The sequence below is a fragment of the Aythya marila genome, assembly GCF_965140915.1.
Source record: "Aythya marila genome assembly, chromosome: Z".
NCBI classification, from domain to species: domain Eukaryota; kingdom Metazoa; phylum Chordata; class Aves; order Anseriformes; family Anatidae; genus Aythya; species Aythya marila.
Genome location: NC_139080.1, coordinates 55,803,887 through 55,864,466, shown reverse-complemented (window position 1 = coordinate 55,864,466; position 60,580 = coordinate 55,803,887). Strand labels below are relative to the sequence as shown.

The window sequence follows — 60,580 nt, the reverse complement described above, 5'->3', positions numbered from 1 at the left end:
CAGATGTTTGCTAGAGGAAAGCAAGCACTGCTCAGAGGAGCACTGCAGAAGAGTTACCCATGTATGCAGAAGCTCTTGGGACATAAAGTACCAGCTTGCCATGCAACTGCAGTGACCTTAGTTCCTATGTTTGGTGAGAGACTTCTATGCTATCTTTGTGTTCCTGATAACAACACCCTGCTGCAGAATGGGGTAAAAACAGTGGTCTACTTGTGTGGGTGGATCATGTCCTCACCAGTGTTGGCAAATGTCAGAGAAACATGCATCTGTTATGGTTCTAGTCATGGAGCGTTTGCGTTTGGTCTTCTCATATGCAGCTCTAGTCCTCCTTCTGTGCCCAGTCAGGAAACAAAGTCACACCTTGGAAAGTCCTGGTAACACAAAAGGATATACTTGTCTTTGATGGAAATGTCTGCAGTGCGTGTAACAACTCTGGGAATTTGGCAAAGAAAAATCGTCATTCAAGTCTGGATGAGTGACAAGGTCAGTCTTACAGTACAATTACCACTGCTACAAACGATCTCTGTTATCTCTGTACATGAATCCAGTCAATCTTTTCTCTGAAAAGAAAGAGTGGTTTGTCCTCAGGGCCCCTCTTCTTTCCAAAGTTAAAAAATCTTGATGCTGCTGTCAAAAAGAACCTTTACTTGTTATCCTTTATTATTCTTTAAGTGAGCTATGCATTAAAGTTTTACGTCATGACCAAAGAATATTAGAGATATCTGAAGTCTTTCCATGGGGTTACCTTCATGAAAGCTTACAGGCTCAGAAACCTGAGATCTGTTGCCGGGAATATAAAGAGGAGATTTGCTTCTTTACAAATAAGGGATTCAAGTATATTCAGGCTATTTTTTAAGCTGCCATGGTAAATCAGAAAAGACAATCTGAAAAAAAAATGAATTTATATAACACAGGGAAAAAGTGCCTTTTAAAAATACCTCCCTCTGAAGAAGCATCTTGCATTTCAACTTCTGAATCATTATTCTCAAGTATCTGCAAGTGCCCAGTGTGATGGAAATTCACCATGACAACCATCACACCTTATTGTATTTTTATATCCAGGGCATTAAAATCCTGCTATGGTTGTGATTTCTGATACTTTGGTTGATATGTGAAATTCCTGTGGATCCAAACCACCTCATTCATGGACTGCATCAAGCTGCCCGTGCAACACTTAAAAGTTGCCTTTCTCACACTACACTGTTTCTTGCCGCAGAACAAAGATGCAAAATACAAGACAACTAAGGCCATTTGGAGTTTTAGTCACAGGAGGAGACTTCTTCTGGAAGTGGATTTTGAAACACTGAGTTTCTTACTTCTTACAGTTATGTTCTTTGTCTAAAACAATACAAAACAGGAGATTATCACCTCAGCTTCCTGGGACCTGCACATCCTATGCTCTTGCTATATATCTCAGTAGGGAAATCAAAATAGGGATTGGTGGCGAGGGCACAGTTTAAAGAAGCAAATCAGTATCTTGATAATTTCAGTATCCTTCCTGCAAACATCTGCGCATGGGCAGCAAAATAAACACCCTGGATATTTCTGCCTGTCTCCTCTGCTGGGCTGTTTCTCCCTTTTGGGAGTACTCAGTCCTCAAAGGACACATGGATTAAATTCAGCCAAAACTCTGTGTGCAGTTCCTGGCATTGCCTAAGTGTAAAAACGTCAGTCAATGAACTTCCAGAGACCTCCCCTTTGGATGACCTCCCTGACATGGATGGCAACTGCCTCACAGTTCCACTTATTCTCCCCTAGAAAGGATACGATAATCAAATTTAGGATTGATCCTTATCTTTCTTCTTCCTTCCGCAGAGTCTGGAAGCTCAGCGTCCATGCCACTATCTGCAGAATGTGTAGATTTTATTCAGCTTTGCTGGAAGCCCTGAGGTACAGACCTTTGGAGGCTGGAATAATATCCTGAGGAAGGATTGCTCTGGGCTTCCCGTGTTCTACAGATATCCACATATCTGCAGAATGAGACCCTGGGCCAGATGACCTTTGGATCAAGAGCTGTACCGACTGGTGTTAAGTGGCAATATTTTACTATAAAGCCTTATAATTCAGCACTGCCTTTACTAAGTTTGTAAAGGCAATAGACTGAGACCTACCAGGAGTGCTTTGCCTGGAATTATCTTGATATGCCTGCAACTTGTTTCACTTGATTCATCAGTAGCAGCATTTTTTCTAATTGAGCGATTGTCTATGGCTAATTTGTTTTACTTTTGTTTACATTTATATGATTTTATCACTTTGACATACTGATGTAGCATAGAGTAAAACAGGTTTACTATGACAAAAAAGGTCTTGAGAAATGGGCACAGAGGCTGTTGTGTAGAGGACCACAGGCATGCAATGATAAGAGATGTACAGGGCTGACAACAGACAGCAGTTGAAATGAAGACCTGGACATGGACAGAACTGGTTGTTTCAAGAGTAATTAAAAGAGCAAAGATTACTGTATGTAAAAGGCACCATTTATAGTAAATTAAGTAGTAATCTAGAGCTGCAGACCAATAAAGAAAAAGCAGGGTGTAAAAGCATATAAGAAACATACAAAAAGAACCCTGAGTGGATCCTAGCCTGAGGAATAAGAAATAAATCATCAAGATCATATTCCTTCCAGTAAATGATTCCCCCCCTTGCTGATAACTTATACTAACGCTCCCACCACTGCTTTAATTAATAGATTAATTAAAATTAATCTATTTTAAATAGTAGGACCCAAGGAGCCATGCAAGAGTGAGCATAACAGCAAGAAAAAGAGTACAAATTAAAAAAACAAACAACCAAACAACCAAACACACCACTGTGTGTATAACTATTTTAACTGTACTATAATTCTTATAATTCTAGCATCATCCACAGAGTGCAATGCTCTGTGACCTCATGCTCAGAGCCTAGGCTCTGACCAGCTGCTCTGAGCACTGAGGATATGAGGGCTAGCTCTGCTCTGGGGCAGCAGGGAGAAGGAATCGGGGCACCACGGAGGCAAAGCCTCGGGTCTGTCATGCCTGAGCCCAGACACAGCTCAGTGATGAAAGAAGGCCCAATACGGTGTAGAAAGTCTATTTTTTGTTGTCAATGTATAATAGAGAGGGACTTGATAAGGTAATTCAGAAAGCACATCAGATGCCTCAGGCTCTTCTAAACCACTCGCCCTGCATAAAAATACAAGAACAGTATGCAGTGGCTATACTGAGCCTGACTCTATCAAGCAGTGGGTGGTTTACATACAAAAATCTGTGGGGGCAAGCAAGTGCTCCTCTTCACAATGTGGCCCTGATACTGACAGCTGATACGGCAGAGGTGTGAGTGTAACAGGAGCAGACAGAGTGCCCAAAACTGTAGGTGTTGAGTGGGTGCTTGCTCAAAGGCTGGCAATGCCACAACAAATGCAACAGTGATTAAATTGGCTAGAGAACGACCACCAGCCAGATCGAACAGTAACCAAAGGGGTATCAAGATGTTTTTTTAACAGAGGAAGATTCAGCTAGAGAAGTAGAAAATGTGCATGAAAATGTGTTGGTGGGGTTGGCCCTCACAGGGGATCAGTAAGGCCAGGTTTGGTGGTGCAAGATATGGTCCTGTTGGTCTCACACCCTCCTGGAAGAGCAGCCAGGTGTGCTGCACTGCAGCTCGTGGGGTGCACAATGAGGTGCAACACATGAGGACCAGCCCTGAGGGTGCAGAGGGACCTCACAGCAGCTGTCACACGGGTGTGAGGATGCTTGGACTGTGTGGAGCAGCCTGGGCACAGCTAAAGTTCAAGCACCCTTGTTTCTCTGCCTTGCAGTAGTGTGTGTGTGTAGTAGAGAAACCACATGGCCAGGAGAGGGGATTGCATGTAACCCTCACGCCCTGTGACTGGGGGAGTTGCACACAGCCATGTGATGATTGTGTGTGTGGGTGTGAGGTGTCGGGATGAGGTGTTTGAAGTGTGTTTGCAAACTGGTGGGTGTTCACCAGCATTTAGTAAGGGTCCTGTACTCTTTTTTACCTGTTGCTGACATGGTTTGTGAATGTATGATTCTGTGATTGCTAACTAATTATTTGTTGTTGATAAATCAGTAAAACACTAACTTTCCTTGGATTGAAACCAAACGAGTTGAGCAAATCTTCCAGGTTGCTTAAGTCCATTCCTTGCCTCTGCTAAAACTGCTCCCTGCCCTGGCACCCTGTCAGTAGGGGTCCTGCCCTCTTGTTCTCTGTCTCTTTGGTCTGTCCAGCTGTGGAAGGGAGGACCTGGTATTGCTGAGTGAAAAGATTAGGGTCTTGCAAAGTTTTTCTGCTATATCTTCCTGCAGAGATTTTAATTTAATTGTCCATTGAAATCCCAGTTACAGAGTTTTTCCATACTCTGACATCTGACTTTGCAGCCTAGGATTTTTATTTATTTATTTTTTTCATCACTGAGAACTTCTTTTCATTTTGCCTTTTTGGGGAAAGGTTGGAGATATGACATACGTACTGCTTTGTCTGGTGTTATAGCTGGAAAATACAGGTCATACTGGGGAAGTAGAAATAACTTTATTAATACTGAACTTTTGGAGAGCAAAGATGTACAGAGCAGGAAACAAGATCCTAATGAAGTGGGACAGTGAAATGGCAGGAATGTATCGTTAGATTTCCGCTGTCTGAGAAACCGTTTGTTCGCCTTGCTGGTCCAAACATTTATCAACATCTACTTTGCAGTGCAGCATCACAAACCACCAGCCTGCTTCAGACAAAAAAAAAAAAAATCAAGTTATCTGCCTGACAGCAGTGGTGCTGGAAAGAGAAGAGGAGAAGTGGTGTGAAGAGAACTGGGGAGGAGTACCCCAAGGGCTTGCTGCGCTGGGCAGTGCGTGGCTGTACACCAGTGTAACAGCACCAGCACGCTGGTCACAGGAACAGAGTCTGCATGTGTATAAGTGTGGGGACCACAGGCCTGCAATCCTGTTTCTTCCTGTAGGAGATAACATAAGAGAGAGCAAGTGCATTTTTCAAATTGAGAGCAAGATCTTCTTAGTTATATAGGTGCTTAGCTCCTCTGGGAAGTGGTTTCTGCCAGGCTTATTGCAACCACTGTGCCTCAATTCTGGTGGGGAGTGGCCAGGGTACTCAGAGTACCTCAGTTTCTTTCTCTAAAAATCTGTCATCTCATCCAGGTTGCCTAGCACTTCAGAAGACCAGGCCCCACCCCTTGAAAGCAGCTCAGTCCAGGCACCTTAGGCCTTTGAGATGGGTTGAAATGCTCTCTTGTCATTTCTCTTCATTTGTCTTGGAGACCACTAAGAGAAGGGAGTTAAGTTTCAGCCTAAGGGACAAGACATAAAATGTCCACCATACAGCTAAATAAAAACATCATAAGATGGGTGAGCAATTGGCTAACGGGCAGGGCCCAAAGGGTTATGGTAAATGGGGCTGCATCAGGCTGGCGGGCGGTCACCAGTGGGGTCCCTCAAAGCTCCATTTTAGGGCCGGTACTTTTCAATATTTTTATAAACGATCTGGATGTAGGAATAGAAGGTATTTTGAGCAAGTTTGCTGATGACACCAAACTTGGAGGAGTTGTGGACTCGAATGAGGGTGGAAAGGCCTTGCAGAGGGATCTGGATAGGTTGGAGAGCTGGGCGATCACCAACCGCATGAAGTTCAATAAGAGCAAGTGCCGGGTCCTGCACCTGGGATGGGGAAACCCTGGCTGCATGTACAGACTGGGCGATGAGATGCTGGAGAGCAGCCTAGAAGAGAGGGATCTGGGGGTCGTGGTAGACAGCAAGTTGAATATGAGCCAGCAGTGTGCCCTGGCAGCCAGGAGGGCCAACCGTGTCCTGGGGTGCATCAAGCACGGCATCGCTAGTAGGTCAAGGGAGGTGATTGTCCCGCTCTACTCTGCGCTGGTGCGGCCTCACCTCGAGTACTGTGTGCAGTTCTGGGCACCACAGTATAAAAAGGACATGAAACTGTTGGAAAGTGTCCAGAGGAGGGCTACGAAGATGGTGAAAGGCCTGGTGGGGAAGACGTACGAAGAACGGCTGAGGTCACTGGGCCTGTTCAGCCTGGAGAAGAGGAGGCTGAGGGGAGACTTCATCACAGTCTACAACTTCCTCGTAAGGGGGTGTCGAGAGGCAGGAGACCTTTTCTCCATTAACACTAGTGACAGGACCCGCGGGAACGGGGTTAAGCTGAGGCAGGGGAAATTTAGGCTTGACATCAGGAGGGGGTTCTTCACAGAGAGGGTGGTTGCACACTGGACCAGGCTCCCCAGGGAAGTGGTCACTGCACCGAGCCTGTCTGAATTTAAGAAGAGATTGGACTGTGCACTTAGTCACATGGTCTGAACTTTTGGGTAGACCTGTGCGGTGTCAAGAGTTGGACTTGATGATCCTTAAGGGTCCCTTCCAACTCAGGATATTCTATGATTCTATGATTCTATACATTAATGGTTTCCAGATCTCTGATCTAATGTTCAGGAAAAACATGCGCTCTTTTGTTGCTGTGGGTCTCAAAACCACCTGCCAGGTAAAGAAACCAGCCTTTCTCTCTTCCTTCTTTCCCCAGGGTGCTATGATGAGAAGAGTAATAAAAACAATGTGCTCTCAACTACTGTGGTGGTACAGGCCACATAAATGTCAAGAATAAATTGTAATAATACTAACAATAGAAAATTACTCTGTTACCAAGGTTTCCATGTTCCATCACATAAATATGGCACAAGCGAGTTGACGTTGAGATCTTCTTTGTGCAAACAGTATATTATTTCCAAATGCTTCAAAAGCATGATCCAGTCCTGCCAAATATTGAACAAATTTCTAAGGGGAATGCTCATGGTCTCCTGCTCGTGACACTAGCTGATATTGAGCCTTTTTGGAGCAAGTCTTCAAATGTTTGTCTCCTAACCACATAGACTAGAAATATGGACTAGAAACGTGGACTTAAACAGATCATCCTTTTTTATTTATTTTTTATTTTTTATTTTTTTTATTTTTTATTTTTTATTATTTTTTTTAAATAATAGCTAGATCAAATGTTGTGAGCTTTTCACCAGGTGTAAGACATGAACTGCTCTTAGCAAGATAATCTCTGAGGTAATGCATTGAGAGGAGCTTGTTGCCTCAGTGTGTAGGTACATTATGAAAATTGTTGTTACAGAGAAGCAGGAGTTCTCTGCCAAAAGTGGTTAAGAAAATAAGCCTCAGAAACAGCAAGGGTCCTCAAAGGCATCTTTTTATCCCACTGTTTTGCCTTGACTACCACAGAGGAATAAAGAGATGATTATTTACATCCTGCCATGGTCCTGGGGATTGGGTATCTGTGTCATTGGCCTGGTGGTTTTTGCCTGCTGCCTCTGTCAGGCACACTTGCAGCTAAGAGTCTCTGCTGGACAGGAGGCACCCCAGGTGCCCAGATCTCAGTTCTTGATGTGACTCCCAGAAAATGTGCTTATTGCCTCATTAGTGTCTCTACTTCATCTATGCTGAATATGTTCCAGAAATCACCACAAACCTCTCCTCTGCTTTTCAGATGGGCATGTTTCAGGGAGAAGCAGATTCCTGTAGCTTCTTTGTGTGTTACTAATGGAGGGTGAAACCTCTCGTAGAATAGGCCTAATGCTAAGATGTGCTCTCATGTCCTGTTAAAACCCTAAGGCAGCCTTCCATCAGATGACCTGTCTTCCAAATGTCATGCATCTGCTCTTCTGGATTTATGGCTAGGTTTTGTTTTATGAGGGTAATGATGCAAACACTCAAGAAACAAAATCTGAGTTCAGGGTTAGATTAGGGTGGAAGTTGATGGGGAAGGTGGTGAGCCTGGAGTGAAGGCTGCGCTAGTTGAAGTGGATGGGGACATCAGCACAGAGAACTAAGAAACCAAGAGTGTGGTGTGATCCTGTTCTACAGATCCATGAATCCACCTGCATGGTGTCATGGACAGGAATCCCAGTTGTCACCAAGGACATGACTGTACAGGATTTTGCCTAAGAATGAGTTAAAATCCCTGCCTTGATTTGTTTGCCATGGGTCTTTGGTGAGTTGTTTGGTGGACAAGAGAGGAAAAGGCATTTTGTTTTGAGTCCTATCTTCCTAAGGGGAGGGTCTACGTGAAGAAGACAGGTTTCTAAGAGCTCAACCTATACGAAGTTCTGGTAGAAAGGTCTCACTGAAGGAATTAGCATAGTAGAAACCCATCAACAGCAGTGGTGGCCCATTGTGGACCTGACCAGAAGACAAACTTTCTGTTTCATCAGAAAACAAAGAGTTCTGAGATCTGTTTTGGCGAGTCTGCTGAGGAATTTCCAGGTCTTATATGGTGACACTAAACCTTCAGGTACTCCCTATAGTATGATCCCAAAGCCTTTTGAGACGCCTGCATTTATGTCTCTGTTCTGTGTTTCACTGTTGACCACACTTGTCTGAAGTGGATATAAAATACTAATTCACTGACAGTATGCAATGTGGAAGCTTTTCTCTCATCTGGAAAGACTCAGAAGGCTCCTTACTGTGTGGAATATGGCTGTCTTAAGCAATGAGAAGATTAGATGTCTGACCTGCACCCATCATTAAGGGCCTTCCAAAATGCTGAGGATTAGATAGATAGATGGATAGATAGATGGATGGATGAATGGATAGATAGACAAATCACAAAGAGTATCTTGGATTCTAATATCCTATCTAGAGAAAAGAGACTTGGAAAATGGTCTTGCCTTCACCTGAGATTAGAAATCAAGATTCTTTTAGGAGTTTTGAAGCAGAACAATGGAGTGAGCTTTCTGTTTCTGTGGAAAGCAATAATGAGGATATCCCTAATAAAAAAGAGACACAGCAATTTAATTCTTTAATAGAAAATATGAGCACTGAGTGTATTTGATATTGAGCAGGTAGGCTTGAATAGAAAAAGGAATGTGAATGTAATGTAATTTGATTGTGGCAACATCAGTTGTGTTTCGGGAGTCAAAAGACAGCCAGGTGAACCTGTGGAGTTGGTCTCAAGGGTTAATGGTGTATTAAGAGCCTTGCAGAAGACATCTTATCTGAGGAATTAGTGATCTTGAATAGGCCATGCATACTGGGCTTTGCAGTTAGGGTCTGAACAGCCCATATGCTAGCATGAGCGTGCCAGGCTGTGTTTGCAACCTGTCAGGAAACTTTCTATTAGCTGAACAGCTTGCTAATATAATCTGTAATTTATAATACCTTTGAGAAATGTAAACACTATGTGGATCAAGGGGTGAGATGTATTGATCCTGATTGGAAGACTGTTGTACATCTTGGAGCTAGTGATCCATACAAATAAACTCAGCCAGCTCCTTGTGACAGAGGAGCCTGCAGGTAGCTCCTACTTGGTACCAGCAATTAGGACACCCACATGTCCTTGCCTTTACCTACAAGAGCAACAAGAAGCTGTCATGTAAAAATTCTTTATAAATAGAGATGTTTTCTCTAAAAAAAAAAAAAAAAATCTAAAGAAAATAATATATCTCAAATGATCAGAAGGAAAAAATATTCTCCCCACAGATGGGATCTTCACAGTTTGCTGTGTGAAAACCCATCAGGGTCTGCCCAATGCTGCATGAATGCGGGGTTCTCAACATCTGAAAGGACATAAGGTTTGCTTGCTATTTCTATTCCTGTTTTCATTCTGTCTTATTAAAACAGCTGTTTTGTAAGTCATTTGCTGTCAGGCCTTGCTGAGCTGCAGAAAGAGCCCTGCCTGGTCTCAACTGCTCTCACCCCTGCCCCAGCTGATGCAGAACAAGCAGCACTGCGTTGACATCTGTGAACTGTGTACAAGTGAGCAGTGAGCAACACACAGGGAAAAAAAACAGGGGAGTGTAGGAAGCAAGGGTCATGATGCACTCAACTCACCCCTTCTTGACTGTGCAAGGATTGCACAAGGTGGGGGCACCAACTGACATCTCTTCAGTGCATAAGCGGTAATTGTGCTTCACGGGGCAGCAGACTGCTTTGCAGGAGAGTTTTGGGGTACACTGAGGGAAGGCAGTGAAAAAAGATACTCAAGCAGGGACAATGCTGTGGAAGGGGTAGTTTCAAGCTGAACAGTTCTGAGTGAGCCGTTCTTGTCTGCTTTTTCCATAAGCAGTTTGGGATTGGGAGGAGGCAAGAAAACATCTTTCCTTTGAAAATTTACCTCAAGGGTATGTGCTGGTAAGTCAGCTGAGCATCTGTCCAGCTACCTACCATATTTGTAGCTGCCAAAGCTTTTCAGTTGAGTGTGCCTTTGTGAATGTATAGCCACATGCATGCACAAACACACACACACATGCTGCTTTCTGGAAAGATATATTTGGGAAGTGAATTTGTTCAGCTATCCGAGTTTCAGTGCTACTGTTTTCTGTATGGAAATTGCTTCTCTGCACCTCTGTGTGCAAATACATCTGCACAGTAACTAAACAAGAGCCACCCATCAGAGAGCCATTCCCCGTGACGCAGTGGGAGCACCTGAGTCTGCAGCAGAGAGGACCTCTATACAGCCTTATGCAACATGCAGCAAGAGTTATTTATTAGTCCTGCAGCTCAGAAATACTGTAGACATTTTTTTTTTGTTCGTTTTGTTTTGTTTATCCTTAGTGCCATGGAAGTTGCTAGCATGATTTCATGCATCCACATGCTTGCTTTTTGAGGGTGTTTATGCTGGTACCATAGCAGACAGAGTCTCTGTTGGGAATCCTATACAATATCAAGTATTAAACTCCTAGGCCTTTAAATTATGCTTTGTAGTCTCACTACTTACCTTGAGTCATTTAATCTTGCTTTGTCTAGGTAGCTGCTTTGTGCCTGCTTCCTCCTGGGAGCTAATCCTCATGGCATCTGACTGCAGTTGAAATCACACTGGGCTGGGTGCTTGTGCTTTCTGATATCACCTGTAGTTAGCGAAGCAGAACAGATTTTGGGGAAGGGTAGATTTTGGGAGAGGGTAGGGAAAAGAGATGCCATCACAAGATCTGTTTCCCAGCTTGACTTTTGAGTGACCTTGAAGCAGGGCCAGAAATAGAAATGTTGCATAAGAGTATTTATCTGGGCTGAGTGCTGATGGCGAACCCTTGTGCTCCTCCACCACAGCAAGCTCAAACAGAGAGCCACCCATTAAACCTGTCTCTCCTGTCCTGGGCAGTTGGAGACCCACCAGGTCTTGAGAAATGCCAGCAGCAGGCATTTCAATCATAGGCAGTGCAGCTCTGAGGCATGCTACGTGTGTTTCTGGGGCAATAGGCACAGGATGAGGGATGAGCTTTGCTGTGCTGTAGTCACCTTTTATTTCTGGGTAAGGCAGATTTATGATCTTCTCTGGCCTGCAGTTCCTCCTGGCATATGGCCATTGCCTTCCAAGGGAGACCCTATTCAGGGTCTCAAGCATGTGGGATGAAGAAATCAGGCTGCTGGCAAAAGGATGGCAGAAAGGAACGCTGGCTCTCCATGTGCTGATCGGTCTCGGTGCTGTGCAGGGAGGCTGCGGTGACGGCTTTGCAGGACCTCTGCTGGGTCCAGTCACTCATCCAGCACCTGGCACCTTGTCCAGGATCGGCTTCTTGGTGGCACAGGAGCTCCGGGTGTGTGACCTGACATAACTCGCTGTTACTAAGGAGCAGCACGATGAACCCACAACTTTACAAATATTTATATGATCTCTTCACTACCCCACAAGCTGGTGCGTGTGGCATGCATAAAAAATGGAGGTAAATGCATGGAAATGGGATATTACCTGTCAGTTTAAGGCTGGTTTCTTATTCCTTTGAAGCTGCATGTTGCTATTAACTCCAGGTGTTTATTGGATGCACAGACAGCAGGGAGCAGTGACTTTAGGAGACTCAGCACTGTATCAGGTCTGTCGTGGCCTGTTCAGTGTGAAAGACAGCCAGCGTCAGACAGTTATCCTGCTTTCCAGCAGCAGTTACTAATTTTACAGTTTTTTTTTCAGTTTAATAGGGATTTCTTTCTTCCTAGGAGACTCAATGGGGTGGTCCCATAACAATTTATGCAATTTAACCATGACTAATACCTTGCTCTCACTTACACAGTTTATCATCCTCATAGTGAAGCTGAAAGACAAGCACTTTGATCACAGTTGCTCAGCTCTGTTTGCCATCTGCTGATGCATGTCTTCAAGCTGTTAGAAATGGTCACAATTTTTCAATTGGAACACTGGTTTAGTAAAGAAAAAAATTATTTTATTTTATTTTAATAATTGTAGCTATGTAAATTGTGCTAGATATGTCTACTCTCTGTGGACTAATTTGAATTTTCTGTTGCACATCTGTAAGCACAACAATATTAAGAACATAAGCATACCAGCGCTGCCTTGGATGAATGCCTCACATGCCCCTCTCACTGGCCAGCCTCTTAGTGCATACAAAAGCACATGCTTGAAGGAAGAATAAGAACAGGGCAGGTATAATTGACACTTCCTTTGAGTAATCTCCAGCTTCCTGCTATTTTTGTCTCAGGGAACTCCCTGAACATGATTTTTTTTTTTTTTTCTTTTTTTCTTTTTCTTTTGTTTTTCTGTTTAGTAAGTCTGATGCAAACACTCACCCATTCTTCTTTTAAGTGTATGTCAGTGTTTTGCACTTCAGCAACAAGTTTCACGGGCCTACTGACACCCTCGTTGCAGTTTCAACTGTAAACATCACAAAAGTGGTATTTTTTCTTCCAGCTGTATTCCATTTTGCCATGTATGTTCAGGCTTTCTAAAGTGAGTACATTTTCTGCATTGTAAACATGTAGGACTAACATGCTTTGGGGAAGTATTGGCAAAACCAGGAAGACTGAATTTAGGAGGGTGTGACATACATTTCCAGCTTTTGTAAGTCACTGTATTTCATCAGGGAACTGAAACAATCTATAAATCAGGTGCAAATGCAAAATTTTCAGCATGTTTTTTTCTCTCTTGCTATCCAAAGAGCAGCATGAGGGGGCTGCTTCACAAGGGAAAGGAATTTGGGAGCTGAGGGTGGCCACAGCACAGCCAAGGACGCTGACCTCCCTGATCAGGTGCGGAAACAGAGTACTTGAAGGAGGAGAGCACGGCAGGTCTTGTTATGCTGACCAGAGGCAGACAAGAACCCTGTGCTGGCCAGACAAATCTGGAGATGGGGCAGGTCTGAACTCAAGTGGCAAGGTCAGGGTCAGCACATGGTCAGGCACAAGCATGAAGTCAGAGTAGCGTAGGCATGAAGCAGTGTTGCTCCCAAGCCAAAGGGTGTCTGGTGTCTGATTGGAAGTCCCAGATGAGGCTTTTCACAGCTTTTTCTTATCCATCTCTTTCCCAGCATCCCAGCTTACACAGATGTACTACGTCCAAGCTGGATTCATACACAGGCTGTCAATCCCTTGGAGAGCAAGAGGTTGTGGGGCCTAACAGAGCACTTAGGGTTCTGATTCTCATTTTCCAAATGGCTGCACATCTTTCTTTTCCTGCTAGGTCTCTAAAACCAGAGACGTTTAACCTTTTTGTGCCGCTGTGATTTAGTGTTTTTACTGAGAAACAAGAATGAAATTTTCTGTCCAGGTGGAATGGTGGCAGCTCCTGTTGATATGTACACTGGCAGACCCACGCTGGCCGATGGGCCAGCTCACAGAACAGTAATTGTTACAGTTATGACTTTGGCTTTATGGCAATGGATCCTATAATTTGAACCCCCATACCAAGCTACTTATTTTGAAGGATTCCATGGGAGCTTTACACTTTGGATTTTCCTATGCCTGAAATATGCTGAGGCAGACAGATAACAAAATAGTTATCTACTTAGGGAATCAGAGCCTCTGCCTACTGGTGCATCCCCTCATGTATCTGTTTTAGTGGGCTGAAGCTTGCTCAGAAAATGAAAACAAGAAATGACTGCGGAGAAGAAAGAATGGTTCAACTCCTACCTCTGAAAACATGTTTTTGTCAGTGTGTAAACCACTAGGAAGCTATGTACTTTGGAGAATTCCCTTCTTTAAAGGAAGAATAATTGCTTGGTCTTTTGAGGAATGGTGAATAGTCTGGTTCTGACCATCAGTTTTGCAATCTGCAAAGATGCATGTGATTCTGTGAACAAAGATTCTGGGAAGAGTTTGGTAGCTTTATATCAAATGCTAGGTTAAAAAAAAATAATCTGAAGTGCTAGGGAAATGGCCGTCTTATTAGCAGCTGCCAGCCTCGTGCATCTTCCTCAGTATAACTCCTAACTCAAAAAATTTTTCTGGGTTTGCAAGTCTGCATTGGGAATGTGAATTTTTCTTTCTAGGTATTCAAGCTTGTTTCTTCTGATCTGAGAGACAAAAGAGGCCAGCTAAATTCCTGAATGAGTTTGGTGGCCCCCAGACCAGTAGAAGACCCCAAGTGCTAACTCACAAACACAGGAGTGCTAATGTGGAGAAAAAACCAAACCAAACCAAACCAAACCAAACCAAACCAAACCAAACCAAACCAAACCAAACCAAACGAAATGAAACCAAACCAAACCACCACCACCACCACAACAAAAAAAAACAAAAAAAAACCAACAACATTTAGGTCATACATGTCGTCACCCACTGTCACTCTTCCAAGTTACTGGGAACATCCTGTGAAACACCTCTTGAGCTGCAGAACATTGCACCATGATTGGTGTTGATTTGAAATTATGAATGACATTTCCTGGCTTTCAAACTATCCAAGCTTCCTCACTGAAATGAGCTTTCCCTTCTTGTCCTCTCCTTTATGTCCACAAGCAGATATTTTCTAGTGTGAAATCAACACTAAGACAAATAATAGCTTTTTAGATATTTTTATATTTTGGCATGGGCCAGTGGGGTTGTTGGGCATGTGGTACTTTTTTATATTAAGAGTAGGTTTTATCTGTGTTTCAGTAGAGGATAGTGTTAAAAAACATTGCAAAGATATAAAGTGAAAAAAAAAAAGAAGAAAGTTTTCCAATTAAACTGCAAACCATTCTACTTGCAGATGGCTGAAATTGACCAAGTTATATTAGGAATAACCTGAATTATTCACAAGTCTAATTTTATAATTCTTATTAATTTTGACACGGAATAAAAATGGCAGTATTTTCTCAGCTTTGAATGGTTTTCCATAACTACATGCACTGCCTCTTCAGTGTCTATTAATAGCTTGAAGGACATCATTTTAATGAGATTACTAACTACCTTTTGGTTGGAAATGTCATTTAAGCAGTCTCTTAAGAAGCACATTAAAATGATTAGTCTGTGTCCTCAGTTGGAGCTGGAACTTAAATCCTTTACATGGATCAAAAACAGTTTAGAAAGTGATCACCACGGCTTTTCTCTTTTCTCATGAAGACTGGTGCATAAGTAGGGAAAATTCCATTTTCTTGGAATGTAGGAAGTCTGTTTTAGCATCCTGGCTGCTTCCATGCAAGCCCCTCCTGAAGCAAACTGTTGAGGAACAGAAGATGCTTTGCTTTCCATGCCTCATGTCTTCTCCCTGCTTCAGAGGATTTTTCTATAACTTCAACTTTTGTTTGTTTGTTTGTTTTACTCATGTTGTTTGTGGTGTGGCAGGACTCTCCTGGCACCCTGTAAAGGTGTTATCAATGATTTCCTATAGTACCAGGGACAACATTTCCTAAAAGACAGGCATGTGCTTCACCTTCATTAGAAGCTTCTATTAGAGCCCTTTTAATGACACCTGAATGCATTGTAGCTCATTGCATGTGACTTAAAGTGGGGATAAGTGAGCAGAACAAGGTAGAAAGACAACTGGGCGTGCCAGAACCAGAGAACTGTTTGACAGGTAACAAGTAAGCTGCACAGTATGTTATGTTTCCAAGTCTGAAGAGAAATGGTGGGAGCAGAGGTCTCCGTGTGGATGATAGCAGCAAACAGCAGTTTGTAGTGGCTCATTGCTTGGGATAAAGGAGGCATTCAGGGACCATTCTTCCTCTAATTTGTTCATTTTGCATAAAATGATGAAATGCCCATTTTGATCTGGTAATTTCATTACCCTTTTTGTTGTGTTGATTACCATGGCAGCTTCCTGAAATGAACTGAGAGATGCTTAGCAGCTTCTGAAGATGTTTCAGGAACACTTTGAAGATCAATTTAGACCAATTCTTGTCTAGATTTTCTGAAGCCATGAGAAAGAATTATTTCCCCAGTCATTAAAAAAAAAAAAAAAAGACTCTAGTCAAAATCTCTGATTTACTAAAATAGATCTTATTTAAAATGCTCTTGGCAAACTTTAAAGGGTTGATTAAACCCTGAACATAAATTAAATTCACATATGTTTCATTTTATTTTATTTTTACTGTAAATAACAAATGACTTTGGGTCATTTAAATAACAGATGAGTTATTTAAATATACTGTGTTTCAGCATTCAGTGGTTAACTCTGGTCATCTACTGAGTGTGAAAACTATTAAGTTTCTATTGCACATACAAATTTATCATTTTTAATGAGAAATCAAAGTTGTTGGAAAGAGTGATTTCTATTCCTCCCCCTCTGCTGTCACTGTCATGATCCTAGATAAAGAGGTTAGTTAAGGTACTGGACCAGGAATGGCAAGAGCTGTGTTTCCAGCTCTGCAAACAACTCCCTGAATCCCTTGCACAGATTGCCTGAACAATCTGTTCCTGCAGGATGTGAACCACTTATGGTATATGGCAACTTCTCCTGAATAGCATGAAGAGGATAGAGTCATATTCTGTCTTAGAGGCATATCTGCAGACTGAGATCGAGAGTTTGCTTGATGGTAGCTATTCACAACACACTTGGATAATCCCATTTTGGCGATTGTTGGAAGAAAAACAAACAAACAAAAAACAAAAAAGCACGTTACTTTTCAGGTCGAAGGAGTACAACTGAATACATGCAGAAAAACATGCTGGAAATAGCACTATGCACTTGAGAGAGCCTGGCCTTCACTGGCCACTAGTGGGAGTGAGCTGTTCAAGAACTGCTTGTGTCTTTGAAACACAGCCTGTGAAAATGGAAAATGCTTGTTGTTTATTTTTATTTTATTTTATTTTATTTTATTTTATTTTATTTTATTTTATTTTATTTTATTTTATTTTATTTTATTTTATTTTATTTTATTTTATTTTATTTTATTTTATTTTATTTTATTTCTTTTTATTTCTTTTTATTTCTTTTTATTTTATTTCTTTTTATTCTATTTCTTTTTATTTCTTTTTATTCTATTTCTTTTTATTTTATTTCTTTTAATATTATTTATTTTTGGTGAACCTGGAAGGCTCAAGACCCCTTGTGTGGACTTTGGGGAAAGAATCAGCTTCTGGTTTACTTCTGTCATTTTTGCAGCTAAAGAAGCTGGAGAAATAAGAGAGGTGGGTTGAAATCTGAGTGCCTTTCCCTAAAAAGACAGATCTTGTATCTCCAGGACTGTATGGGAGAACTCTGTCTGCTATTGCAAGATTTATCTATCTGTCTCCCAGCCTCTTGACTGCTCAAGCACAGATCAGTGCCCGTTGTCCTCATGACACCTTCCTGGACTAATAGTCCCTAAATTTTGTCTGGCAGTAAGATCTACTTTCTTCTTAGCAGATAAGGAACCAGAAAGAGTTAGGGATTACATTGTCATCCCTATTTTCAAAACACCATCCAGAGGAGTGACTGAGTTTAAGAGCTGTCTCTCCAGCTGCTCCGGAGAACAGAGCTGGTGATAATGATCACTGTCTTTTTCCAGTGGAAAAGCTTGGGGCTTTGGAGAGGAGGCCAAGTGGCCAGGCTGTTCTGTGACATGGATGCAAGGGCACGCCAAAGGGTGCTGATGAATCACAGAAGCACAGAAGCACAGAATGATTGAGGTTGGAAAGGACCTCTGGAGGTCATCTGGTAAAACCCCACTGCTCAAGCAGGGACACCTAGAGCAGGGTCCCCAGGACCACATCCAGATGGCTTTTGAATATCCCCAAGGAGAAAGACTCCACCACCCCTCTGGGCAACTCAGGCACCTGCACAGTAGAGAGGTGCTTCCTGGTGTTCAGAGGGGACCTCCTGTATCCCAGTTTGTGCCCATTGCCCCTTGTCCTGGCAGTGGGCACCACTGAAAATAACATGGCTCTGTCCTCTTTGCACTCTCCCTTCAGGTATTGCTATACATTGATAGAACCCCCTTGTGCCTTTTCTTTTTCCAGGCTAAACCAGTCCCAGCTCTCTCAGACTGGGGCTTTAGGAAAGGGCAGCATGTGGGTTTCTTTCTTGGTGCTAGGAGGAGCACAGCAGACCTTTTTATTTGTGTTAACCCTCCCACAAAGCTCCTTGAAGTGGATGGAGGAGCTCCTGCTGACTGTAGCAGGCATTGGTTGCTTTCTCAGGTGTATTTCCATAAAGCCCCAGAACCTGAGCCTTCTGCCCAGTATGTCTTCTGGAGGGAAAGTGCAGGTGGCCTGGCAAGATCAAACGAGGTCAGGAGGGTCTATGCTGCTGTTCAAACCTTTAACGCCATTGTGGTAAAGCTCTTCTCCTTCCACTTCACCTGTTTCTGTTTTCTGCCCACGAAGGTTGTTGCTGTGGTGTTGTGCCTTTACTTTTTCCATGTTAGAACACAGGGGAGAGTTCTTTTAGTTGCAAACAGATAAGAAACCTCTGTGCAGCAAATCTGGACAGAGCCAATGATCCTTGCTCTGCAGCAAATGAAAGAGAAGAGGTCTCATGCAGCAGAAGTTTGGATCAGAGTTGGTTTTACAGTTACGGGCACTTTTATTCAGGCAGGAGACCATGGGAGATCTGCAGCCCTAGAAGCAAGTTCAAGAAGATTAAGGTTCATTCTTTTCTCTACACCCTTACCCAGAATAGATAAGTTGCACACAATGCTTGCTTCTTTCTGGGTATGGGGGAACAGCAATATACTTCTAAATTCTAAAAGCATAGTCTCTGTGCTAGGAACATGCTTTGAAAGAAAACTCCTTTCATCTCATTAACCTGTGAAAGGCCATACCAAATATTGGAGGCTTGGCACCGCTTCTGCTACTGGCTTGCTCTGAAACTTCAAGAAAATCAGTTTGCATTCTTTTTGCAGGTTTGTCCATCTGGACTGGAAGCTGTTCAGAACAGAATTGCTTCTGGATAGCTGCACAATGCTGAACTGCAAACCTATGCATAGAAACATAACATAAAACAAGGGAAGAAATCTGCAAGAGGTGTCAATGTCACAACTATGTCAAAGTAACCAGTCATATCTATTTGGATAATATAAACAGCAGAAGTGAATCCTGAGATTAAGAAATCCATCTGTTGATTGATTGTTGAGTGAAAAGTGAACAGAGGAGTTCTGGATCTTCTGATTTCCTTCTGTCCAGTGATTTCTCCAGAATGCCTTCAAGGCAAATGGCTCTCAAGAGCTGTCATGAAATTTATTTAAGAATCAAATTTTGCCTGGTGAGGAAGGTATGCTTCCCCTTAAGTTTCAGTCTGCTAATATCAGACAGCTTTCCTCCTGAGGTCTAATGTCCGTGACTCAATAGCCAGCCAGACAGTATCATTTTCTCACTGTTGACAGTGTGATTTCCTCTCCAATTTGTGGTTACACAATTTGACAGATTCACTACCAGAAGTTCCAGGCAGTGAGGTCCACTGTAGCCTGAGGAGAAGTGAAAGCTTTCAGTTTCCAGAATTATCATCTTACCTCATGCCACCTCTTGCCACAGAACATAAATTCAGCTTTGAAGCTTTGAAACTTTGGTAGCTTTGAAGCTATGGATGGAGAGCCATTGTACAGCATGGATATCTCCCAGTGGAACAAATAAACCAGCGGTGTGTTGTCTTTTCAAAAATATTTTCATTTCATGGAACTCGAAATAACCATCTGTTGAAATAGGTGTGATGTCAAACAGAGGTCTGAGAGAGGACTGGCTGGGGAGGAGATTCTTTGTGTTTGCTGATTCTGTTGCTGATTCTTTTATTGCTAACTGTAGGTAATAATATATACTTGTAGTCTCCTGGGAGGTGTTTGACATACTTGTAGGACTGATTCCGTAGTCAGAATGAAGATAAAAGGTTCCTGAAGTAAACAGTTTTTCCATGAAAGGGCAATACTTCATTCACTTAATTCAGTAGATTTGATATGCCACTCAATAGCTGGAACAGTTGTGGAGATGTCATGAGATCTCTCCTGATAACAAGATGTATTTTCTTATGGCGTAAGGCAATTGGTGAAATGGCAGCTCAACAGTTGCGAGTCAGAAAGGATTTCATCTGGTGAAACCCTGCTTTGCTGAATGTCAAGTGAAAATAGAAGATTTCTATAAAAGGAGGAGTAAGTACACAGGTTTTTTGTCTTCTGGGTGAAAACAATCTCCTCTCTCAGTGGGATTCCTTTCACAACCAAGAAGGTGATGGTTAACTCTGATGCTGCATCCATCTGACTTTCCCCAAAGCTTTGATAGCCAGCTTTCATCCCTGCGCTTCAGCATGCAAGATCAGGAGTTTGCTGAAATGCTGGTAACCGTTTGGGTGGATGTACAGCCAACCAATTCGTATTTCCATACTAGTGCCATGCTCCTGTGTGAAAGAGCCCAAGCACCCATCCGATTAGTTGACTCTCATACTGAGATCCCAGCCTGTTTCCTGTGCCAAGGTCTCACGCTGTGCTGCATGGGAAGTCATGGTGTCCTTACCCTCCTGTGAGCCCACATCTTCTGCTAATTTCCTTCTGCTGAGGTGTCATCGTGTTCTCTAAAAGTTGTTCACTTGCTTGTGCGGTACCAAGTAAATTCTTTTGAGTGCAAAAGAATGGATCACACTGGGTTAAAAAGCATGTCCAATAAAAGCAGTCCTGACTTCAATTTCAAGGGTCTAGAGTACTGTATTAACAGAAAGTAAAGGTAGAAAAAGCAGGCAGTGAAAATAACATGATCGAATGGGGTTCTTTCATATAAAATGTCATGCCTCTACATTGTGCCTTAGAAAGTACGGAGATAAAAGTTTCCAGTTGCTTTAATGGCTTCTGGTATTTGAAGGTTGGAGGAAGCTTTATGTTCCGTACCCTCATCCACCATGTACAAGCAGCAGCTGTGCTCAGCGTTTTTGGCACCGCTGCATTAGTTCCTCTCCCTGAGCTACAGCCGCAGACGGGGAGCCTGTGGGCAGGGGAGCAGAGGAAAGGCTGACTGCAGAGCTGTGAGGCAGCTGCCCTGCTCATGTAAACAGCGACATGTGAGTGTCACGGAGTGGTGCTATGTGAGCTATAAATTCTCCACCCACCCCAAATCCAGCCTGACAACAGCCTGACCTCAGTTCCATCATGTGAACTACTTTAAGCAGAGCTTTTCAGCATAAGGATATGCGGGGATCCTGCCAAGGCTTACAGAGACTCAGGCAGAGAGAGTTAAGTTCCTTCAGGCTCCAACTTCTATTTGTAGCTACCAGCAGAGCCCAGAGGACAGGCTACAGTGTTAACAGAAGGGTACACCACTCTGATCTCTTCATGCAGTCCTGTGTGATTTACAGCATAATTCTGAGGATACTTAAAGAATTCACTCCTTTTTTTTTTTTTTTTTTTTTTTTTTTCCAGGGTCAGTTCCCACCATCTGCCATGCAGTGATAGAGCAATGTCTGTAAATCCCTCTTCTACAATGGCATGAGCCTACCCTAGGTCAGGTAGGTCTGCTTTTTCCCTTTTTGCTGGCCATGTCTTTTGCAGCTTTTTCCTTCTCATGTGACTAGTGCAGGCATCTCACTTCTCACTTGTGGCTGAGAGCCAGGTGAAAAGCACAGGGAAGGGAACAGGCTGCAAACAGAAGACTCCTTCCTGTGCACCTCTGTGCTGGCTAACAGACGTGAAGGTTGCAGGTAACTCCTGAAAGCCTCCCATGTGGATCCCACGCCTCCCTCCTTACTCTCCAGCACAACAGTGAACACAGACCAGGAAAATGTGTTTGGCCTGGCCTGTCAGTTCTAATATTTCTGAAGAAATCAGATCCCCTCTCCCCCCCCCCCCCCCCCCCCCCTTTTTTTTTTTTTTTTTTTTCATGTGGTTTTCTCTAGGGAATCATGTAAACAAACCATATGAACACTACAGGTGCCTCTACCACAAACAGCACGCAGAATTACCATTTAGAAATATATGTTTCCTTTTTGGGAATGTGACCTGAAAAGTAACAGGTTATATTGGATTTTCAACTGCCATCAATCTCATCAAGTTTTCCCGATTACACAAGTTGATTTGTCACTGCAGTATTCTCCTACAGGACTAACCCTAGCATTTACTGCTGCTCGGAGGGGGTCTTCTCCTTTTTCTTCTGTGGCAGCAGTCGTCTTGTTTTGTGGCACTTTTGAAATGATGGTTGTCAGAGTTTATCTCTAAAAAGACAGATGCTGAGGCAGTGTTGGTCTTACTGGTGCTAAAAATAATGTAGTTTCTAATAAATAATCCCATGTCCTGGAAACCATCTACATTTATCTTCTCAATGATTTCTGTCATCAAAAATGCCTGTTTTTTAAAATCTATGATCTGCATGCCATGCTGAAAATAACATTCACAGAGGAAAAAGAGACATATGCCAAACAAAGACTTACTTCAGTAAGTCTTCAAAAGAGTGCTTTGTGGTCTTGCTGGTCTTCAGGATGAGGTAGTTTATGAGGATCTGAAATGCAGCTTAGGGATACAGCAAAATGCAAAATGGAAAATAACCAAATCACCAGTCTCTTTTTTCAAATCTTGTCCTGTACTAGTACTTCTTTTGTTGATGCTGCTGTTGCCCTTTCATGGACTGATTGGTGCATAAAGGGATGCTCCAGCACTGGAAATTGGTGACAACCAAACCAGGTACCCAAACTCCCAGGCGAGTGACCTGACCACCAGGGCATGGCACTTGCAGTCATCTGCTATCACAGTGGACTTGCTGGGTCCTACACCTTTAAATTAGGAATTCCGGGGTTAGACATTGGATTGTTCTTTTTCCAGCTTCCCTTCTATATAAAGTCTGTGAAAAGTGCGCCTTTCTGGTATGTCAGATCAAAAAAAAAGCAATGTGCTTTTATGGTCTCTTCAAGTAACTCAGGAAATATCAGCTCCCAGCTCCCCTGAAGGAAAGAGAAATCTGAAGTGCGTCCCTCACGCTGGATCCTGCTAGTTTATGTTTCATCTTGAAATAAGTTCCATTCTTTAAATCCAGAACTGGAACTTTCAAGTTTCACTCTGCTAGCAAGAACAAATGCTTCTGTATCCTTTTACAAGTGCTTGTGCAGGCAGAAATGGCCAGCCTTAAGAACAGCTATAATCTAAACCCCCTTGTACTAATTATGGCTAAACATTAAAAATTATACCTTGTAGACTTAGTACTTATTTTTAACAATGACAAGATAATATATACCAGAAGAGTGACAAAAATAGGACAGGAAATACTCTTTAGTTTGGCTGTGAAGGTTATTTAATAGAAGCCAAGCCTTTCTTGTGACTGACAATAATTCCTATGACCTGAATAGAGCTCCCTGCCTCTAAATCTCAGTGCAGCTTACAAAAGATAGGTTTCTTTATTGCCTTCTCGATGCAGTAAAACAGAGGCATGGAGAAAGTCACTCTTCTGAGGTCACAAAGAGGACAGAACTGAGTATCCTGAAGTATCCAGATCCCAGGCCAGTGCCCTGTTAGTCAGATAGCAGCACAGTGGCAGTACTTGAGTCTTGTGGTACCTGAGGGGTCCCTTGTTCCTGGCTCAAGGAGATGTTTCCTGTGAAGAATGCAAGTTATCAGCTATCCCCTCTTTCAGAAGTAAGGGGCTGTGACTAATTCTTCACAGAGCGATATTAAATCCACTGGTTTCTGTCGTTACATTTGGGCAAGTCTGGAGCAACAGAGCTACATTTGTTTTGTACCTTTCAATGTTATTGCCTGAAAATCTGATCTTGGCAGAGATGTGAGCATGTGAGAGATATTTTGCCTTCCCTTCTCTGCTGTATATGACAAAGCTAAAAGGTAAGGATCATCTCTTTCATGTGGAACAATCGATGAAGCTACAAGAAAACTTTTAGCAATTTGTGCTGTATGGGAATCAAACTTCAGGTCTGTTGTAAAGGCACAAAATTCTCCCTGAATTTCAAGTGTAACAAGACAAAGAGATCGCCAAGTAAAAGGCAGTATAAAAACTGGCAAGTTGCATGATGCTGTAACTGCCTCACACTGGTTCAGGAGGAGGGAAGAAAATTACAGTTTTGTTTTACAGTATCTTGGGAGGATTCTGAATCTATATTTGAATGTCCAATAAGGGTATTCTGAGCATTAAAAAAGTAATCTTTCTGTTACTTTTAATACATTTTTTTCAGGTATAAAGGGTTCTGAATTTTGGTTTCTCTTTCTCTCTCTCCTTTTCTTCCCCATGGAGCTGATCTGAACTTTGTGCCACCAACAATGAGAACCTCTACACACTGCCCAAGTGTTCACAAGGAAACATTTTATCAATCCGATCCAAGTCTCCTCCTGTTAACCTTGATTATTTCTGCTCACAGGGGTGCTCAGTACCCTTGGTTAATGCCAGTTAGATAAAATCCAAGCAAAGACAGATGTTATTGTTATTATTTTTTTAACATTCTTTTAAACGTGTCTTGTGCACTGAAACATATCAGTCGTATCCATAAAAACCTGCCATGGGTAAGTAACTTGCACTGTGGACCACTGAAGAAGCAATAATCCTATATTTCCTTTTGTGATACTCTATTTTGAATCTCAGAAGCACTTTACTCTTTGGAGTTTGTGTGTGTGCCAAGGAAAGTATGAGAATGGACCAGTAAAATGTTTGGGACTTTTGCTGAAAGATAGATAGCCTCCATTTTCTTCCTGTTCTAATTCACTTGTGTGCTGAATGTTTCATGATGTGTTCAGAAACAACCTTATGGCTCTTGCTTTGCTGTTAATTCTTCAGTGCCCTTTCCAGAAGCAGACTGTTCCTAGATTATCAATTAGAATGCCTGGAAAATTTACTTGCTTTGCTAGTAAATGTTTCAGTGCAAATGCTTTCATTTTGACCAAGAGTCATTTTGAGTCATATGACCAAGAGTCATAAAGCATTTTTCCTTTCTTTTTGTTTTAATTTTGAGAAGAATATGAAAACAAATGGTGTTTTGTGTCTGAGTTTTTAAATATATATATAAATAAATATATATTTTTCCAGCAGCATGTACACCTCCTCTTTTTAATATACATTGTCTTTTGGAGAACTGTAACTTAGACAGAAATTTATTCACCAGAATCAGTGGAAAGTATTTTTTCCTCCCTCAGCTGGATGGCTGTTTAGCTGCTGCCTTCCCAGACCAAAAAGGATGTTTCAGCAGAAGATGCTTTGAGATCACTTGGGCTATACTGTGACACATGGTTTCTATATTTGGCATAACAATGCTAGGAAACTGAAAACATCTTTACAGTCTGGTATCATTGTTTCAACCTACCCCTTACCTCAGATGAAGAACCCGATTAAACTGTTTTTGTTGAGGTTCCAAACCTTTACTTGATTTTGCAGAGAGAAAAAAAACACATACACACACACACACAAAACAAACAAACAAACAAACAAACAAACAAAAAAAAAAAAAACAAAAAAAACCCACAAAAACAAAGGAACAAAAAAAAAAAAAGAAAAAAAAAAAGAAAAAAACAGAAGCAAAGAAGCAAATGTAGCTAAACAGAATTTAAATTTCTGATGTTTTCCACCTGGATGACTTGAATTTTCACATCATATAGATGTGTAGTTGTAGAAATTGTGCTGTGCTGTGTTCGTTATACTTCATGACCACTGCCCTTTGTCTTCCTGGACTTTTTATTTACTTCTTCTTCCTCTAGCTGGCAAGTGAAACTTTAAATATATGGGAAGCTGATATCACATTATCTTCTTTTTATATCTCTGTCCCTATGTCTTACCATAATTGCTGGAAGTAATTATCAGGGAGAACTACTTAAAGAAGATCTTTGTGAAGAGAACATGTAAACTCATGGGGTATATTTTGTGGGGAGGGGTCTCTGCTGTCTCACACACTTAGTTAAGCTCAAAAGACATTTGGATGGGTGCTTCTCAGCACACAGACATTGGTTCTGTCCTCTTCTGTAGAAGACACACACAAAAAAAAATAAAGAAATAAAAAGGATCCACTGAGAAATAACTAGCTATTCATAGAAGAAGAGAACAGGGTAGAATAACTGACTTCCTGGTGGGAGGGCTTTTCAAATCTCTGCGTTTCATACAGGTTTATATAATGCCACATTTCTCTTTATAACCAAAGACTCGGAAAAGAATCCAGTACCATTTCAAGAGATTAAAGTAACTTTTAAAGAAGCTTTTATTTTGGATAACCCCAACTCAAAATATACAAAACAATATGTTACACGCGGTGTTCTTTCAACCCCTCTTCCATTGACGCCAGAACAAATTCTTACCTTTTTTAACATTATGTGTTCTGAAAGCCCTTTCTACAGAATCTCATTATTTGTTCCATAATTTGTTCCCCAGCCAAACAGCTGTGAGATAAAAGAAAACTGGAGTCATGGAAAGTCTCTAATCATATTGAATGCTCCTGTAGTTGCACTGAAGGTAGTCAATCACCCTTTCTAAAGGCAAGGGATTTTTCCACTGAAGGATCCCTATTGTATCAGGTATTTCTCCTGCTTCACACCCTGTTATTCATTTACAATGTGTGCCTTTATGTCAACCTCCTCCACTGAAACATAGACTGGTGATGGGACATGGAGAGGGCTCAGTCAGTACAAACCCTGCTCTGATTCTCTGAGGCCGGTGGCAGCTGCCACACACAAGGCTGAGGTGACCCTGTGAAGAGCTGCAAGGGTTTCCATAAGCTGCGGCTGGTCATGCTGTGTAGCAGCAGAAACAGAGCTCTGTACATCTGATGCCATTTTCTGAGTTTTTGCCCTAGCTCTGTCTGTTTGTGGTTTACAAACATTATTCATAAGGTGTCACATGATCATTTACATAAGATAAAAGCCTTGAGGGAGGAAGATAGATATAAGAAGACAAATATTTACCCCCTTCTTCCCTAAGACAGACATATGACTTTGTTTCCACTGCTAATCTTCCATAAAATCCCTTTTCTGTACATTTAATTAATTCCTTACACTCACTACCCACAGAGGCAGATCATTCTCCCTAATAACTCCACAAAGCCATTATGCCTTCAGATTTTTGAAAGATTTCTGAAAACATGAGGATTGCCTGAATTCACACTAGAGCCCCATGGTTTGAGGGGTAGGGTGCGGGTTGCTCTGCAATAGTCTCTATTAAAGAACCATCCCTTCTGCTTGCTGGAATTGACAGAGGAAACATTCACTTCCTACAGAATTACCCCTACAAGACCAGTGCTGTGGGCGAGGTGCTTGTCTTGAAGCTTCCTCTGTTATTTACACACTTACTGCAAGCACTTACATGTAACTTCTTGCTGAAACTGGCTTTATATAAGTTGCCTCACGAGGTTGGACTGGTGAGGGGCAACCCTGTCTCTGACCATTTGCCCTTCTGCTTTTCCTGTCCCCACAGGAAAGGATAACCAATACAAGCAGCCAGAGGAGGCATGACGATCTTTTAGCTGTACAGAGGAAAGTTAAAACAGGTTCCATCTCCAGCTGATTAGAATAATGGGGAAATAGAAAAAGGAGGGATGAGGATGTGGGGAGGTCCCAGTAAGTAGTTCTGCATTTTTTTTTTTAATTACTTTTTTAATAAATTGGAAATTAGAAAAATCAGGTTGAAAAAGGTATTGTAGATGAGCTCTATTTAAAGGGTTTATTTAGGAATAAAGACAATAGAACTACCTTTCAAGATAACACAAAAACTGTAGCTTAAACAAAAGTTTTGGAAAAATCTATTTTAAAATACAGGCAACCATGTGAATCTGACTCAGATTTGTAAAACATTTTCATGTTGCAGGAGGTTTGTCCAAAAATTCTGCACAGAGCTCTACTAAAATCTGTGTTTTCAGACCTAGCTTTTGTATTTGCATCTCAGTCTTGGCAACTGAATTTACTATGCCCTTTCATTAGCAGTCCTCTACCTCTTTCAAGCCATTGCAGCATTTAATAGTGGAGGCTGGACTTGTTGGATACGGAAAGAGCACCTGTGTTTGCAGCAGACCAACTTCAGTGGAAACTGCCTGGGTGGAAACTGGCAGAAGGCAGGGCAGGATGCTGGGCATGGTCTTCACTGCAGATCAGGCATTGTGGCCTGGGATTTAGCTAAGACTCTGGAAGCACAGGATAAAATGTCTGGTGCAGGGGATGTTTTCTCCTTTGCTTGGAGTGTGGCCGGGAGGCTGGGGGCTCTGAAGTTCAGGACAGTGACCTGAGTGGGTCCCTGAAGGAGCAAAAGTAGGAAGATGCAAGGATTCAAAACCTGGGTTTGAGCTACCACCTTCCTAGGGGCTGTATTCCAACAGTTCAGCCTTTATCCCAAAGAGGGAGAAATTAAATAATTTCTCAGATGAAACCACAGAATACAAGGTTCAAGACATAGCTCAAAGTTAACTGAGTCTGTAAGGAGAGCTGGGACCAGGTGGCATGTGTTATTCCTAACTTGTCTCTTTGCACAGGCTGTAAGAAGCACAGGCTCCCACTTTCATACCCTGCCAGTCTTGGCTGTTCCAGCAGCATGGAACAAACCTGTACATTTCAAGTGACAGAGACAGTGTGGTATGAGTGAGAAGCAGTTCACTGGATTCATCATTCAAGCTTTTCCTTTCTCTGACTGCATGTAGAAGATTGTGATGAGCTTGGTCCATATTCCTTTCCTCCTCCTTGAGGCATTGTAGGTCATGGTTGATCTGTGCAGTTGCAGATATTGCTGGGCTTGAAAGCATTACTAGTATAAGTTGTGCTTAGTTATAAATGAACCCTCTTTTTCACGTGCTCTCTCAGACAATACAGTGACTTGTCAGATCTGTGTGGTGCTACATTGTCTGTTAGAAGTTTGTCAGTTTCTGAGGGGAATTTGTTGGGACCTGGGGGTGCTAGTTGATGAAAATCTCAACATGAGCTGTCAGTGTGCATTTGCAGCCCGGAAAGCCAGCCATATCCTGGGCTGCATCAAAAGCAGTGTGGCCAGCAGGGCTGGGGAGGTGATTGTCCCCCTCTGCTCTACTCTTGTAAGGCCACTCGTGGAGCACTGTGTTCTGCTCTGGGGCTCTCAGCACAGGAAGGACATGGATGTGTTAGAACGAGTCCAGAGGAGGGCCCTGAGGATGATCGAAAGGATGGAGTGTCTCTCCTATGAAGGCAGGCTGAAGGAGTTGGGGTTGTTCAGCCTGGAAAAGAGAAGGCTCCGGGGAGACCTCACAGCGGCCTTCTAGTACCTAAAGGGGGACTACAGGAAAGCTGGGGAGGGACTCTTTGTCAGGGGGTGTGGTGATAGGGCAAGGGGCAATGGTTTTAAAGCAAAAGAGGGTAGATACAGATTAGATATTTTAAAGAAATTCTTTCTCAGCTGGTGATGAGGCACTATAACAGGCTGCCCAGAGAAGCTGTGGATACCCCATCCCTGGAAGTGTTGAATGCCAGGTTGGACGGGGCTTTGAGCAACACGGTCTAGTAGAAGGTGTCCCTGCTGATGGTGGAGGGGTTGGAATTACATGAACTTTAACGTCCCTTCCAACCCAAACCATTCTGTGGTTCTATGATCCTATGACTGTCAATCAGCAGAACAACAAGAAACAGTGGAGCTACAGCAGGATCAGAAGCTGTTAGATGGACTCTGGGAAATACCATTCTCTTTGCTACATTTGGAAGGAAGCTTTGAACAGCTTTGAAGATATTCTGAAGCTTGATCCTGAACTCTTTCCTCACTTAAAGATGCAGCAATGGTTCAAAGCAATAGAAAAATTTGGAAGGGGATAAAAGAGCTTCCTTTCAAACCCTGAACTTTACAGGTGTTTACCTCCACACAAGATAAGGAACATAATGTATCATCAGAGGAAATCTGTTTGTGGCTTGCTACATAATGGATGCACAGGACAGAGTTCCCAGAGGGAGGGGAGCTATGCAGCAGTGCAGTGGATGAGGATGCACCACCTTGAAGGGTCCCATTGGATGGTAGCTCTCTCAAAAGTAGTCTGGAAAAGCATCTCTGGGATCCTGACTTTCAGCTACAGGCCCATTTTATTATACAATGTGGTGCAATATATTAGGAAAAATTTAATTACCATGAGGCTGTTCAAACATTGGAACAGGCTTTCCAGTGAGGTGGTTGGTGCCCCATGCCTGTTGGTGTTCACGAGGGATTTGGATAATGCTGTCAATAATATGCTTTAAGTTTAATTTCAGGGCTTTTAAGGTTAGCCGTGAAGTGGTCAGGCAGTTAGACTTGATGATCTTTAAGGTCCCTTCCAACTGAAATATTCTAAATAATATTTGTAAATATTCTAATCTATATTTGATCATTAATCAGAGATAATGGTGCATGGGAAGGGGGGTGGGGGGCTGGGGGGAATCTCCATGGACACAGGTAAATGGAAGTGTGGTGGTTTTACCCTGCTGTGCAGCTGAACACAACAACCACTTTCTCATTCTCTTTCATCAAAGCAAAAGGGGGAGAAAATAACAATGCAAAGGGCTCAGGGTTTGAGATAAGGACAGGGAAATCATTCAACAATTGTCGTCATGGGCAAAACAGACTCAGCATAGAGAGATTAATGTAATTTATTGCCTATCACTAGCAGACTAGCACAGTGAGAGACTAAAAGCAAATTAGAGACACCTTCCTCCAATTGATCCTGTTCTACCTCATCCCCCTGAGTGGTGCAGCGGAACAGAGAATGGTGCCTGCCGTCAGTCCCTTATACTTCGTCTCCACCACTCCTTCTCAGTCAGTCTCTGCCCCTGCTCCACGTGGGTTCCTCTCCACAGGCTGCAGCTCCGGCCCGGGGCCTGCTCCTGCGGGGGCTCTCCATGGGCCGCAGCCTCCTCCAGGCCACATCCACCTGCTCCACCGGGGGCTCCTCCACCCATGGGGGGGCTGCAGCGTGGAGATCTGCTCCATGTGGGACCCATGGGCTGCAGGGGGACAGCCTGCTCCACCAGGGGCCTCTCCCTGCAGAGGCCACAGGGGAACTGCTGCTGCCTGCCTGCAGCACCTCCTGCCCTCCTGCGGCACTCACCTGGGTGCTTCAGGGCTGCTTCTCACTACTCACTCTCCCAGCTCCTGTTGCACATCATTTTTTTCCCTTCCTTAAATCTGCTCTCCCAGAGGCCCACCCAGCATCGCTCCCTGGCTCAGCTCTGGCCAGTGGCAGGTTCCTTTTGGAGCCGTCTGGAGCTGGCTCTGCTCTAACATGGGGCAGCTGCTGGGCTCTGCTCACAGAGGCCACTCTTGCAGCCCCTCTGCTACCAAACCCTTGAAACATAAACCCAATACAGGAGGCTAAAAAGTAGACCTGGGATTAATTTCTCTCTTATACCTAGTTGCTTTGAATGAGGTGTTACCCTGTGCTGTGTATTCCCCAGTTAGGAATGCTAGACAGGGTGGTATTGCCCTTACCTACTTCATGGGGATGCATCTGTGAGTGAAGATGATGTAGTTAAGAGGGAACCATGTTGTACAAGGAGCACATGTAGGAACAAAAGCCTCCCTGCAATTTTTACTGCTCTCCAGACATCTTTGTACTCATTTATCCTCTGGTGCTCTTCTGGAGTGAGCCAGTCAGCTCTCAAAGCAGACAGAGGCTCAGACTGTCTGTCACCAGCCTCAGAAGGTCACATAATCAGAAGGAAACATGAGCTGGCCTGACTCTAAGCTTTTGGTGGCTCTGTAAATCTCTACCTCCCTTTAAGATGATGTACTGTGATAAGATACAGTGTAGACTGGGGACATCCTCTTGAGAGGATGTACTGTTTCACTGTTAACTTTTAAATATAATCACTGATATCAATAGTTCTTAATGGTATTATTGATTATACTTGAGTTAAACAAGGTCATTGCAAGGGAAAGAACATATAAGTCTTAGATGAAGCTGCTGCAAACACAGACATGCACTCACTCATATTCTCCCTTAGTCTGTGTGATTCATTGATTTTGGCTGTCCATAGTAGACCTTGGTAGCCAGCCAGGGCATTGAGATGTGGAACTGTGTCTTTGGAAGGTTCATCAACATTCAAGCAGACAGTATCCACATATTAATATTAATGGTATTAATATTAATTATACTAACCTGGACAGCTTTCATGCATGGAAAGCACTGTGGGAGGAAACAGAATCCTTCTCAGCTGTGAAGTTCTCCTGAAGGTTACAAGGCTGCTTCTTTCTGGCTCCTCATGTTTTTAGAAGCCTGGGCTGCTTTATTCATTCTGTATAAATGCTTCAAGAGGCCTTTTCTGACTCTTGTCTAACAAGGACACTGCCAGAGGAAACTGAACAGACACAGTCCGCAAACATTTTGCCATCTCGGATTTTCTCCTACTCCATAGTGAGATGTCACTGCATCTCAGCTCTTCATTGATACAGAGGCAATAGAGAACACAGCAATGGGTGTGTGTGGGGCTTGGGTGTGTGAAGCACAGTGAGATCATGAGACTCTTAAGCTAAGTGCCTCAGACATGACAGAAGAGGTGTATCTTTAGATGTATCACAGACAGTAAATTATAGTCATTCTTTCTCCCAGGGAAGAACAAAATCTGTTCAGGAAGAAAGGGAGAGTAGAAATGAGGCTGGATCAAGGGAAATCATACCTGTGGCTGACAGAACCACCAAAATGTTATCCTTGCTTTTTCTCAGGATGTGAAAATGTATTCAGTGAGACTATTTATTAACACATGATCAGTGTAAAACATGGATTCATTCAGGACTGTGGTTTCCCAATGACTCATTCCACTACCTGCTGGGGAGGGCTCCAGCGTCCCCACAGCTCACTGCACCTTTAATTTGGCACACCAGGAAAAACACTCTCACCGGGGGCTGAATGTCATGGACAGTGCTGCCAACACATTACGGCCATACTAGCTATTTCACAGCTCTGCACCGTTGCACTAGCATTTTCTACAATGGGATCCAGAAGACTGCTTATAAGGTCAGAAAAGCATACAATATTTATCAGCCAAAAATGAAAGCTAGCATGCAGTATTTGTGTGATGCACAGCCAAATCTATAAGGGTGCTTTATCTCATATATTTTCTACTTCCCTCCAAGAGATACAGTGTAAATACTGCAGGTTATTAGTAAGAGATGCAGGACCCAGGGAGCAGATGAGAGGGAGAGCAGGGACTGAGAAAACAAACCTGTCTCCCTTTCTTGTTGATACCTTACTCACAATGTCAGTCTTGACCTCTGTGGAATGTAGTTTTTGTCCTTCATCTCAACCTGAGAGAAGGTCAAAGCTAAAACAAAACATCTGAGGCATACTGAGAATCAGGTTCAAATTTCAGGGCTTAGAAACATGACAGTACAGTATACCGGGTGTAGGTTTGCTTGATGGGGCTGTCAGCAGAGCAGAGCATGGGACCAGAGAATCATTGAATAGAATGGCTTGGGTTGGAAGGGACCTTAAAGGTCATCAATCCCACTGTCTATGTTATTGATGAAGATATTGAAAAACACCAGTCCCGAGACAGACCCCTGAGGGACACTGCTCATCACTGGTTTCCTGTTGGACATAGAACTATTGACCACCACTGTCTGGGTGTGGCTATTGAGACAATTCCTTATCCACCAGATGGTCCACCCTTCAAAAGTCCTTATTCTGTTTCTGGGGTTGCTCCCGTATGTGTCAGACTAAGGTGCTCAGTAGTTCTTCCTTCCAGAAATTTGGCTTGTGTTCCCTTCTCAAGCCCAGCTGAGATAGTAAATTAAAAATATCCTATAGATTGATGGCAACCAAGAGGTTGAAGTTACCCTAAGATGTACTCTACTCTCTGCAATCAGTGTGTTCATGCAGATGCACAAGTTCAGAGAAGACATTTTGAGGGTAATGTGTATGTGAAAATGACTTTGTTGTTGTTTTTAAGAAAAGTACGAGAATTCAGGAAATCATTTCACTGGGTAACCTAAGAGAAATCTTAGAGTTAATAATGATATGGTACAAACCCCAGTGGTATTGTCTGGCCTTGAGAACAACACATAATACATAATTCAACTATTCTCTTTTGTTGGGATATCTGTGCAAGCAGGTGGCTGTGGTAGACAGGTCAGGAAATCCATCTCACTGTAATTTTTATCCTTCCAAATGTCTCAAATGCTGCTTTTCCAAAATGAGGTTAGTTAGCACCTGCAGATGGATGAAGCAATAAGTTTGAAAGTGTTGTTTTCTGGTCAGCAACTGATGTGGTTACAGCTCCTCATGAGGCCTTTGCATGAGTAGACAGCTTTGAATTTATTGCTGGGTCATGAGAACAAGAAAACAGGGGGAGGGTGAAGTCTCATATGCTTCTTAGTTTTTCCTGAGGCTAGGCAGCTGGCTTTGCAAGAACAAACTTTGAATGTATCAACGATATCAATTCAGTCTTAAAATTCAGGCTCTTTAATAACTGTGTTCTTGAAATTCTCCTCTTGACTGGTTTGCTATTTTTCTTTGTAATTAAGATTGAAGTCACTTTTCTTGGTACCTGTAGATTCTACCAGTTCTTTCCAAGGTCCTCCCACCCACCTACCTTCTGCTCACTTTGCAGTTACTTTTAAAGGGAATTCTTTAATACTCTGTTGGAAATTACAGGAATCCTTTCTATTCTACAGCAGATTAAAATGTATCTGTGATGAGAAAAAAAATGCACTCCAACAAGTGGTTGTATCAATTACACAGTTTGTTTTTTGTTAGGATACTGGAACAAGCCTAAGATTTTATCGACTTTTATAAGTAACATATAACTTTTATTAGGAGAACATTATGTCTATAAACAGAGTAATTCATCTTCTTGCATTTTCTGTCTGATGGGATTTACTATATATATATATATCTTGGTAGGACTGTAATAAATGGATGCAAAAACTTTTGCTATAGAAAGGTCCTACCTTTCTTATAACATTTACCTTGTGGACATAAGAAAAATAACGGAATAATAATTTATAATTAACAACAGTTTAACAACAATAGAATGACTAATGACTCCAGAAGACGTATATTGCAACTTATGGGCTGTATATGAATTAGGTTTCCTCAACACCCTATAACATCTTCTGGTTACTTGATGATGCAGAATAGATGTCACCCAACTGTCAAAAATAAAGCAAGTCCTATTTTCTTACTTCATGAAGAGTTGCACAGGCTATCTTGCCAAAGACCTGCCTCCTGAAGATGTGAAGAGAACTTTGGCAGCTGACCAGTGTAGAGAACTCTGAGGATCTCAAATGTGTGAGGGCTCTGACAGCAGCAGAAGATGCGCTGACATGTCTGATACTGAAATTGAAAGCAGAGTTGCAATTTGAACCATATAAATCCTTCCTTATGTGCTCTCCACTATGTTGGGCTGCAATGGCAGCTAGCTTTCTGTCCAGAGGAGTCTCAAGTGGATCCGATACTGGAGATTCTGTTTTTCAGCATGTTGCATGAATATTGACTAGATATGAAGTGATATTTTTCCTTTTCATTAAAAACAGAGAAATTGACAGCTGAAATGCAAAGGTAACAACTGCTTTGTGTGTTCTTTGGCTCTGGTGGGATTTATTTATATGAATGGATCTCTCCATGGTCTGAAAGACTACACAGTTTACACCAGGATCACCAAAAATGCGCAATCACAGAATCATAGAACCATTAAGGTTGGAAAAGACCTCCAAGATCATCTGGTCCAACTATCTCTGTACCAACAATATCACCCACTAACCCATGTCCCTAAGCAGCATGTCCAACCTTTCCTTAAAGCATGTCCAACCTTTCCTCATGCAGAGCTTTAGCATTCCTGATTTTTTTTTTTTTTTTTTTTTTTTTTTTTTTTTGTGTGTGTGTGCATATGCTGGTATGCTGGCAAATTCCTTGTACTCTCCCTGAGTTTCAGGCTACTGTGTCTTTGTGCAACATGTACCTCTCACCACATGTCTGGCCTACCAGAGGAATGAGGTCTGATCCTTGCTTAGTAGGAAAGAAGTTGTTCATGAGCCAGACTTTTTCGTTCTGACCATTGTCAGACCACTGGTCTTGCGTGATAAATACGTAACACAGGTAAGCTGTTCCTCTCAGCCCCTCTTGGCAGTCATCATTCACTTGATGTGTGAGCCAGCTCTGAAAGACTTAGATTTGCAGCACATTGATACACAGTAGTCATCCAGAAGTGGGCAGCTCTGTCTCCTTATATTGCAGAAAGGCTCTGAAATCAGTCACCTAGCAGGGGTCAAGGATTGTGTGGAAACTTCATGTGAAGCACAAGACATAAAGATAAAAATATCTGCAGCCAAGGTGCTCCACATCAACTGCCTAGCTTAAGAGGACCCACACATAGAGAGTGCTAAACAGTGTTGGACTTCAGTGTAGAAAATTACACAATGTAGTGTAGAAAATTAAACAGTGATGTCCCAACTCAGCCTCCAGACAGACAAACAAACTCAAACCTACAACCTGGCTAGCACAGCCCAGTTAAAGAAAAGGCAAGGTCTGCAAGCCTAACAGCATGAAATACCAAAATGTTTTGAGAGCAGACTTTGCCAGTCATATGGGCCTTGCATGCCAGCTCCACCTCTGGAAGGCTGTCATTGGTGTCAAAGGAGTCCTGAAGCATTTTGTGTTTCCTAGAAGCAGCTGCAGGCTGTGGGTTTCCTTGAAGGGCTGGATTTCAGTTATGAAGTCATGCAGGCAGCTTGACAGCTTGATAGCTGGGTGGGAGAGAGAGAAAACTTCATGGTGTTTGTACAAAGCGGAGGCTGTTGGCTTGGCATCAACTCTTGTGCAGTAGTCTGTAAACCTAGTAACGTTGTTACTAGTACACACAATAAAGTGGATAAATTCTCCCATTCTCTTTACTTAAACAATTAGATGCTTTTGTGGGTGATTTCAGGGTAACAGAATGAATAACAAATTTCTCCTATTCTCCAGGTGAAGCCATCATTGCAAATGGGATTTGAGATGCTCTCCACAGACTCAACATCACAGAACAAAGTGCAAAGACATGAATGTGAGAGAACACTGGTATGGAAGAATGTTTCCTGCACCTAATCTTAGCCATGTATACACCTGGGCAGAGGGAAGAGTTTATAACCAGCTGATGTGGGAGATGTCAAATCAGTGCAGCTTTGCTGGAGAAATATTGGCTTATGCTGAACGAGAATCCACATTACAGTTATCTAGAATACAAAAAGCTATTCAGAAAATACCTTGCCAGGGAGAAGATAATGTGCATAATTTTGGAAAGCTTTTTGTAGATCTTTTGTTATCCTTCTGAACATATCAGTCCAAAAACCCCACAAACCTGTGCTTCTAGATATAGCTGTCCACCTACTCCATAACTGAGAGTAACAGGAGTTGTTTGTGTTTGCTGAAATACTATCACTAAGAGAAATTTTCTCTGGAGACTGATTAACCAAGATTATTGCCTAAGTTCTAAATTATTCACTTTTCCTTTGTACCCTTCTAAGATGGGCTATTGTTACAGCTGGAACATGTGTATTTGAGGCCATCATCAGCTGTACTGTGTAGCTAATACAGGTAATTACAATGAAGTGCTCTAATTTTCCTGATCAGATCAATTTTTCTTGTGAATATTAAAGCTTCTTGTTACATGTTCTGACTGGGGAGAATGGACTGTGCATAGACTAGTAAGCTGAAAAGAAGAGCTTGCACACAGAGAGATTTCAGTGCACTTGTGCTTTTGTCAGTGCATAGGTGTACATTAATTATCTCAGCGATGCTTCACTGTGATTCAGCTTTCACCTTGGTCTGACTCCAGTGGTTGAAATGGATTTCAGTTCTTGTTACCACCAATGTAAGGGATGGAGAATCAAATCCAGCCAAATTGTTTGTTTATTTGTTTTCCAAGAATAATTTGGTGGGTAAAAGGATCCATCAGCTGCAAATTTATTGTTATTATTAAAATATTGATATTGATATTAATATTAATATTGATATTATTTGGTGTCTGTCATTGTCTGCTTCACTGTGAATATGCAGGGTTTTAGCCACTGCCCAACAAGTTTGGGGATTAGATCACAATAAAGTAGACAAATTCAATTTTATAAAAACAGACTTCATTTCCAAAGGAGCACATGCTGCTTTGTAATCAACGCAGCAACCTAATCTCTCCTGTCAGCCTCAGTGGGAATTTCTCAGTTTAGGCTTGCTGTCCCTGATGCATGAAGGCAGGACAAAACCCTGACCTAACTGTTCACTTGAACAGCACCTTGGCAGCACCTCCAGGCCTCTGCCAAGCCCAAGATCCCATGAAACAAACCCACAGTCAGGAGCAGTTGTCCTGAAGGGAGGACTTGAGCTTGAAAAGTCTTGTTTAAAGACACATGTTGGCAGACATGTCTCCAGATTGACACAGTCGATATCCTGCTTTCCAGACCATCTTGATTTAGACACAGTTAACAGGGGGGATGACAGGTTAGACCTAATCCCAATTTCTTACAGTCCCAAGGATTGTCATAACCCACCTGACAGGTAGATTCCAGCTTCCTTCCACATGTCTTCCTGACTGAACAGCATTATGTCAAGAATGTTTCACATCCGTTCCAGAGATCCCTGAGATGCTACTAGCAACAGGTAACAGCCATGCTGGCTGAAACAGCAGCAATGACAACAATAAATCCCACAGAGAAACAACAACAAATAAACTAACAAATAAAACAAAAGACCCACTGCAATCTAGTTTTCAGACTACTGGGCAATGCTGTGCAGGTCATGAATGCTCCCAGCTACCCCAGTACAGAAGTATTTGCATGGCTAGTGATGGTGGAAACCTCAATTCACCTGGTTTATCATCAGACAACTCATGTTCTGTGTCCATATACAGCTTCCTTAGATCATATTCCGATGTACACTGACTCAGTCTTGGTTTTCAGCCAAAGCATAGTACCAAAACATAGCCCACAGTGACTGCTACCATGACCTGTCCCTTGAAGGATGCTACCTTGCCATGTAGGCAACAGGGGCCCAGAGCCCCATCATCTCTCAGTTCCCCAAAAGCCTCCTTAGTCTAAATAGCTGGGGCAGCTGTGTATCTCAGTTCCCTTGTTGGAACATCACTGTTACTAGGTTTGGCTGCTGAAGATTTTGCCTGTAAAGTGCAAGCCCTAACAAATTCTCCTGGTCTGATGCTTGTGGTTACAGAAAACACTCTCTGATAGCCACAGCTTAGTGATTTCTGCTGCTCAGCCATACTATCATGATATAGAAGAAACACAAACGCACCATCAACAGATGTTCTGAAGATTGTTTCCCTCTCTCCTTTTCTTCACTCTCCTAAACCCCACCCTTCAGCCCAGGCTGCTTGTGATAGCACTCAGTGAGTGCTCCTGCACACTGCTCAGACTTTTCCCAGGAGGATCACAAGCTTCATGTTTCTCACAGAGCTACAGCCTTGCTGGTTTAACAAAAATGCTACAAGCTTTGGCACAACACTGTGAATAAACCCAGATTACTCTGCCCAGTGCTGTTAGGTCAACTCTCCTTGTGCCTCCCAGATGAGAGGCAACTTTCTGGTTCCTGTGGGTCAGCAGTACATTCCTCCTGTCCCCTCAGAGCCCTGGCTTCTGGTGACAAAAGTGTTTTCTGCAGTGACAACACTAATTGCCAACAGCTTGATTAATGCCACAAGCAGTCATCAGTATTCTCGACACTGCACTCACGGTAATGCAATACAAAAAGAATTAAATTAATATAATTGACCACTTATCCCTGCTGAAAAGAAGAAAAAAATATATGCTTGCTATTGAAAAGCAACTTTAATTTAGGTTCCCTCCTGTTCTTTCTGCTTAGAGAACTTGCATTTGAATATAAATACATGCATATTTGAAATCTTGCAGCAAGAGTCTTTGGAACAAACATTGCACCACACATATAGGAACGATAATAACAACAATTTGTAGGTGACAATAAAACCAACATTATTTTACTAAAGATGAGTACACATTGCTGCTGTTATTTGAAGAATAAAAAGCTTGCTACTTGGCTTAATAGAATTACAGCTGTGATGAAAGGAATGGTAAATGAAGTTCAAAATGGATCAGCTTTTTGCCACCAAAATTACACCTGAGTCATGAATCTAGAAAGTAATTTGACACAAAAATCACACATTTAATAACAGAATAAAAACCCTACTTCTTTCAGCACTTAGCAAAAATTGTGGTAGTGACCAAGACATATACACTGGTATGTAATTCCTTGACAAAACCCTGCCTTTAGCTAATGTCTGTGCAAAACAATACAGGAAAAGGCTTCTCTTAGACCTTGCAATTTTTGTCAGACAGAAAGAGCCATCAACTTTAATCATCCCTTATTGGCACAATCTTGCCCAACAAAAAAAGCAGTGTGTCCTATGGCTCCTTCTCTGCACAACCTCTGTAATCTGCCAATCTTCTCTTTGCACAGTGACATTAATTTCCAGGTAGACTGTAGTCAGTCTTTGAACAGTGCTATGCTAGGTTTGTATTTGCTGCTGAACTCTACCCTTTCCATGACAATTCAGAGCTCATCAGAGGACAGCTGATAGACAAGTCACACAAGCCATCACTGCTGGAGTTACAGGCTGCCATTTTGCAGCTTATTCATCTTAACTAGAAAGTGCCTGACAAAGGGCAGAGTCCCTGCTGCAGGGAACAGACCAGCTAGTCCAGGACAGTGCAGGTAGGAGAAAAATGCCTTTTCCACACCCACATAACCATTACCTCTTCTCCTGGTTCAGAGAAGGGCCTGCTGTCAGCACAGTCCAGCAGGCAGGCTCTGATGCTGCCCCTACATGCTGCAGGTGACAGGCCCATGCACTGTGGAGCACCAGGAAGAGTTTCTGCCATACAGAGACTGAATGCAAACTCTGCCCAATGACAGATTCATTTCCAGAGCACACACAACTTGGGAAAGGACACAGCAGCGTACTGGTATCCATTTGTCATGGCCATGTCACTGGCTCCTCTGAGGCATTTGGGGGCTCAAAGGATGTGATAACAGCAACCAGAAGAGAAGGCATTGAAACAATCTATTTATTTTTATTTTTATGTTTATTTTTATGTTTATTTTATTTTTATTTTTATTTTTATTTTTATTTATTTTTATTTTTTCTACTGGCCCAGGGATGTGTCATTACTTATGGAGTGTAGTCTTTGCTGTCACGAATGCCAAAGGGGCAGTTACAAAGGAGGAGGCACTGGATTTTGCTAGAAGCATAGTTAAAAGGGCCTTTCACTCTCATACTGCTTAGAAAAGCTTGCTGATACTCCTTACAAGGATGTGTGGCATTGGAGCTGACCCACTGTAAAATACCCATTTAGAGTCATGGTAAAACCTGGGTGGCAGCTTTTGGGATTCTGGCAAAAGAAGGGACAGATTTTGTTGCAGATGAAACATTGGATCCAAAACCACATTGCCAGCTTCCTCCTCCCGATCAAGGAGTGAGTTGTCTTCATTCTAGATCTGGGAAGATGGCTTGTCTTGCCTCCTTTCCTACGTTTCATTTTGCTGGCACTCTGAAACCCACTTGTGCCCAGCATTTCAGTCCCCTCATCCTGACTCGTAAGCTTGCAGCCCATTTGGCTGTGTTCTTCTCACACCTATTCTTCACTGAGGTGCATCTGGGGAGTGTCTGACAAAACCACTTACTGAGGCAGGTCTTTGTAAACAAGGAGATTAAATGAAACAAAAGCTCCCAGATCAAAATATTTCTCCTTCCCCTGTCGTGAAACTCCTCTCTTGTCTTGTTTGATTTTCTTTTCTTGAGAGTAAAAAGGGGGATATAGCTTAACGGAGACAGGCAGGCAGGCAAACAAAATGTTCTTATTAAAAATTAGAGGTTTTTTTGATAGTGAAGTGTTTGATACTCAGAAGAACTAATACCATGAACTGCTTAAAACATATGCAGCAATTATTCACTGTGCACAAATCAATGTGGAGCAAACAGGCATTTTTGAATGACATGTATATTCTCAACAACTTTATTCAAACGTGCTGATAGGAGCCATCCCAGACCTCTCTGTCTTCCATGAACACTTGGGTACTGGTGTTGCATTCCCCATGCAGTAAGTGACCTGCCCCCATACATGACCAGAGGAGTGTTGTAGTATCTAGCTGACCACCATAAAGTACTGCTGCCTAGCAGTATTGGCTCAGCTGCTGTATCATCTCCAGAGCTCTGAACTCTCTCTCTGGGGGCTACTCAGAAAATGCCTGAAAATGGCTGTCCTAGTACAACAACGCCGTTCTTGCTTTCTTTGTAAAAGGATGGAGAAAAGGGCATCATCAAAAGCAGCAGTATATTGAATTTTTCATGTTCTCCTTCCTGATGTAACCTATTCCCCATTGTATCTGGATGCTAGGGAGAGTTTTCAGAATGTTCCTTAATACAACATTGATCTTTTAGCATATGTGCAGAGAAGGAATAGAGTTTCCACAATAGCTAATGTATTTTTTTTTCGACTATAAAGAGTATAGAAAGTATTCATGTTGGACAGAATTTCCTGGTGTGAAGTGAAATGGCTTGTGATGGGCATTTCTGAGTATCTGACTGCAGAAAACCAGCTGTCATCGCTGAGATAATTTTGACATTAGTTAAACTTAAAAGAAGACAATGCAAAGCCATCTGGCTTACTTGACTACAGCCTACGAGCAATGGGGGAAAAGTTTAGGCAAGAAGAAAGACACTTCTGAGATCTTTTCAACTAAGGAAAATTTTTCGTTTATTGTTTGCTTTGGTAGGACAGAGGAGAAATGCTCATCAGCATACAAACACAAGGAGAAGCTAGAATGCAGTAAACACTCCACTATCAAGAGGGTTATTTGTGCCACGTTGACTGTTGATGTCCATGGATTTGTGCTGCTGATAGCAACCGAGGACCTTATTCAATATCCCACTAGAAGTTCTCAGGTCTCTCACCAGGAATGCTGCTGAGCGTGCCCACTTCAAGTGGCAGAGGTGTGCTATCAACTTCAAGGAGAAAGCAGCTTACATTAGCAAGATATTTAGGTTTGAAAAAATAATGTTTTTATTTCTAGTGGTTTTTATTTATTTTTATTTTTATTTGTTTTTATTGCAACGTGTACGTGAAAATCCTCAGGGTCAGACTGCTGGGTCTCAAGGACAAAAATTGGTAGATGTAAATAAATACCTCTCTAAGTTCATGTATTTTTGTTAAAAACATGGCTTTTCTTCATGTAGATTTTAGTAGTAGCCATCTGAGAAAAGAGTTTTTTTTCCCTTTTGCTTATTATTATCAACCTAGCCTCTCCAGCATCCTTCCTCAATCCCATGGAGAACAATAAGTCCTACTCTAGAGAACCCAGGCTTCACAGATGCTGATTCCAGCTTACCCTAGACTGAACTTCTTAGTTGGTTCACTGCAAATGGCATCTGGGTTTGTCACACTTTTTTCCTTTCTGTTGTACTGTGGTGATGTGTGAGGGATTTAGAGTCAGCTGATCTGATTCTGCCATTGCCTGCCTGGGCTAGCTGTATCTCTGTCAAAAGAAAGATGGCAGTATCTGACTAGGAGCAGGTTTGGGATGACTTTGAGCATTCCCTACAGTAGCAGTTTAAGTACTTGTATCTTCGTATCTTGTGTATTTAGGTATCATATGAGAAGATGCAGCAGTGACATATTTTCACCCAACATATATCTTCAGGATTCGGGCTGAGCACTTGAAAATAAAATGCAAACAGAAAGAACCTCTACCTGCTCACACACTTCACTGCAGGCAGCTGGAATTTGGTGTAGTCTGCTGATGTTGTGTCCAAAGTGCACAAAAATAATTTAGGTCTACCAGTTAAGGTGGAGAGACTGAGTCTGCCCAGGCCCTCATGTCCTTTGACACAGCAATTACTGTTTTGACAAATCCTTTTCCACCCACTAATCCTGCTCAAATTCAGATACAAATGCTCTTTCTACAGCTCCACAGAGCTGTAGCTCTAATAGTTTGGTGTAGAACAGCACAGCTCTTGTATTGTGATGGGAGATAAAGAATCAGTGGCTGAAACCCAGCCAGCCTGGACTTGTCTTTTTGTATCCTGACAGAGAAGAGCGGTGAAAGCGTAAGGCTATGTGGATGGTACTGGTAATCTGCTGTTCTTCAGGACAGATGACTGCCAGTCATGGTGGATAAGGGCCTGGTCTCTGCTGCTCTACGGGATACTATTTCCAGCACAGCAAGCTGAAAAGCTAGCAGCTGGCTGCTGAGGGAATGGGTGGAAGCTTTAAAAAAAAAAAAAAAAAAAAAAAAACTAAAAAATGCATCTCTCTTTCTTCCTGCAGTTGAGTGCTGCAGACCAGATGTCTCAAAGTGATGCTGTGAAGATGCTGATGGTGAAAGACTTTCCAAGATCTGCGGTGTAAAGGTGTCAGTCTATGAAAAGATCATACTCACGTAACAGGGTAAAGTATTCACATAATTATCGGTCTCGGGGAAGTCTTCATAAGAAATCTTTAATTTCCTCCCTTCTTCGTCTATCCTCATTAACTGTTACCAGGACACACAAGAGACTGGTAGCAGAATAGAGAAAGCACTACTGGTACCAAACGATTTCCTAAGCTGTGAGTCCCACATAAGTGGAGGAGACCTTTCCGTGCAGAATAGATCAATCAGCGCAAAGAGAGATACTGTATCAGAATCTCCTATGGCTACAGATAAACACTCTGCAACACTGTCCACCTCTGTAGCAAGGACACAGAAAGCTGCAGTATTAAGAGTATTAAGATGCAAATTTCAGTGATTATACTCATGAAAAAAAAAAAAAAAGAAAGAAAAAAAAATAAAATAGTATGGAGAAAGATTGCCTGTGCAGGTGCAGGTGGCTAGATTCAGATGGCCGAGTTTAGGCTGACTACAGGACAATTCCATCCAGGTTCTGTCAGAAGGCAGGTTCCTATTTCTGTGCAGGTGAGAAGGGAGGCACTGAGGAAGCAGCTCAACACAACAGTGAGTTGTGTGCTTCAGTTGTGAGTGGTATTGACAGCCACGAATTACCGCCTGCTGTGTTAGTCATCTAGAGAAGGGGCATCTACAAATGGCATCAGGTCTTCCTAAGCAAGACATCCCAGCCAGTCTAAGACATCCCTGTCTCCTGTTAAATCTAGGTAGGTCCGTTGCTGATTACAGCAAGCTACCAGCAGAGGGAGAGGGGCACTTGCTCTTTCTTTCTCCCTTCCTCAGCAGTGATGCTGAGAGCACGCTGTCGGGACCCACTTTACAGTCCTCTGCCTGGAACAGGTTGCCTCTCCACCCTGAGGGTCTTAGCCTTGGCCAGTGTGAGACAGAGGTGGAACCGGTGTTGGAGAGTGTGTTTCTTCCTCCTTTCTTTCAGAGAGCAACAGAGGAACAGAAAATAATTTGGTCTAGAATCATTTGCTCTCCTGCTGCAAAAGTTCATCTGTGACTCATCCAGCTGTCAGGACTGGTAGGAGCCCATCCCAGCCCCTTCTCATTCTGCCGGGTCGGAAGTCTTGTCTGAGAGTTGCCCCATACTTTCACAGACATACCACCTGTGTAACATAAAAATCCTGATGGAAGGTGTAGTGTGTTCAATGATCTGTTTTCTTTCTGCTCTGTGGCTGACAGGGAAAGAACTTTCCTTAGAGAGGAGGACTGTAAGAAAATTGGTGAACCCTCTTTTTCATTTGAATATCCATAATCCAGAGTTCCCTGCAACCTCTGTAAATATGAATACGTGCCTGCAAACCCTGAAATATTGATTGCAGGCTTAGATGAGTCTGCAGGATTTTCTCAAGTCTGGCACTTGTTCAAGATTATCTTTGGGCTTGGCACCCACCCAGGTAGACGTGTTTAGTAGATATAGTTGCTTGCAAGGCTGCAGCACAAGCTGTTACATAAAGCCAATAAAACTAGCGTGCAAGGAAGTTGAGTGTGCCAGCTCCAATAAGGGTGTTGCAGTTAACATGCTGTCAGCATTGCCTTCTTCGCATGGGATCTTCCCAGCAGCTTCTCCACTGAGGCCCATGGATCTTTGCTGCTGTCAGGAGAAGTAAGAGCATGGATTAACTGTTTAAAACCCTTTCTCCAGGAACTCATCTGTGCCTAAAGCACAGGGAAGAAACTAGCTGAGAAGCTTCATTTTTAGCTGAGGTGTTGTATGGTGTTTCACAAGGCACAGTACAAGGCTGCTGCTTTGCCTATTTTCTCATTCCTGTATCCAGAGGAACTGTGCAGAATTCAAAACAATAGTGTAATTTCTGCTCTTATGTAAAATGTATACCACCTCCTTAAACACATGGCTGAAAGCCTGTATGGAAGGATTTGCCTCGCCACACCTTACTTCTTGGTCCTCCCTCATATTACACAAGTACACAATCTCCTTGCATCACTCCTTCCATCCTGATCTTACTGTGACATCTGCTTTTGCCATGTAAAATTTCTTTGATCCCATCGGAAACATGGTGGTTCTTTATCCCAGTAGACATCTGCTGAGATTTTAGTTAGCATATGACTCTTATGGCTTTTCCTTAACCACAGAACAAAATCAGATCTTGATCCTGAACAACATCCTGCCACTTGCATAATACAGATTTAAATCTATTTTTAAAAAATTGGGGAGAAAACAGATTTTTTTGGCAAAGTCTGATGCAATTTTATAATGTCGCATACTTGGCAAGTGTGATTGTGTTGCTATAGTTATCTTAGATTATGACCAGGATGAATTTTTTACTCAAAGCTAATTTAGAACTCATCTGGCTCAAAAGCACCTTATCTACTTGTCTAAGCCCTGGAAGAGTCACTTGCATCACCAAAAAGCTTGAGTTTATCAAAGGAGCCTTAGCACCAGTCACTAGCCAGTGCTTAGCAGAGACCTCAGTGATTGCAGTCTGCATTTGCTCTTGTCAGAGCATCCTTTGCAGCATCCCTGACATCAGGGAAACCACTGCGTGAAGGTGGGATTGGCCAGCAGAGATGCCCTCTCCTTTATTTCACCTAATACCTCCCCCTCTATCTCAGCAGAAGGGCCACCTCTGATGTCCAACTTTGTGAATGCTTTTCTCCTCTGTGAACCAAAGAAATGGACAGAAGGCAGGAGTGCAGCCTTTCATAGGCATGTGCATCAGAAGTTGACACCTGGTGATGGGGAGTCAGTATTTCCTATTTGCTTTGACAGGTTCTGAGCTAGGAAAAAAAAAAAAGAAAGAAAGAAAGAAAGAAAGAAAGAAAGAAAGAAAGAAAGAAAGAAAGAAAGAAAGAAAGAAAGAAAGAAAGAAAGAAAGAAAGAAAGAAAGAAAGAAAGAGAATTAAACTCCACAGATCTAACAGATCCTTAGTTATTTCCCAGAGCAAGCTGTGGAGCAAGAAGTGGGAAGTGCATGACTGAAAAACTTGCCTTAGGCTGGAAATTCAGACCAAAGCTAGGAACTAGATGGAGACTTCTTTGGAAGTGAGGTGCTGCAATCACTCAAAAGCCTTCTTTGGTAAAGAGTTGTATCTACAGAGGAAATTTTTACCTGAGGCCATCGTCTCTCAAGGCCGAGTCTGCAGCTTTAGACAATAGTGTACACTTGCTCAACTGCTGAGTACATTATTTATGTAATAAGGATGTGAATCAGCATATTTAAATATAGAAGATCTATTCCAGCCTCACCTTACTGAGGCTGTGCTTTCACTTAATTCTGTAGCAAAGTCTTTGTAGTTCATTGGTCGGCAGTTGACTAAGGCAGAGCAGCTCTGTTTTTTAGCAGCCTTTAGTGTTACATAACTCCTTTGCATTGTTATGGAATCACTGTAGTTATCAAGAGAATACATTTTAGGAGGCGTCAGCCTTTGAAGTCAGACTGACTGCAACGTTTGCCTGTTTGGAGGAGATGAGAGGATACTGGAGTGTTCTGTGAAGTGTGTGAGCCCAGACAGGGCACAAGCTGGAGTCTGTTCGGGTTAATGGACAGGCTTTCTGCTGAGTTTCCACAATATTTGCCACAGCACGTGAAGACTAGGAGAAAAGCTGAAAGATGACAGCACTGGAAAATCACCATTTGGCCTCCCAATCCTGTCCTTGTCAGAACAACAAAAGAGATTTTTCCTTCCTTCAGTTCCTCCCCAGCATCTTTATTGCAACTTTATTCCCCATAAGCTAGTTTGGGAATGCAATAGGCTAGAACCCAGCAGGCAGAGCCTTTCCATCTGTCCTTCTATGTGTCAGAACAGCAGGGGCCAACAGTCCAGAGAGGCTGGTGTGCCTCTGGAGACAAGTCTCATGAATATGACAGTATTCTCTCAACTGAATGCCACTGTGCTCCAGACTGATTACAGCAATATAAGAAATCCAGGCAATTTCAGTAACTGCAGATAACACTGTAGGGGATATACAGGATTAGGGAGAAAGAACTGCTTCAAAAGTGGCAGCAGCACTGAGACAATTGGCCTTTGTGGGCTCCAAGAAAAGAGGGAAGGTGCAGTGTACCAAACTGCCCCCCATACTTAATGAGCCATAACTAAAAGAGAGAGGGAGCTTTTGCAATGTGCATGGCATTAATCACTACTTACAAGATGATGCTGGGCTGACTGGATTTGTTATCTCATGGTCTCTATTTATATGTCTTTTGAATCAGAAATATTTTACTATGTTTTGATTGGAGCTGACAGGTTTTTCTGCCCTCATGACCAACAATAGCTGTTTTAGTGGTGGATTTTTTCTTATTATATTGTATTTCCCTGTTTTTCCTGTTTTTCCAATGTGAAAAATCTGTCATAAAAGTGTTTTAAAACCTCTTAACCCTCCCATCCCAGCAAAAGGGAATCGACTACCTAAAAAGACTGTGAGTTTCGGTGGCTAAATATGAAAATACCAGTACTCCTGTTCAGGGGTTAACCAGTTCTGGCAATGCCATATTCCATCCCTGAAGGTCCTCCAGTACCAAGTTCTTGACTTGGATTTGCTCTCAAAAGGTAAGACTTAAGCTCACTCAGGATCCTTCAACCAAGGCTTCACTTGAGAAGCTGGATCCTATGGATATTCATCCTGTGCCTTCAGCATGTAACCAGGGGAAACGGAGCTGCCTTACTCCAGTGGTCAGGGCTGAGCTGCTATGCAGGAGATAGATCCCAGTGTTTTCCAAACTGGAATGGACCTTTCTCTCCCACCTGATTGCCCTAACCCTTGGGCTGTGGCCTCAAACATACTTGATTCTTTAGACATGGTCTGGAAAGCCAGGTTGCTAGTAGGCTGTCTTACTGCTTGACTGTGGAAATGCAGTTGCTTCACCCATCTCTTATGGTTAAAGTATCCAAGTCCATTATACCACGTGAAAACCTGTGAGCAGGAACGTCCGTGTGTGGTCTGCCACGTGTCCCACAGCCTGTCACTCAGCATTGGCTTCCCAGTCAGATTCTGGTTTTGGGTGCTGCTTTAGCCCTGTTAGAGTTTGCTGGTGGAAAGGTCACTGATGGCTTTGTAAACTCTAAGGCAGACAGGAGACCCAAGCCCTCATTACTCATCCCCTGGGATAGCAGAAGTTGGAATAGAGAGTGCTGGTTTTGCAAGAAAGAGTTTTGTTTTTTATCTTGCTATGTGTAGGGACCATCTGCATCAATGAATTAGGGTCCCCTGTCATGTGGGATAAGGACAGGAGTGAGAATATTTCAGGTCTTCTCTTATTAATTGTAGGCAATTATTTTGTGTCTGGGTCCCCCTTATCCCACCGTGAGGCCCTTGTCTCCTTTCATGAGAGTGGTATCCAGATGGTACCATTGGCGTTGACTTCTTGGGAGCTGCATTATCAAAAAGTCCTGAGGGAAGTCTCAAATACAGGGGCTGGCAGATGTTGCTGTCTTGCCTGGTGTTGCCCATTTCAAGATTCCTGCTAGAGGATTCTGTGGCTTCCTTTTATCCCATGGAAATGAAGAAAGGCTGAGCAGGTTGGTGCACACCCACATCTTGGTATGGAGGAGGGAACGTGCACACCTTAACAGGATGTTGGACAGGTCTCTAGCTGTTCAGAGACTGCCTTTTGACATGGGAGTGCAGGCACTCAAAAAACAATTTTAAGCCACTGGGGTTGTGCTTCAGATGGGATCACACTTATATTTACAGTGCCATTAATGCTGCACACTGAGACCATCTTTTCCGACCCAAATACTTTCTTCTTACTCTTCTCTGGCTACATTCTCTCCCCCAGGCAAAACCTCCTGGCAACAGCTTTGTCCTGTTTAACTGTTTTGCAGGGTATGTCATGATGTTATTAATTCTGCTTAATTCTGTGCATGCCTGCATGCCGGTTATGGTGTTGGAAAGGTCATTTTGACAATCTGGGACTTTGCAATGGATAAAATGCAGATACTTCTAGAAAAAAGACATAAGTTTGTGGAGAAGCAGCATAGAAAATGATGTGAGTGTGAATCAGATGCCTAAACATCTGATTAAACATCATTAAACAAATGAAGAAATAAAAAAAAACCTACTGACTCACCCGGTCGTCTGGGTAGACCTGGAGATGATATGATAGGCTCATAAGAAAGAAGCCTGAGAATTCCCAGGTTTCACTGAGAGTTTCCTCCTCAGAAGAACCAGAGATGAACATGACCGCATTGTTGCAGCTTAGGCCCACCCATATGTCTAGTGCCTGTCTTTTTTTTTTTTTTAAACCTACCTGCTCCCTTGTTTGTCCCTTTCTCATTGCTTTTGGAAATCCATCTTGAAAGTCAGAAAGGATGTTGTGAACTGGAATACAACAATCAAAGGCTTTTTTTTTTTTTTTTTTTTTTTTTTTTTTTTTCTGCAAGTACAAGTCACATGTGAATATAAATAAAACCAGACCTGTTTCTCAAATTACAGCAATTTGATGCTTAAGCAGGACTTTTTTTTTTTTTTTTTTTTTTTTTTTTCTTTGTGAATTGAGAGAACAAAAAGTGGTGATATTTACTATATAGCTACTAGATGACAAAAGCTGTGTGATTTGGCTAATAAGACATAACCATTCTGTGTGGCTTGTGCAGCTCTACACATTTTTCCATCTCCAGTAATACTCAGTTGGCTTCCACACAGCGCAGATAAGCCTTAGAATCAATACATGTGTGGCATACTCTTGCACAGAGACAGATGACTTTTCTTTTTTTGTCTTGTGCAACAGCCAGAGCAGTTCAGTTCCCAGGTGACTATAAGGACAATAAGATGTTTAAGGTGCATAGTATATTCTTCTTCCTGTGTTCGTACTAGAGCCAATCTATTGGCCAGCCAGGTATATTTCTTGCAAACAAGACCATAGTATGAACTGAGCCTTCATCTTAGGGACTGTGGAAGACCTGATATCTCATGCCAGCTCCCACGAACCATTTACAACAATTCTACAAATAATGGCACATGGATACACTTGCCATTTTGTCTCCAGAATGGTCGCTGCTCTTTTTGTGAAGGCAAAATCTCGTGCTTTAACCTACAACCATTTACTATGAATCTTCTTCACTTGAAATCTCTTCTCAGCGTAACTCAGGCTCTAATCATAATTTATAATGTGAACAGCTTGTAAACCTGGAACTTGATCTGGCTGAATGTTCAGAGTTTATTATGCCTTCAAGATTCAGGCTGTTTCTGGTTTTGAGATTGTCAGGAAGGATGAATGCTCCCCATACAATAAAACAGTAGTGCCTACTGCAGTACCTAAACAAAAGACACCTGCTGAGAGCTTTGCTTTGTGATCTGTTCTACATATTTACAACCAAGTGTGGACCTCATTGCAATGTTTCAGAATTGTACATGGAATAGTTTTCTTATTTGTTGGCTTTTGGAATTTTGGACACTAACTCAGCATAAAAAGCTGCTTATGAAATATCATCTCTGAGTCTGCACCAAAGGGACAGAGAAGAATGACAAGCATCCCATCTTATGATTAACAAAATTAAGGCATTAATTGCAAATAAACACATTCTTTCTTCATGACCTAGTGTGGAAAATCTTGCAAGTTATCCCAAATGCATAAGCTTCCTTACAGAAACTACCAAGCTGATAATGCCATTGATTTCAATCTGGTTTTATCTCCATTAGTGTGTTCATTAGCATAGGAGTGTTTCATGTATAGTTATAGGTACATTTAACAGAATTCATACTCCAGAACTCACTGGAGGGGTAAAGAAATAATTAAGTCTTGTATAATGTATAAGGATACTGTTAGCTTTTTTAGTTCAACTAAAAAAGCAACTGTTACATTCTATATTTCCACAGTTAATATGCATATCCTAGAGCATACAGTTTTTAAAGGAGTAAGTTCAGCAGAAGCATGACTATTTTGTACTTGTACTGTTCCTTTACTTAATTTATAATGCTGAAATTGTTTGTCTATGAATAAAGCTTGGCTATTTATGGATATATTAGAAAATCAAGATAATAAATGTTGATGGCTTCATGAAGTAATCAATTTGAAGGTGTGGTAGGTTGACCTTGACTGTCTGCCAGATGCCCATCCAGGTGGTTTCTCACTCTTCCTCCTCAACAGGACAGGGAGAGAAATTATGATTAAATGCCTCCTGGGTCAAGATAAAGACAGAAATCACTGAATTGGTTAACCAGTGGATTATTTGTGCAGTGGATATTTTGAAAAGTAAACCTGTAGGATTTTCCTTCTCTTTTTGTTATTTATCTATTTATTTGTTTATTTTAATTAACATATTGATTAATTCAAGGACATATGGACAGAACTTATATTCTCTTGCATGCATATCTTAAGTAAATGGTGAAGTATTACAGTTTTTGCTGAAAACAGGAGCTGGGTTTTCCTGTGTTCAGCACACTGAATGTGCTTTCCAATTGCTTTTTTGGAATCCTACCAGTTTCACACAGACAAGGTGGCAGAACTCCAGTATGTAATGTTTAAATTGGAGGGACAAGCAGTCCAAATATATGTATGCCATGGAAGGAAGCAACGGTGCCTATGCTTTGGACAATCAGAAAATCAGGGCTCTAATATATGCTGTAGAGTGCATGCAATTTACATGTATCCTACAATTAGTGAGCTGTTGCATTAAAGCTCAGAGGTTTTGGCCACCTGAGATGTGAATTACATTGTTACTATCCCAGCAAAGAGCCTTAGAAAGGTGATAGCAAAAGCTTTACAATCCTAAAGTCAGGAAAACAATATTTGCACCATGAGGCATTCAGAGAATAAGTGGTTTTTCAAGGTCATCCTAAAAGTTTGAGTTAGATACAGAGATTGTAGCCAGTTCAACAGACTGAATTTCAGTGCCCCTGTCCAAGCTCTTGACCAGCTTACTAAGTTCAATCAAGCCAAAGTCACTGCTCCCATGCAGCCTCTTCAGCCATACTCCACTCATGAACTGTTGGTCTGTGGAGAAGACAAGTGGTAGAGCTCTACCAGCTCTCACCTGTGAGGCCGCTGGCCTGAGAGAGTTTTCCTGGTGTTCTTCCTGAACAGTAGAGCTACTGCTTTTGTTAACCTTCATTACTGCTCGTTGTTGTTAGCCAGTAGCCACACTTGCCAGCTGATCACCCCACTTACTTTTCTCTGCTAGGTCCCAATAACACTCTCTTCATAGAATGCAGCTCCCCAGCTGGACTGCAGTGATGCAGAGGACTCTCACATGCTTCTAACAGTAATAGACTTCTCCAGCAAAAGTCCAAAAGCTGCCAGAAACGTAGGACTGAGGTGGCTTCTCTCTGTGAAGACATCTGGGCAGGGCTGGGTGCCCAGATTTCTTTCAATGTAATAATGACTTTGATAGAGTTCCTCTGACTCTGTGTCATATAGAGTTCCTCTGACTCATATATATATTTATTATTATTATTATTATTATTAATCACACACAAAGATTGGAGATTAGACCTGCTTATGCTTGTCCTTTAGGTCCTGTCATTCAGTCACTCTCCAGAAGCTGGCAGAATGTTTGTTCATGCCTTTCAGCCTGTGATGCACTCAAGAAGAAGAGGGCCTCCACACTCAAGGCTCAGGCTGTCAGGCTGACATCAGGAGGACAAAATCAGCAGCTGCAATGAGCAGGTTTCCATAGTTTGCACACTGCAAGCTATGCAGGTGAGTTTAGGGTGCTTGCAAGATGAACATGAGCTCAGGATCTATCTGGCACATATCTATCTGGCAGGTATTCGTGTTCAGTGTGGGAGGATAGACCACGCATTGAGGACCTGAAAAACAAGTTCTTTGTCTCAGTTAATAGAAACACTGCACCTTGAAATTCAAAACAAACAAATCAAACAAAAACAAACAATCAAGGAAACAAAACACACACACACACACTGAACCTTCACCTTCTTGGTATCTGGGAGTAGCATTAGTTCAATCACATGACTGATAGTTATTCATTTTATAACAAGAAAAAATGCAGTTGCTTGTTTTACAGATAAGGCCAGTGAATAAAATAATTCAAGTAGGTGTTTAAGTTCTTCTCTAATAGTTAAGTCCTTATAACAGAAATGGTTGAGAACTGTATAAGCTGGACCTTTAATCCTATTTATAACGACTGCATGTCAGGACATTAAGCATCCACATTTAAAAACTGTTTTTATTTTCTACAAGAAGGACATCGAGGTGCTTGAGCGGGTGCAGAGAAGGGCGATGAAGCTGGTGAGGGGCCTGGAGAACAAGTCCTACGAGGAGCGGCTGAGGGAGCTGGGCTTGTTCAGCCTGGAGAAGAGGAGGCTCAGGGGCAACCTTATCGCTCTCTATAGGTACCTCAAGGGAGGCTGTAGCGAGGTGGGGGTTGGTTTGTTCTCCCACGTGCCTGGTGACAGGACGAGGGGGAATGGGCTTAAGTTGAGTCAGGGGAGTTTTAGGTTAGATGTTAGGAAGAACTTGTTCACTGAAAGGGTTGTGAGGCATTGGAACAGGCTGCCCAGGGAAGTGGTGGAGTCACCATCCCTGGAAGTCTTCAAAAGACGTTTAGATGTAGAGCTTAGGGATATGGTTTAGTGGGGACTGCTAGTGTTAGGTCAGAGGTTGGACTCGATGATCTTGAGGTCTCTTCCAACCTAGAAATTCTGTGATTCAATAATGAATGTTGTTTGTGCCTCTCAAGCACCTCAACAGCAACTCTCAAGGCACTTCCCAAACTGCAGCAGAATATCCCCCATTTTACTAGTTGGGAACTAATGTGGTAATTAGATGAATCACTGCCTTGTTAAGAGCAGTTCTGCCCACTGCACAGAGCTACATGGAAAACTGGGGTATTGGTGAAGTGTGAGAGCATGTGAACCCAGAATTGAAAATAAACTGTCTCCCAGGGAAAAAAAAAGAATTAATAATAAAAAAAAATCTGCAGCTTACGTCCAGATTTTTGGAAGCAGATAATATTTCTGGAAGTGAAGTCACTGCAAGAAAAAAAAATTGCCCAGAATGTAGTTATCTTAGATTGACTTTAGAAAATGAAACATATGAGCAATCAGGTTTAATGGTGTAGGAAGGAACTAATATTTAATAGTAATATCCTTCTATTGACTATGAATTTTCAGCCCTTGGGAATGTAGCTTATGTACCCCAATTGGAGTACAGTCTGATGTATGCTTCCAATATCATTTGTGCTACCTGCTTTAATAATAGGTTCTACATTATTTAAACTCACAAGAATTTTCTCTGCAGAATGAAGACAAACTATCTTCTCCTTTTGCAGGTAAGCCGAAGACACGAGATCTGTTTCCACAAGGCCCTGCACTTTATCTGCTAGTTGAGCTGGTATAGTACTGGTGTATTGTTGGCACACACAAATGGACATGTACAGGGAAGGGGAGAAGCAGCTTTGGATATGTCTCTTTTCCAGAGGAAGCTTGGAGGTACTTTGCTCTGTCTGTATAAAGAGCACAATGCATGAAACCAAGACCTACAGAGACAATGGAGGCCTCATGCTCATCTTGGAGAGGTAACACCTTTTCTAATCTTTCTGTGTTTGCCCAAGGGGTTTGGTTTTGCTCTTCTTTTACATCCATTCTGTCCATCAGCTGGTATTTTCCTATCTCATATCTCCTGCAAGCTGTTCATAGAATCACAGAATGTCTCTCATAGGATATCTCAGTGTTTGCTGAGGCAAGGTACAAAGTGTGTTCTGGGTTGCTTAGCTTAGAAAGTTGAAACAAAGTGCTCACCCTGAGTTGCCTATAACTGTTAAGTCCTACGGAGTATGGGTAATACCACCTGCCCACCAAGGCATGATGAGTCCCAGGAAGTATCTGTGTCCCACGAGGGAGAGTAGAGACATGGAGGACCTGAAAAAATAGTTATTTGTCTCAGATGATAGAAACACTGCACGGTGAAATTTAAAAACAAAACAAAACAAACAAACAAAGAACACACAAAAAAATGGAGAACTTGTCACCCTTCTCAAATGAGGTATGCCCAGGGGAGACCACTTCCTTCCACAAAGCAACTTCCACCCAGATTCTCAAGCTTGGTAGCACAAGCTGCCTTTTGCAAGGCAGGTTGAGCACTGTACAGTCTTTAAGAACATCCCACAGCTGTGACTGGTCTTTCTCACCATTTCAGAGTGGGGAAGGAATTTGACCACTGCTTGTTCTTGTGTCACTCTGAAGTGAAAGGGGGATATAGAGGATAACTAGAAACATCTCTACCCACAGAGATTTTTCCTGCTTAAAACTGCAAGCTGGATAGATTCTCAGAGGGTTTAGTTGCTTTCTTTCCGGAAAATGTCGTTCTGATTTTTCTTGAAAGTTCAGCTCTGGAATTCAGGGCCTATTATGAAGTAAGGGCAAGGCTCTTAAGCAAAATAAGGACAGGATTTTTTATGTCCTCTTTGGAGAAGGTGCTTTAAGTCAGCTAATTTCAAACCAATTGCTTTAAAGCTATTTCCTAAGACAACTAGGTTTCTGTATGCAGTCTGGTTGACAACATTTGGAAATGAAGTAAAGGACTCCATGTGGAAGTCCATGCCATTCTCACTGCAAGAGGTTTGGAAAAGGAGATAATGAAGAGCTGAGCAGGAATGGTCTGAAGTCTGGCAAGTCAAGGGCATCTGAAAAACATTTCTTCAGAAATAAATTAAGGCAGAATGTGAAAGAGCCCCTTCAGTGTTAATTGTAGTTAATGATAGCAGATAGTGGGGCCTTTTCCTAGTTCATATCCCACTGGAATATAACAAACATGGTTGTCAGAGTGACTGAAGGAAATATGAGCAGGTTGGTAGTAAGTCAGTTCCATAGCTCTTTTGCCTCACATCCTAGCACACAGTGCACTGGCAATGAAGGCAAAGAGAAGGGTGTTGCTATCAGCAAGTGTCCTGCACAATGCACAACAGTGTTATTTATCAGCAAGCAGCAGCTTGACTTTGAAATGTGACAGCCTCTTAAGGTCTGCCCAGGGCTTTCAGGACAGATGAAGCAGGAACTCTAAATGCCCACTATAAAGGACCCATTGAGAAGAAAAACATAAAAACAGAAACAAAACCAAAACAAACAACAAACAAACTAACTAACAAAACAAAAAAACCCTCTTCTGAACTGAATGCTGTCTCGCCCTGACAGCAGTCTCACTTCAGATGTTGGAGAGCCTGGACATCACTCTGGCAGCATCCTATAATTTCCTTATATTTTTTCCTTATATTTTCCTTATATTTTCCTTATATTTTTTCCTTATATTTTATACTTGATCAAAATTAAGTAATAAAATGAAAGCAGGTAGAAACAAACTGGCCACTCTGCCAGCTCTACTTGAACAACAGGATGTGTTTTTATTCCTATTCCTGGGCTTTCTGCCTTGCCAAAATACTTATTGTCATTTGAATTCAGGTGTCTTTTATAAGTTTTGAGGTAGGAAAATGTAACAGCCAGATAAGCGATGCAACTTTGTTGGGAAAATACATCTTGCTCGTTGGTAATGTTCTTGTGATTCGAGTAATCAGGATCAGTATGTTTGTGACCTTTGGACTGTTGGTCAACAGAATGTGGTCTACAAGTAACTGCAAGACTTCAACTATCATAGAGTAGACTCATAGCATGGTTTGGGTTGGAAGGGAAATTTAAGATCATCCAGTATGAACTCCCATGCTATCTTCCATTAGACCAGGTTGCCCAAAGCCCCATCCAACCTGGCCTTAAACACCTCCAGGGATGGGGCATCCACAGCTTCTCTGGGCAACTTGTTCTAGTGCCTCACCACCCTCATAGTAAAGAAATTCTTCTTCAAGTCTAATCTAAATCTAACCTCTTTTATTTTAAAACTGTTATTTTTTATCCTATCACTACCCTCACTGATTAATTCCCTAAGGAAGACAGATTTTTAATTGCCCAGTCTGCTTTTTTCCTCTTGAAAACTTGGTCTGCCATTCAGTTTCTACTGAATTTAACATAGAGAGAAACAAGTATTTCTAGTCAACTTTTGCAAAAATTGACACCAGATTTGGAGAGAAAGTGCGAATTCAGCTTGCTGGTAAAACAGCAATGTATGTGATGGCCAATTGACACAGGGTTCACTTACAATATACACAACACTTGTTCTTTTTTACCTTCATGGTAAAATGGGAAAATTAGGAAAAACTGATGAAGACTTTTTTTCTTTTTATGGTTATCCTCTTAAAGAGTACTAGCTCTTGGGGAGACAGATGCAACCCTAGGGTAGAGGATCTCATTAGAAAGGGATATTAGGTATGTAATCATGAACCTGAGAGTCAGCACCATGTGTTTTGTGAGGGTCTACTGTCTTTTGCCCCTTTCAGCAGGAGGACGGATTAAAATCATCAGTACATGCAGCAGAGCAGCTGAGCATCTCCTGACAATCATTGACCTCTCTTGGTCCTGCTGTAGGCATTATCTACCCTCCTTTCCAGCCAAGCCTTCTTGCTACCCTCCGTCACCTCTAGCATTCCCTTATGAACACCCTTCATCATTTAAGAATTTACAGTCTCTGTCATTCACTTTCTCCAGACCAAGGCAGAGTATGATAGACAGTCTAACAAGCGTAACATAATAAAATCCATTCTTCTCAATGCAGGAGCATGAACCTTTTGGTTGTAATTCTCTCATGACCTTGGAGGTTTCCTCCTCAAAATCCAAATAAAAGGGAAAAAATGGGTGTTAGAAGAGGAGGGTGGTTAAGCATTAGAAATCAAGAAATGCCGCATGAATTTCAGTGCTGTAACAAATCATTTCACCTGCCATTGGCCATTTTGAATCCTTAGTAATGACTAGCAGCAGCAGAAATTGCCCTCAAACTGAAGTAGTAGCAGCAAATAGAATGCCCTGCACCCTTTCCTGTGTTTTGTGCTTCTTTCTGCATCAAACCGAACTCAGTGCACTTGGTGCAATCTCTTAGCAATGACAGGCAGCATGCATTCTAATTACAGAGAATCAGATTCTGGTTACAGAGACCAGGTAGGTAGCTTGGGTGAGATCCTCATATTAATGCACAAGAGAGGTGGGGCAAGTTGCTTGCTGGAGAAATCTGTGTTCTCTCAGTATTACTGTAGAGAGCTGTAACTGCTACCTATCTCTGATTGAGGTGATTAAAGTCAGTTAAGATACATCTTATATCAAACATCACCCTTGGGAACAGTTTCAGGGAGACCCACTAATATAGTGAAGCACTGCAGTGAATCATATCACATTGAATGAAAATCATAACCTAGACATACACAATTATTGTGCAGCAGTAGTTGCCAGAGAACATAAACTTCAATAGTTTTGGAAAAGCTATGGTTCCAGTAGCTTTGAAAAATACAGCTTGGGCATATATATTTCTCTGGGTAATGAGGACCCACTCAGCTGCCTGAGTGAAACTGACAATTATTTTTCTGTGAAAATATAAAAAAGTATTTTTGACAAAATTTGACCTTGGGAAAAAGGTTCAGGCTGAAAAAAAAATAAAAATCTCAAGAAGTATTCCACCTAATTATCTACTATAAAAAATTCACCAAAAGCTACTTACTAAACAAGGACAGAATAATGATTTTTTTTTTTTTTTTTCTGAGGGAGAGGCAAATTGTCCTTATGTGCCGGCCTGAAGAGGGGACAATTCTGTTTCTCTTCCAAACCACTGCCTTCTGTCAGAGACTGGACACTGAATCAAAGTACCATAGGCCTGTCCCGAGTTCCTCCCTGTGCATAGAAGGCAATGTATTGTCTATCATTGGAAATTTAGGTGTGAGCTAACCACAAAATCAAGTACACCATATCAATGACACAAACTTCAGATTTTAGTAAGTGGGATGTATAAAGTAGTTTGTTAACAATTTCTATTGTAAGCTTGCTGTTCTACCAAACACACATACAATTGTCTAGGCCCCTGGCCCTTTGTCCCCAGCTACACAGGTACAGCAGGCCCAGGGGAACTGGACAGTGGTGATGGTCCTCTGAAATGTTTGGATGCAGGGATTAGCTGTTGTACACAACAGCTGCACCTTGGGTACAGTGATCTGTGTGTACCTGTTGCCTGCTACTGTTTTCAGTACGTATTGCTTTCTAATTTAGATCACAGAATCACAGAAATATTTAGGTTGGAAAAGACCACCAAGTTCAATTCTTAACCTAGCACTGTCAAATCTACCACAAAATCATGTTCCTAGCCACCACATCTACACATCCTTTGAATACCTCCAAGGATGGTGATTCAAACACTTCCCTGGGCAGCCTTTCCCAATGCCTCACAACCCTATCAGAAAATACATTTTTCCTAATATC

The 60,580-nt window shown here is 42.1% G+C and overlaps 1 long non-coding RNA gene across 1 annotated transcript; it reads right to left on the bottom strand.

Moving 5' to 3' along the window:
- Window positions 1-10,823: 10,823 nt before the first annotated feature.
- LOC309889763 lies at window positions 10,824-32,161 on the bottom strand. The gene is made up of 3 exons (XR_014319318.1): window positions 32,098-32,161; window positions 11,707-11,839; window positions 10,824-10,867 (listed from the first exon to the last, which is right to left on the bottom strand). It is a non-coding gene; the product is annotated as an uncharacterized lncRNA (long non-coding RNA).
- Between the last annotated feature and the right edge of the window lie 28,419 nt (window positions 32,162-60,580).